At 34.8% G+C, this 72,089-nt stretch overlaps 2 protein-coding genes across 2 annotated transcripts; one reads left to right on the top strand and one right to left on the bottom strand.

Annotated features, from left to right (window-relative positions):
- Positions 1-25,256: 25,256 nt before the first annotated feature.
- Positions 25,257-25,640, top strand: LOC108477937 (probable truncated L-gulonolactone oxidase 7, mitochondrial). The gene has a single exon (XM_017780402.1). The coding sequence runs from the start codon at positions 25,257-25,259 to the stop codon at positions 25,638-25,640; it is 384 nt and encodes a 127-aa protein (XP_017635891.1).
- Positions 25,641-44,659: 19,019 nt separating this feature from the next.
- On the bottom strand, positions 44,660-46,879 carry LOC108476833 (3-ketoacyl-CoA synthase 1). The gene has a single exon (XM_017779190.2). The coding sequence runs from the start codon at positions 46,513-46,515 to the stop codon at positions 44,920-44,922; it is 1,596 nt and encodes a 531-aa protein (XP_017634679.1). The 5' UTR covers positions 46,516-46,879; the 3' UTR covers positions 44,660-44,919.
- Positions 46,880-72,089: the final 25,210 nt, after the last annotated feature.

Here is a 72,089-nt window from a genome sequence, read left to right as displayed (position 1 = left end):
CACCCCAAACCTAGCCTAGACGTTATGGCCGAATCTGGCGATGTCATATGATAGCATTCGAAACTAGGTTGTTACGTTAAAATAATTTTTCATTTGTTTACACTTGCTAACCCCAAAATTGTTACTTATCTAGTCATTTATTTTTTACACGTTTTGTAACACCCCAAACCCAGTCTGGACGTTATGACCGAATCTGGCGTGTCACATTAAATGAAAAACTTTGTCTTATTAATAAATCTCGCTTGAAAGAGAAAAGCCCATTTGTTTAATTTTGAAGTCAACTTAATTATTTGTTAACCATTTTAAACCAACCTTACTTTTAAAAACATGCTTGTTGCGGAAGCATTTCAACAATTTTGAGAAAACGTGATGTTATGAAAACAGATATCATTTTGGAAAACCGTGCTCTACTTTTAACAGAAATAAATCATAATAGTTAAAACCCCTAAATTAAAAGCTAGAAAATTAGAGAAAATGCCTTATTACATCAAAAACCCAAAGAGAAAGTAATTTAAGTAATGTAAAAGAAATACGAAAATTTAAAGTCGTTCGTAGTGTACCACCTCCGAGTCCTCTCATATGTCAAACCGTCTACTGAGGATTACCTGAAAAATTTAAAAGAGGGGGTGAGTTTACGAAAACTCAGTGTGCACAACCCTTATCGATCATAAAGCATGCATCACATCAATTTGGGCCTAAGCCCATTGCATTAACAGTGGCACTTGGGCCTTAGCCCATAGTAGCCTTAGATGGGCCTGAACCCATGTCACAATCAGAATCAGATCATGCAATGCACAAATACCTAACCAACCCTGCACTCCAAATCCCATCCAACCCTATACTCATGTGGGGATTTAATCGACGCACCCATCCCTACACTCTTGATGTAGCACTGGCTGCCGGACTAACCAATTTTACAACAGCGCTGCCAATCACATAATGGCTTTAAGCCATCGGTGGAACCACAGTCGTCAAGCGACCATGCAACCCTAAAAATCATATACTTACTCCAAATCAATGATCCCGTCCCCCATGCAACATAATATCACATGAATGCAAACACATCATAAATGGCATACATTAACAATCATATAATATGAAGGGGCATTTTAGTCATTTTGCCCTTCGGGGGTATTATGATCATTTTACCTATTTTAGGGTTCCAGCTCAAATATCAACCTCTCCGAAGGTCTACAGTCGCTTCGAGCGACCTAAATAACCTAAATGATCATAATGGTGTATATGGGCTCAATGACCATTACTCGATCCAAGTGGGCACACACGCTCGTTTGGCCCATTTAGCCCAAATTCAGTTACAGCATGTGACCCACATAGCCTAGTCTAATATTTATCACTTACCGCGGATTTAATCTGTATGGGACCCATTGTGGCCCATAACAGCCCAAGTTCATGAAAATTCTCGTGGTGGCCTTTATAGTCTATCGCCCATGATTTGTGGGCTTGGTTTACCACACGTGCGATCGAACGCCCATGTGGCACCAAATGCTGAAGTTTCGGCACTTCAGCTTTTCAACTGTTGTCGTTTTACAGTAAAAAGGGGTGTGATTACACACCTGCTATGAAACATGCGCCTAGCCCAAGAGTTTCCCAAACCTACATTCCATCGCGATAATCCATTAGTCGATAAGAACTAGGGTTAATTACCCTTCTCAAATTCCCAGTTCAAGATAACATTCGATACCTGTCTTAAACGCAAGAGTGAATAACCCTGCTTAGAACCATTGGCGAAAGATGGGTTTACTCTCTTAACTGAATAGCTGCACTGACCATGAAACCCATTAATAAAGATACATAACATGAGACTAAGATAAGGGTTATTGAAACTCAATCTAAGGATAACAGGAAATAGACAATCGGCCAACCCCTCCCCAAATTATTCACGCACCTGTTGAACACCACAACAGTAAGTAAGATTCCTTGATCGAATAAAGTGGAAGAGGTTCGACTATAAGAGAACACAAGGAGAAAAGGGTGGTTGGCTTTAGAAAAGTGTAAGAAGGAATAGACCTAAACATGTTGCAAGAATAAAGAAAACAAGTAGTAATTATGTAACTCACCAATTGTTAAAGAACCACCACCAAACCGTAAATAGAATAAAGAGGGGGAGAAGAATCCAGAAATCGGCCACAAGGATTAAGAACAAAAAGTGGAAAGGAAATAGAGAAAATAAAGAAGAGAAAGTCGACTAGGAGAAGAAAAGAACCAAAAAGAAAATGGTGAGGGAGGAGAGAAATATGTATTCGGCTAGGTTGAGAGAAGGAAAGGAGAGCAAAGAATCGGCCAATCAAAAATATAAAACGATTGAGGAGGAGAAAAGAGGGTATTTGGTCCACGAGAAAACTCTTGAGAGAGAGAAGAAAAGGTGACAAGCCATTACGAACAAATACCCGTATGGTAACAATTCGGCTACTCCAAAAATAAAATTAGAAAAGAACACAAGAACCCGAAAAACCCCAGAAAGAAACAGCTAAGAAGTGCAATAGAGAACTCCTAAATTGCTCATAATCCCGAAAAATAGGAAACTTCTCCCTCAAAGCCGAATTAGTGTTTACAAACGGCACTAGCTTTTCCCCCTCATTCCAAATCCCTTGATTTTCTCCACAATCTCCTCCTAAAACTCCTCATTTATCTCCTCCATGATTTTCTCCATAAACCACTCCTTGACCAGTTCAAACTTCCCTTAACAAAGTTTCAATCAACCTCTGCTTCTCACATGGCAAGAGAGAAAAATAAATACTCCTCTTACATTGCCACGACTTGAACCTTAGACCTCAAGAGAACTCCACACACCACCTACCACTGCACTATAAGTTCTTTTTGTGACACATTTTACCCACGAATATTTATAAGGCCTACCAGCTAAAGCCAAAGTTCACTTAAGGGGAAAAACTAAATTTTTTACAAAAGCCCAGACTTGAACCCAGGCTTCTCCAACACTCACAAACACATCCAAATCACTTAGCCATCACAGCAACCATGCAACTTATGTCATTTTCTTGCTTAACTAAAATATTTATGAGCAGTTTCCTAACCGCTCCCATGCACAAGGGCCAATACTTCTAGGCCCAAAATTCGAGGCATTACACGTTTCATTACAGAAGCTTTTAAAAGTCATTTTGAGTAAATTGCGTGTTTAGAGAAAACTTTGCATTTTTGAAAATCGAATTTTTAAACGTCTTAGCAGTTATAAACCATAAAAATTAAATAATATCCCAAATTAAGTAAAAGTCCCAGAAATTCTGTAATTTACATAAAAAAAATACCCCAGAATATAATTAAAAATTAAATACCCAAAGTTGCAGAAAAAGTTTAGATTCGTGTGGCCACCGCCAAGTCCTCCGCTGCATCGATTCGTCAAGACTGGGGATTACCTGCACAGATTAAGCAGAAGGGGTGAGTTTACATAAACTCAGTGTGTAATTCCCCTTGCAAACAAACAGACAGTATACAAAATAAACTCAGTCTGTGCCTAAGCCCTTTTCAGTATCAGTTAAGGCTTTAGCATTCGAAACTAGGTTGTTACGATAAAATAATTTTCCATTTGTTTACACTTGTTACCCCAAAATCATTACTTATCTAGTCATTAGTTTTTACACGTTTCATTGCAGAAGCTTTTAAAATTCATTTTAAGTAAATCGCATGTTTAGAGAAAACTTTGCACTTTTGAAAATCGAGTTTTTAAACGCCTTAGCAGTTATAAACCATAAAAATTAAATAATATCCCAAATTAAGTAAAAGTCCCAGAAAGTCCGCAATTTACATCAAAAATTACCCCAGAATATAATTAAAAATTAAATACCCAGAAAAAGTTTAGATTCGTGTGGCCACCGCTAAGTCCTCTGCTGCACCGATTCATCAAGACTGGGGATTACCTACACAGATTAAGTAGAAGGGGTGAGTTTACGTAAACTCAATGTGTAATTCCCCGTGCAAACAAACAAACAGTATACAAAATAAACTCAGTCTGGGCCTAAGCCCTTTACAGTATCAGTGACACTATCAGTTAGGGCCTTAGCCCATCTCAGTACAAAAGCAGTCATGCATTTGGGCCTTGGCCCATTACAAGATAAGAATCGACAAGAATGATTATGCAGTAAACAAGTCCTACCTAGCCAGCCTCTACACACCATCTCCATCCAACCCTACACTTCATGTGGGGATATAATCAACCCACCAATCCCTACACTCCAAAATAGTATCGGAAGCGGCACTAGACAATAATTTGTAGCTGAGCTGTCAGTATATTGGGCTTAAAGCCTTTCAGTACACTTCCTCAACATTAATCATCCCATCCCCATGCAATGCAACATACAGTCATGGCATGCTATCATATAGTGTCATGCATATAATCAGTATAGTATTCTAACCATGCTCAGTAAACAGCCATACATATATCATTCAGTCTATTAGGGATCAAAACATTGCTTACCGATCCCACAGTAGGTTCACAGTCGACTCGGGTGACCCGTACAACCTTAGCAAACCAATTAGTAAATTGAGCTCACACGCTCATGTGATCTGCTTGTGTGGGCCCACACGTCCGTGTGGCCCACACCACCGATTGGCCTTGGCCGTATGGATCACACGGCCTGGCCCAACATCCCACACGCCCATCTGGCCCACACAGCCCAAATTGGTCGAGCCCGTGTGTCACACACGGCCCATCTAGCCATCACACGACCGTGTCATGCGTGCACGACCTGGCTTGTCGACCACCCGCCCGTGTTAAGGTACACGGCCTACCACACTGGCTACCACATGCCCGTGTGTCGTCGACATAATACCTTTTTAGCTTTTTGCTAATCCCCATTTTTGGCGTTTCTAGTACACACCTAGCTTGTTTTCGATGCAAAAGTCACTCCAAGCAATTCCAACCTATAATTGTGCATTATACACTCGATTAATCAATTAAACAACCAAACTAACCATAACCCAAAACGGAAATTTTCACCATTTGAGCGACAATGCCTACCTTCGAAATAAAAACAGTACTTTTACACCTTTAAAATAGTGATTAGGACCGATGCACAGCCCCTTGATGGATTCCTGCCACCAAAATTCATCTTCAATCACTTAATCAGGAAAAGTATTAAGGCTACCCAAAAGAAAGACTTACCACGTGCGCGCAATCCAACTTTGTAAAATAAGAAACGAAATCGCAAAAGAGAGAGTAAGGAGATGATTGAATTTTCGACAGTAAAAATGTGGAAGAAGGAGGAGAAACAGCAGAAAATTTTTGGGGAGAGAGAAAAGAAAGGATTTTCCCAACAACTAAAAGTCTGACAATAACCACACTTGATTCACTCCATTACCCCACTAATCAGAATTTTACTAAAACTCAAATTCCTACACGGTACTAGCAGCAAAATAAGCCTCTTGCTTGCTCAAAGATTCAAACTCAAGACCACCGGCAAATTAACACTCCGCTTAACCACCAGACCAGCAGGCCCATTCTAATATAATTTAACAAACCTTTAATTAAGAGCCTACTGACTAAAGATAGGGCTTCATTTATAAAAATATCAAAAAAATTTGCCAAAGTCAAGGCTGGAACCCAAGACTTCTCAGAAACTTCCCAGAACACTTAACCACTAAAGCAGATACACTGTTGTGTCATATACTAATAGAACCAAAAATATAAATTTTGAGGCGTTACAATTTCTGGGTTGCTGTGTCTGGTGAAGTGTTTATACAGAAGAGATGTTTCTGCGTTGTTTTGGGTTAGGATTTGAAAGATGAGAAAATAAATTAACAAACAAACTAAACCCTAAACATAAAAATTTACACAGCGATGTAGCAGATGACTGTCGACAACAATGTGGCAAAGGATTGTCGATGGCAATGCAGTAGACGTTCGGGAAAAATCTAAGGGATTTGGGGATTTTGATTTAGAGAAAAAACTAAGGGATTTCGGGAAACTAATTTGGGGTTAAAACTCGGCTAGAAAAAACGACGCTGTTTCTTTAAAAATAAAAGGATATTTTTCGGCATTTTTCTCATAAACACCGCTAAAGGTAAAGCAATGGCATCGTTTATGAAAAAATGTTGCTATTACTTTACCTTTTGTGGCATTTATGAGAAAAATGCCACTTCTTCTTTACCTGTTGCAGCGTTTTTCTCATAAACTTCACTTTTGCTTTACTTCTTGGGCATTTTGTATTAGCGCCACTAATGTATAACATTTGCGGTGTTTTCAGTCCAAACGCCACTAAAAACGCCACTAAAAGCTTAATTTCCTGTAGCGGGTGTGTCGTCTCATTTTATCATGGTGGATATTTGATTTTCAAGCAAGCTTATGGTAATAGCATTTCTTGTTCGACTGTTGAGTGCACAATATTTGAACCTTAAACACTTTGAGTACTTTGAGTGATCTTGAGTAAGGATGTCAATTCTTATTGATTTTGAATTTAAGGTAATTATTTAGATAAGGGGGGACACGTTCGTTTTTGTACTTTAAAAAGTTGGGCTTGAACTACTTGAATCTTTAGTGTCCTTTTGGTAAAATTTCCAATCCGTGATTGTTTGCGAATTATTTTGAAACTTTATTGATGAAAATGAAAAATTGAGAAAAGTTAATTTGAATGCGAGTTGAGGATTTTGCTTAAAAACAAGCAAACACTTAAGTATGGGGATATTTGATAAATGCCGAAAGTAACATGTTTTAGCATCATTCTTAATGAGTTTTTAGATGATTATTTGATTAAAAATGGTAAATTTTATGCTTTTAATCTTTTAAATTATGTTTCTATACTTAGGAAAGCATTCGGGAGCAAAAAGAGAGAAAACACGAGCAAAAATCAGAAAATCTGAGCAAGTTTTAGGAGCCACACGAGCTGGACACCTGACCATGTAAGTCACACGGGCTACCACACGACCATATGCCAGACCGTGTGAAAATCATGAATCACAATCCAAACCTGTGGGAAAACGTGTTTGTTAGGTTTTTCGGACATTTTAAGACTTATATATGACAAAGATAAGAAGAGAGGAGATGGTTGCCACAGAATACTCAAGAAAACAACTCGAAAAGCATCATTGAAGCTGGCTCTGAAGTAGATTTATATCAAGATTGAAAATCTCTTTTTGATTTCTTTGAAGTTGATAATGAGTTGCTTGGTTTCTTGTGGTTATATTATCTCTGGGATGTTTTTACTTGCTATTATTAACTAATTTTCTAAATACCTAGGGAGATGAGCCACAGAATGAATTATGTTATTTGATTTATATTTGTATACAATAAATACTTTGATCTCGTTCTCAATTATGTGTGCTTAATTCTTGGTTTGCTATTTCTAGACTATTTATCCATGTTTGATGTGCTTAAATCAGAGGAGGAATAGACCTTGTTTAAGGGTAGGTCTAGTATAATTGAGTGGAGTTGCATGCAATCCTAGAAATAGGACGACATAAATTTACCGGATTAGAGTCAAAACTAATAAGGGGATCCATAGATCGAGTTAATGCGATAATAGGGGTTTTTAATTAGAAAGAAATTTCAATTAATAAACCTGGAGTCAGTTGTTCTTAGTTTTGAAGAGAGATATTAGCATAATTTAGGGATTTCTACGAATCAATATACTAAGTGAAGAAATTGCGTAATTTAGATTGATAATGACAGATGAAGTCTAAGTGGATTCTTTCCTAGGTATTGTTTCACTTTTTAGTTGTTTACTCGATTATTTTTTTTATTTGATCTTAGTCGTGTTCTTAGTTAATTAATTTAGTTAATTTTAGTTTTAATCAATCACTCAATTTTTTCGGTTAAATAATATAAAGACGGTAATTACTAGTACTTTTAGTTTTTGTGAGAACGATATCAGTGATCACCCTAGTTATACTATTAATGATGTTAATTATGTAACACCCCAAACCCGGCCTAAACGTTATGGCCGAATCTGGTGTTGTCATAAGAAATGGGTTTTGGAAACCGTGTTGACTTGGTAAAACATGAGATTTATTAAAAACCACAAATTAGTCAGTTTCTTTGTCAAAACTTATTACAGTAGAAGCCTTAGTCATTTTTAGTTTTGAAACTGTAATCATGTTTTTAGGAAAATTTCGTTCGCACAAAAATCATCGTGTTCATAAAGTAGTTTATCAAAGCATGCAGATTATAAACAACACAAAAACCAACAGTTAAAAAAAACATAAAGTCCAGAGAGTCCTAGAAATTACAAACTCTCGGAATATCACCAAAATCGTAAATAAAATCATAAGTTAATAAATTTAAACAGTTTTACAGAGGAGTGGTCACTGCTGAGCTTCTGCTGCACTGATCCGCCTAAGACTGTGGATCACTTGACAGAACAGACAAGCAAATGTGAGTTTACGTAAACTTAGAGTGTAACCCAACAGAGTTAGACACGCAATACAAACAGAATCATATACAGAGTCAGATACAGATACAGATTCGGGCTGAGCCCATTTCAATTACGGTACAAAATTAGATAATAAGAATCTTACCCCAATCATCTACAGATCATCTCCAACCATCCCAACGCACCATGTGGGGTTAAGAACACTCACCCATCCCTACACACCATATTGTGTCGTAACGACACGTATCAGATATAGTGCAGCCAAGTTTCCATAAATTAGGCAATGACCGCCGCACAGAACACTTCATCTGTCAATACAAAACCCACCACACAATCAGATGCAGAAATTAGATACAGATATAATAGATTTAACATACTCATCATGCATATATATACATAAATCAGATATACATATTGCAGTACAGTCAGTCATACATTCAGTATCCTACTCAGATCAGTCTAATAGAATATCATAGCATACAAGTTAGAGTTTAATCAGCTACCGACCCTACAGTAGGCCCACAGTCAATTGAGACGACCTGTGCCACCCTAGGGAAAATTTTAAAATTTTGGGCCCATACGCCCAGATTTAGCTTTGCTCGTATGGCCCACACGGCCACGCCCCAGCCACCACACAGTCGTGCGCTACGTATGGACATGCCTTTGTCGACCACACAACTATTTTCTTGCACACGGCCTACCACACGGGTGACCACACACCCGTGTGGCGTCGACAGAACAATTTCTCAGCTTTTGCCAAAACCTCATTTTCTGTATTTCGGGTACACACCTGGTATCAATTTGATGAGAAACAATTCCCGAGCCTTCCAAAACCTAAAAATTGGCATAACAACACTCAATTTTAGCAATATCTTCAAAACCTTAGCGGATATATTCCACGAACTGAAACTCACAACATTACACAACATATTTGTATACTTATCGGCAATGAAAAGGAACCTTTAACGCTTAAATCGCTGCAGGAGCACTAACAGATTCTTGTCCTTCGCCTAAACTGGGAGTAACAAAAACAAACTCTCTCGTTAAACACTTAATAGAAACAACGTTAAAATTCTAACAATATGCAACTTACCGAACAAGTGAAAAAAAATCGTTGCACAAAAGAGACGAATTGAAATAGAGATAGAAAAGAGAAAGGGAGAGGGAGAGGCAGATTTTCGGCAGAAGGAAAAAGTGAAACTGATGTAAAAAATTCTCTAGTATGAGAGAGAAACAATATTTTTTTGAAATATTCTGATAACTCCCAACTAACTCACTCCTAACCACCCACTACTCAGATTTCTAATTAAACTGAAACTCTATCATAAAGCCGAGCAAAAACAAACACTCATGCTCGCACAAGGATTCGAACACAGGACCCTCAACACACTCACTCCCTTCCCACTTGAACTGGCAGGCTTATTCTGATATGAGTTAACGAACAACTTAATATAAGCCCAAAGAACAAAGGTAGAGCTTAGATCCAAAAATAGCCCAAATTTGCTCTCAAACACTACCAGAACACTTAACCACTGAAGCAGATACACATTAATTGTACTTACAAAAACATAAACAAAAATATCAGGACGTTACAAATTATATTTTAACTTTTCAATGCGAAACCAAATTTTGTTTAACTATAGTACATGGATTTAATTATAATTTAAACATAATAATAGGACCAAAACAAAAATTTGACTAGAATAATCTACAGCTAAGTATATGATTTCTTTCCTTTCATTTGTGATATGTAGGTGTAACTTCTACAGGCTATCCAATCATCAGATTCCACGATCATCTGCAATCATCGAGAACCTATCTAGATAGCCACGAAGACTCACTGATCACTGCATGCCCTTGGAAACCTAGAATCAAAGGTGAGTTCTTTCACCAAACCGCGTTGACCATAGCTTTATCAATTGTAGCACCCCAAACCCAGCCTAGACGTTATGGCCGAATTCAGAGATGTCACAAGGTAAGGTTTTGAAAATAGAGTCGTTTCGTCAAATCATTCAAGTTTTATAGTTCATATTCGTTTATAACTATTTTCGAAAGTGTTATTTAATTCATTTACTTACTAAAAAATAATTTACAGTGGAAGTCTTAAAACCATAATATTTTAGAAATCTAGTTTGTGTTTTCAGAAAAACTTTTAATTTTCGTAAAACCATGTTTCCCATCGTACATCGCAACGAAATAGTAAAAAATCGCATCCAAAACCAAAATAAAAACTAACAATTCGGAGAGTCCAAAAAATTACAAACTCTCAAATTAAACTAGAATTATAAATAAAAAAAAAGTAATTTACTAAGTGTAGAAGCCCAAATTGCCCGGGCCTGATTTCATCAAAACCCAACCAAACCTCTAAACCCACTAAAACACTTAACCCATGATCCATTTACATCTACCCAAACCCATTACAAAACCCAAATATTAAACCCAATTAAAAAAAACCTAACCCCCCCAAAAAAAAACCAAGAAACCCTAGCCACCTAGCCACTTTCCCACTTGCCCCATTTTTCCTCCCATTTTTGATATCCATTGTCTACCACCATCACCTACAAAATAGAAAAAGAAATAAAAGAAAATCATGTAAAAGATGGCTATAAAAAGTCATTCAAAAATCATGTAAAGAGGGGGGATTTTACAAAGATTGAAAAAGGAGACAAACACAAAAATCCCTTCAAATTTTGAACACAAAAGAAACATCAATAAAAAGGTTGCATCTTTTTCTTTTTTCCTCTTTTTTCGAATCTTTTTTTTTTTTTTTGTGTTGTTTTTCTTTCTTTCTTTATATATACATGTATTGTTAAAAAATTTACCTTTTTCGCCATGTGTATGTGGGCATTGTGGCTTGGCATGATCGGTGTGAACCCCCCCTTGGGGATTTCCTTTCCCCCTCTCTTTTCTCTTCTTTCCCCTTCTTTTTTAGGTATTTTATATATATTATGTAAATATTTTTAATGCCATTAGTTATATATTTCTTATGTATATATTATTAAATACTATTATATATACATATATATATATTTTAAATATCATATTGTGTATATATTATTATTACAAATTATTACTATTGCTAGTATTATTATAACTAGTATTATAACTATTTTTGTACATATCATTATTTTATATTATTGTTGTAAATTTTTATGTATATATTTTTTATGTATATATTTTTATGTATCGTTTCCTAATATTTTCTTTTATTGTAGATATTATTATTATTATTATTACATACTTTTATTATATGCATATATATATATATGTATTTTTATGTACATATTATTATTTTATATTATTATTACCAAATATATCATTTTTCCTATTTTATTATTAGTACATGATTTGTTTTTATTTTGTAAATATCATTATTATTGTTATTCTAATATTCTAGTATTCCATGTTAATATTTTTCATTAATGATATCATTTTTTTCGTCCTTTATCTATTTTAATTTCTCACTTTAGGAATATTTTTTCTCATGTTTTAATTAATTTCAAAAATAAGGCAATGTACCGATTTAATATTAAGCCATCGATTTCATCGCTATGTTGGGTGAAATTGGCTTACTTGTGTTAAAAACGGACACTCTTTCTAAAAAAATCAAAACTAAAATTCTCATTTTTCAATCGGATCACGATTAAATATTATATTGAACTCGTATTTTGAAAATCAAGTCAACACATGTTTATGAGATACCAATTTTGGGCGTCGCGAAGGTGCTAATACCTTCCTCACAGAATCGACTCGAACCCCAATTTTTCTCTCGGACTTTCACGTAGACCTAAATTTGGCCTTCTTTTTGTTTTAAAATAATATTATTAGGTGTCCGATCACACCTATAAAAAAGGATCGGTGGCGACTCCCTTTGCTAATAAAATCGAAAGTTGGTTTTCAAATGCTTAATAAATCACCACAATTAGTGACCAAGCGAAACTAAAAAAAATTTTACGTCGCTACAGATGGCGACTCCACTGGGGACGCTTTTTGAGAGTCGAGTCGAATTAAACTCGCGTTGTCAAAATTTTCAAAGTTCCTTGTTCAAATTAACATTTAGTCGTGATCCTCAAATTTTTGTTTTCAAAAAATCATGCATTTGCATCGTGTTGTATATATTCTAGCTTGTTTTATCCGGTTGTTTTTCAAACTTTAAATTTTGTGATTTTAGTTTTGGTTTAGTTTTTAAATAAAACGTAAAGGTTTGCAAGTTTCTCCCCACACCGTGCACGTGCATTTTTGTTACATAACATGAGCTCTATACCCGGGCTCCGTCCCTATTAAGTGAAAGTAAACACTACGCCTTCGTGAGTTAACTCGTTCCTCCGCACAGGCTAGTGAATACTTTCGGGTTACATATGACTTATGCTTTCGTGAGTTAACTTGTCCCTCCGCATAGGCATAAGTAAATGTAATCCTCGAATTGATCTCATAAGCCTATGATGGGCCATGACCGAGGCTCTGACTAATCTTAGTAGATGACGGTCAGGCAGCGATTGAGTACCCATCTAGAACCAAAACTGCATATAGTGAACCATACGAGCCATCCAACTAGAGCCGTGCCAAACCTCCGTTCGTTTAGTAGTCACTGAAATAAGTACACGGGAAAAGCACATCTTACCTTCTATTTCTTTTACATTTGTGCTTTCCAAGCAAGGGAATCGAGTCCACTAGACCAAGTAGCTTAATTTGTTAGATTTTCCATAGTTTTTCTCTGTTTATATGTGTTGCGCTAACCAAGGTCGTTTGTCTGTTTTCTATTTTTCATCATGCATAGAAGGCATCTTGTTAGGAAGGTGTTGATTAGAGATTGGTCGCCAAAAACGGGTTTCTAATGAAGGAGTCAATTATACGAGTGACCGAAACGTTGTGTAATAGACTCCTTTGATTAAGGAAATGCCTAAATAGGGGCTATCTTGAAATTAACACCAAATTTTTGCATATTCATTCATGACTGACATTTATTTGACATTCATGCATTCATTCATGCATCCATTCATTTATTGCATATCCCATACTCGTTCGCTGAGGTTAAAATGTATAATTCGCAATTGCAATACCACAAGACTGGAACCACGTCATTCGTATAGAACGCGCCGACAAACTAGAGTAATGGAGTCCGAATTCAATGAAAGGATTGAAAGGATGGAGAGAATTCAAAAGAAATTACAAGAGCAGTTGGCTAGGTCACAGCAAGAGACGAGAGCCTTAATGGTGAGATCACGAGAAGAATCGCTCGAACAAAAGGATCAAATGGCCAAGATGATAGAGATGATGTCAGCTTTAGTTAAAGGAAAGGGACCCATGCAGAGCCCTGACATTGAGGAATCTCGATCAAGAGTTAATCACAATCAAGACCCGCTCTATCCCCCCGGATTCACTCCACCACACGCCCGCGCAGTACAAAGAGGGTACACCCAAGGAGAACCCACAGACCCAGAGCAACGGCGGTGCCACATACTCATTTAGGGCAAGGAATATTCATATCAAATTCTAGGGCTAATCCTGCCAATCCAATTGTTCCGATTTGGACGATCCAAGAGAAATAGCCAAAGTTGAGAACAGACGATCATGAAGCTCAAGAGAAGTATAGGAGCTTAGAGGAAAGACTCAAAGCAATAGAGGGTACTGAAGCCTTCTCTGCACTAAGTGCCAAAGAGCTCAGTTTGGTGCCCGATCTAGTTCTGCCTCTGAAGTTCAAGGTGTCTGATTTCGAAAAATACGATGGCACGAGATGTCCAAAGGTGCATCTTGTCATGTTTTGTCGAAAAATGACTAGTTACGTGAATGAAGACCGACTACTCATACATTGTTTTCAGGATAGTCTAGTAGGATCAGCTCTTCGGTGGTACAACCAGCTTAGTAGAGAAAGGATCCGATCTTGGAAGGACTTGGCATCAGCATTCTGTGAGCAATACAAGCATGTATCTGATATGGTGCCAGACTGGATGACTTTGCAAATGATGGAGAAAAAGCCATAAGAAACTTTTAGACAGTATGCGTAGAGATGGACGAATGTCTCAGCCCAAGTGGAACCCCCATTAACAAAAATGGAGATAACCATTCTTTTCATCAACACTTTGAAAGCACCGTTTTATGACAAACTAGTGGGAAGTGCCACGAAAGACTTTGCGGATATTGTAATATCCGGTGAGCTTATAGAGAATGCTATCAAGAGCGGTAGAATGGAAGGTCAAGAAAGTTCAAGAAGGGCAGCGCCCATGAAGAAGAAAGAACCAGAAACCCACATGGTGGGAATGGGAAGTCGTTATGCCCCTAACCCATATCCAAACCAACCCCGACCTCGAAATTATCCACTTCCGAATTTCTATTACCCTCCTCAAACCCTTTATTACCAAACACCGCCTCCTTACTCTTCTTACCCCATTTACACCACAAGTAACCCGAGACCAACCGCCACATTCCCATAAAATACAATACCCGCCCAAGGTCAACCCAAAAACGAGTAGAGGCCAGCAAAACCCAATTCCGAGAGACCACAATTTACCCCTATTCCTGTGTCATATGGGGAACTGTACCCAAAACTTTTGGAGAAGCAATTGATATCCCCACATTATATGGCACCATTGAGGCCCCCATACCCGAAATGGTACGACTCAAACGCTAGTTGTGCATACCATACAGGAAACCAGGGACATTCCACGGAAAATTGCCTAGCCTTTAAAAGGAGAGTTCAAGGACTAATTGATGCGGGTATCCTACGATTCGATAGTGCCAGTAATGCAACTGGGAAACTGTTCCCTAACCATACTGAAGGGAATGTGAACACAGTGGGGAAAGAAGATGAATGGCAAGTCAGAAGATGTGTTTCAGAAATAAGGACGCCTCTGCAAAAAATCTGGGAGGCACTGGTTAAGAAGAGATTGCTCTGTCGCCCCGACGATAATCTTAGAAAATAATGTCAGGTTTTTTGTGATTTTCATGGAATTGTAGGGCACGATATTCAATCATGTAAGTAATTTAAAAGGTTACTGCAAGACCGGATTGATAATAAGGAGATTGAGATCATTAATGAAGGAGAAACCAATGAGAAAGAAGTATGTGCCTCCGACAATCAATCGTCAGGTTGTCCGTATAGCGCTAATCGACCATTCGTAATTTATTATGATGCAAGGAAGGAACCGATGAAACCAAAAATGATAATTGAAGTACCGTCTCCTTTCCCTTACAAGGACAATAAAGCAGTACCATGGAAATATGATGTTAATATCGTCACACCTGAAGATGAAAAGCCCAAAGCCATGACTGGAAACGTCGGGGAAGTAGGTCATTTCACTCGTAGTGGAAGATGTTATTCGAAGGAGATAAAGAAGAATAGTGACTTGAAACAGAAAGGAAAAGCACCGATGCACGTGACCGATGATAAGCATGAAACTGCGTCTGAACAAGAAGCTAAAAATCCTGTGGACGAGGAGGAAGCACAGGAATTCTTAAAATTTATCAAGCACAGTGAGTACAACGTAGTAGAACAATTGAGTAAGCAGCCAGCGTGAATCTCGGTATTATCTCTGCTATTGAATTCAGAACCACACCGAAACGCTCTGCTGAAAGTGTTAAATCAAGCTTATGTGGCAAACAATGTATCCGTTGAAAAACTGGATAGATGGATGAACAACTTGAATGCGGATAATTTCATTTCTTTTAGTGATGATGAAATATCGCCCAATGGTAGAGGCTCAGTGAAAGCATTGCATATCACAACCCGTTGTAAGGGCTATATAATACCGAACGTGCTCATCGACAATGGATCGGCACTCAATGTCATGCCTTTGGCCACACTTTCCAAGATGCCGATGAATTTGTCCTATCTAAAGCCCTGTCATTCTACAGTAAGGGCATTCGATGGAACAAGATGAAAAGTTATAGGAAAAATCGAGATCCCTCTAGAAGTGGGTCCCTACATATACGATGTTGAGTTTCAAGTCATGGACATTACACCATCACACAATTGTCTCTTGGGAAGACCTTGGATCCATTCTGCTGGAGCAGTCCCATCATTCCTCCATCAAAAGGTGAAATTTATCATGGATGGCTATTTGGTCACTGTCGAGGGAGAAGAAGACATTGTAGCATCTATTTCTGCTGACGCACCATATATTGAAGTGAGTAAAGACGCTATGGAATGTTCCTTTCGATCTCTTGAATTTGTCAATGCCACATTCGTCGCTGAGGGAAACAGAATTCCCGCGCCAAAATTGTCAAGAAATACCGGGATGGGTGTCAAACCGATCGTAGGAAGGAAGCTCGGCGAGAAAAGGTTTAGGGAGATATTTGCAAGGAATAGTCGAGGCTCTAAAGCCGATGCACCACAAGGCCCGACACGGTTTGGGGTTCCAACCGGACATCGTCAAAGAAGAGAACAAATGGGAAAAGATCAGAGAGAAGGATTGCGAGAACTTTGGGCCGAGAAGTAGAATGGGAGCCCATAACATACCCTCCTTTGTCAAAAACATTTACATCTGTGGGAATGATATACCCCGGACAGGATAATATACAAAACACGCTGTTATTAATTGAAAGGGGTATTCAGAATGTCAGTATAAATGTCATTGACAAAAGAAGTGAGGCTATTAAAGATGTTTCAACGATACGCCATTGTCCTCCGGGTTTTATGTTGAACAATTAGACTGCCGAGGACCTTCTTGTAGTTTATAAGTCTTCAGAGTAATGCTCAAACATTAACATTTTATTGTGTCCTTAGATATAATAGAATTCTTTTGTAAGAGCTTACATTCACTCTTTATCATTTAAATGAATATCGATGAAGATGCATTTTATCACGATCTTTCGCATTATCACTAATTTCATAATCATCTCCTCATTTCATAGCCTATCTATACATTTGCCTCATACCATGCCATAACATTTCGTTTGTTGGTTCCAATACTTGGATGCCCCTCTATAGTTTCCTTTTCCATTCAACTTTCAGGTGCTCGGATATCAACAGCATGAACAAACCCGTTACGAGTCCTGAAATTGATTTTGAGAAGGCTGTTTGTTTAGGAGAATTTGAAGTCGAAGAAAATGCTAAAGACTATGTCTCGTCCCCTGACTTGCTAAGAATGGTGAAACAAGAGGATAAACAGATTTTGCCTCATCAATAATCTATTAAAACAATAAATCTGGGAACTGAAGAAAGGAAGCAAGAAGTGAAGATTGAGACTTCTATTTCAGGGGGCACCAGGCATAATTTGATAGCTTTGCTCCGTAAGTACAAAGATGTATTCGCATGGTCATATCAGGACATGCCAGGATTGGATGAAGATGTAGCGGTCCATAAGCTCCCATTAAAGCGAATGCAAGCCCATTCAACAAAAGCTAAGACGGATGAGGCACGAGATGTTGTAGAAGATAAAGAGGAAGTCAAGAAGCAATTTGATGTCGGTTTCCTACAAGCCTCCAAATATCCGAATGGGTGGCTAACATAGTCCGGTGCCAAAGAAAGAGAAGAAAGTACGAATGTGCATGGATTATCGTGACCTGAATCGAGCAAGTCCTGAAGATAATTTTCCCGTACCACACATTGATACGTTGGTAGATAACACAGCAAAACATTCATTGTTTTCTTTCATGGACGGATTCTCGGGGTATAATCAGATCAAGATGGCCCCTGAGGATATGGAAAAAACTACCTTCGTAACAATGTGGGGAACATTCTGCTACAAGGTGATGCCATTTGGGTTAAAGAATGCTGGGGCAACATATCAGAGGGCTATGGTGACGCTATTCCATGACATGATGCATAAAGAAATGAAGGTCTACGTCGATGATATGATTGCTAAGTCCCGAGGGGAAGAAGAGCATGTAGCGAACCTAAAGAAGTTGTTCGACAGACTGAGAAAGTTTCAGCTAAAGCTCAATCCGTCCAAATATACGTTTGGGGCTACCTCAGGAAAATTGCTTGGCTTCATTGTCAGCGAGAGAGGCATTGAAGTTGATCCAGATAAAATAAAAGCCATTCAAGAGTTACCACCCTCGCGCACGCAAAAGGAAGTCAGAGGATTTTTAGGGAGATTAAACTACATCGCCCGATTTATCGCTCAACTTACCAACCAATGCGACCCAATCTTTCGACTCCTTCGAAAACATAATCCCGGAGAATGGAACGAGGAGTGCCAAGTGGCTTTTGACAAGATAAAATAGTATTTGTCTAATCCTCCAGTGCTAGTACCGCCAATGCCGAGAAGACCATTAATATTGTATTTGACTGTGTTCGAGAATTCAATGGGTTGCGTACTGGGGCAACACGACGAGTCAGGAAAGAAAAAAAAGGCGATCTACTACCTCAGCAAAAAGTTTACTGAATATGAGGCAAAGTATTCGTCCATAGAAAAATACTGCTGCGCTCTGGTTTGGGTAGCTCGGAGACTCAAGCAATATATGTTGTATCATACGACATGGCTAATTTCAAAGTTGGACCCAATAAAGTACATGATGGAATCACCCGCACTCTCAGGAAGAATGGCACGATGGCAGATCTTACTATCAGAATATGACATCGTCTATGTGAGCCAAAAGTCGATAAAAGGGAATACAATAGCTGACTTCTTAGCAACTCGAACAACGGAAGAATACGAGCCATTGAAATTTGATTTCCCAGATGAAGACTTAATGTGCATTACAGAAAAGGAATGTGAGTCATCAAAAGGAAAGTCATGGAGGATGAGCTTTGATGGTGCATCGAATGCATTGGGGCATGGGATTGGAGCAGTCTTAGTATCACCAGAAGGGAACCATTATCCGTCCACGGACAGGCTGAATTTCTTCTGTACCAATAACATAGCAGAATATGAAGCTTGTATCATGGGACTTCGTGCAGCAATTGAATGAAACATCCAAACTTTAGAGGTATCTGAGACTCAAAGATTAGTGATTTATCGATCCGTGGAGATTGGGAAGTGAGGATTCAAAATTAGTCAAATCTGATGATCTCGTGGCAGGGTTGATTAAAGAATTCAAAGAAATAACTTTTAATTACTTTCCACGAGAAGAAAACTAATTAGCTGATGCCCTGGCCACTTTGGCTTCAATATTTAAAGCAAACAGAGAAACAAAAATAATGCCTCTTCAAATGAGCATACATGAAGTCCCTGCACATTGTTTCAGATTGAAAAGAGATAGATGGACTGCCATGGTTCCATGATGTCTTAGAATATATCAAGAATCAAAAGTATCCCGAACAAGCAAACGAGAACGACAAAAGAACAATCAGAAGAATGGCAATGGATTCGTTCTTGATGGGGACATCCTGTACAAAAGAGGAAAAGATCAGGTGCTCTTGAGATGCGTAGATGCTGTTGAAGCTAGAAAAATACTTAAAGAGGTCCACGAGGGAATTTGTGGGACACATGCCAATGTTTTCACTATGGCCAGGAAGATTATGAGACTCGGATATTACTGGCTGACGATGGAAAGTGACTGCATTAATTTCACACGAAAATGCCACAAATGTCAAATTTATGGTGATAAAATTCATGTAGCCCCTTTGCCTCTTCACGTCATGACTTCTCCGTGGCCTTTTTCTATGTGGGGCATGGATGTTATAGGGCCAATTTCTCCAAAAGCTTCTAATGGACACCGATTTATTTTTGTGGTTATTGATTACTTCACAAAATGGATAGAAGCCGCATCGTTTGCCAATATGACAAAGACTGCGGTTTGCAGGTTTTTGAAAAAGGAAATCATTTGTCGATATGGTTTGCCTGAAAGAATCATTTCAGATAACGCCTTGAATTTGAACAACAAGATGATGAAAGAAGTGTGTGAGCAATTCCAAATAAAGCATCATAACTCCTCGCCTTATCGCCCAAAGATGAATGGAGCTGTTGAAGCGGCCAACAAGAATATTAAGAAGATTATTGGGAAAATGACCGAGACATATAAAGACTGGCACGAGAAGCTACCATTTGCTTTGTATGCATATCGTACATCTGTGCGGATATCTACGGGAGCAACCTCTTTCTCTCTGGTATATGGAATGGAAGCTGTGCTACCTATCGAGGTTGAGATCCCTTCTCTACGAGTCTTAATGGAATCGAAACTAGAAGAAGCAGAATGGGTTTGAGCTCGATATGATCAATTAAACCTCATCGAAGAAAAACGTCTAAAGGCAATTTGTCACGGACAGATGTACCAGAAGAGAATGATCACGGCCCATGACAAGAAAGTACGACCAAGAGAATTCCACGAAGGAGAACTTGTGCTGAGAAAGATTCTCCCAATACAAAAGGACTTCTGAGGAAAATAGGCCCCAAATTGGGAAGGACCATACGTCGTAAAGAAAGCATTCTCGGGTGGAGCTTTGATTCTCACTGTGATGGATAGGAAGGAGTTACCAAATCCAATGAATTCAGATGCTGTGAAGAAATATTATGCTTAAAAAAAGGAAAATCAAGATGAAAACCCGAAAAAAGACATCTTAAAAAAAAGAGAAAAGAAAAGAAAAAAGAAAAAGAGAGAGGGATCAAGGTGAAAACCCGAAAAGGGCGTCTTGATTAACACAAAAGATTAGGATGAAAACCTGAAAGGGCATTCTAATGAAGCAAACTGGGCTTAAAGAGCAAGGCATTTTGAGCATTGGGTCAAACAACGAGACTACTGAGATTTGAAGCATTTTGGAAAGCTCAAATCTTCTACACAAGAAGCCATGCTCGAAAAGATTCTAGATGAAGGAACGTGGAAGAGTTCGTGTGTTGAATATCTAGAGCATCTGTATCCATTAAATGCGATCCGTTTTCTCTTTATGACACTTTCTCATTATCATTGGTTAATTTTCTTTGATTGCCACGTTTGAAATAAATAAATATGAGGTATCCCTTTGTCCCTACCTGACCATTTTCATGCATTTCATTAAGTACAAGAGCCTCAACGCAAAGACAAAGTTCAACCAGGGGCAAAAGAGTGATATCTGAGAAATGTAGATTACTCATGAAGCTTGAGGATGGGTACAAGGCCTAAATAGAAAGTCAAGAGTCAAAGCAATGAACACAGATCATCAAAAATCATGACGAAAGAGGACATATGACAAACAAGCCCAAGGCGCATAGTATAATCATATAGGCATAAAGGCATTTAAGACCAAAATGTGCATATCATGATAACATCATGCATGACATATACAGGTATTCCAGTAGAGCAAGAGGATGTGATGATAGCTGTACTGAATCAAAGGAAAAGACATCTGAGTTCCACCAGTTGACATCTTTTGGTATTTTGATGTTTTTATTTCTGTTTCAAAAAAATCAACTCATATTGCGAGAGGTGAGTTGAACCTCAAGACACATTGAGGTATTTTCAATTTCTGCTTTTCAAAAAAAATCAACTCATACTGCGAGAGGTAAGTTGAGCCTCAAGGCACGTTAAGGTAATTTTAATTTCTGCTTTTAAAATTTATATTTTTCAAAAAAAATTCAACTCATATTGCGAGAGGTGAGTTGAGCCTCAGGACACGCTGAGGTAATTTAAATTTCTGTTGTAAAAAAAAAAAAATCAACTCATATTGCGAGAAATGAGTTGAGCCTCAAGACATGCTGAGGTATTTTCAATTTTTGTCTTTCAAAAAAAAAATCAACTCATATTGCGAGAAATAAGTTGAGCCTCAAGACATGTTGAGGTAGTTTCAATTTCTGTTCAATTTATGTTTTTCAAAAATCAACTCATATTGCGAGAGGTGAGTTGAGCCTCAGGACACACTGAGGTATTTTCAATTTCTGTTTTTCAAAAATCAACTCATATTGCGAGAGGTGAGTTGAGCCTCGGGGCACGCTGAGGTATTGTCAATTTTTGTGTTTCAATCTATTTTTCAAAAATCAACTCATATTACGAGAAATGAGTTGAGCCTCAGGACACGCTGAGGTAATTTCAATTTCTGTTTGTCAAAAATCAACTCATATTGCGAGAGGTGAGTTGAGCCTCAAGGCACGTTGAGGTAATTTCAATTTCTGCTTTTCAATTTATATTTTTCAAAAAAATTCAACTCATATTGCAAGAGGTGAGTTGAGCCTCAGGACACGCTGAGGTAATTTCAATTTCTGTTGTCAAAAAAAAAATCAACTCATATTGCGAGAAATGAGTTGAGCCTCAAGACATGCTGAGGTATTTTCAATTTTTGTCTTTCAAAAAAATCAACTCATATTGCGAGAAATGAGTTGAGCCTCAAGACATGCTGAGGTATTTTCAATTTTTGTCTTTCAAAAAAAAAATCAACTCATATTGTGAGAAATGAGTTGAGCCTCAAGACACGTTGAGGTAGTTTCAATTTCTGCTCAATTTATGTTTTTCAAAAATCAACTCATATTGCGAGAGGTGAGTTGAGCCTCAGGACACGCTGAGGTATTTTCAATTTCTATTTTTCAAAAATCAACTCATATTGCGAGAGGTGAGTTGAGCCTCGGGACACGCTGAGGTATTGTCAATTTTTGTGTTTCAATCTATTTTTCAAAAATCAACTTATATTACGAGAAATGAGTTGAGCCTCAGGACACGCTGAGGTAATTTCAATTTCTGTTTGTCAAAAATCAACTCATATTGCGAGAGGTGAGTTGAGCCTCAAGGCACGTTGAGGTAATTTCAATATCTGCTTTTCAATTTATATTTTTCAAAAAAATTCAACTCATATTGCGAGAGGTGAGTTGAGCCTCAGGACACGCTGAGGTAATTTCAATTTCTGTTGTCAAAAAAATCAACTCATATTGCGAGAAATGAGTTGAGCCTCAAGACATGCTGAGGTATTTTCAATTTTTATCTTTCAAAAAATCAACTCATATTGCAAGAGGTGAGTTGAGCCTCAAGGCAGGTTTAGGTAATTTCAATTTCTGCTTTTCAATTTATATTTTTCAAAAAAAAATTCAACTCATATTACGACTCCCTTTGCTAATAAAAAAGGATCAGTGGCGACTCCCTTTGCTAATAAAATCGAAAGTTGGTTTTCAAATGCTTAATAAATCACCACAATTAGTGACCAAGCGAAACTAAAAAATTTTTTACGTCGCTACAGATAAAATAGTTCTCGATCAAATGGACACTGCTGAGCCTCTGTCGCACCGACCCATCTAAGCCTGTGAATTACCTGAACAAAATAGACAAACAGATGTGAGTTTTTGTAACTCAATGTGTAACTCAACAGAAATAGACATCCAATACATATAGTAAACTCATACACAGTCAGATACAGATTTAGGTTCGGACCTAAGCCCTTTACAGATTCAGATAACAGAACAATATACAGATTAAAAATACAAAATCCTACCCCCATCCTCTACACACCAACTCCGACTATCCCATCACACTATGTAGGGTTAAAAACACCAACCCATTCCTACACACCATTGTGCCATTACGGCACATGTCAAATAAAATGCAGCCAAGCTACCAGAAAATAGGCAATGATCGTCATATAAAACACTTCCTCCACATATACCAATCCCACCCCTAATCAGATATATATAATCAAAGTTATCATGCTCACATGCTATTATTCAGATATCAGATATATAAATACATTAGACTAATCAGACATGTATAACAATATCATATTCAAAACAGAATATCAGACTAACAGATCACATAGTTTTAGGGTTTGGTTAGCCCTTACTAACTCTACGATAAGCCCACAGTCGATCGGAACGACCCGTATAACCCTAAGAAAAACTTCAAAAAAATGGGCCCATGCGTCCGTGTGCCCACACGCCCAAATTGGCCTTGCCCGTGTGACCCACACGACTTGGCCCAAAACCCACATGCTTGTGTGGCATGCCCGGTGGGTTCACATGCCTATGTGGGCCCATAAACCCAACTTGGCCTAGCCCGTATGGCCTATACAGCCACACCCACACTACCACATGGCCATGTCTTGTGCATGGTCATGCCTTCGTCGACCACACGGCCGTGTCTCACACACGGCCAACCACATGGCCAGGCACACACTTGTGTGGCATCAATAGAATAGTTTTTTGGCTTTTGTCGAAGCTCAATTTTCTGCGTTTCAGGTATACACTTAGTTCATTTTTGCAACGAAAATAATCTTCAGACCACCCAAACCTAAGAAACAACATCCAAATTCCCAAATTCAGTACACACTTGTGAAACTCAAACCAAAAATATTCCACAAACGGAGCCTTACAACATCAAACAATGAACTCAAATACTTACCACCAACGACAGAAACCCATAACGCTTAAATTGATGCCGGAGCACCAACCGATTCTTGCCCTTCCCCTAACTGAGATAAACACAAAACCCCCCATTAAAACACTAACCTTGAAACACTAAGATCGTATCAATACAAGACTTACCGAACAATACAGTCAAAATTTGCACAAAAGGAGGCAAATTTGGAAAAATCGAGAAGGAGAGGAAGAAACGAAAATAGAATAGAGGAAAAAAGGGAACAGAAAACTTCAAAAAGAGAAAAGGAATTTTGGGAAAACAAAATAAAATAATTATAAGAAATAAAATAAAATAAAATCTTTTAAATTACTAAAATCCGACTAATATCCTCCCCACTAATCCACATCCAACTACTCAAGAATTTCGATTCTTTTCAACTTCTATCAGATGCCCAAAGTAAAAATTATCACCTACAACTTATATAAGGATTCAAACACAAGACCTCCAACATAACAACCCTCTTACCACTCGAACCAGCAGGCTCATTATGATATGAATTAATAGACAATTTTCTATAAGTCCACTCAACAAGGGTAAGGCTTGGATAAAAAATAACAAAAATTGTCAAAGTGGGAATTGAACCCAAGACCTCTCACACACACCCAAAGCACTTAACCACTGAAGCAAATACATAGTTGTGTTAAATATTTACAGAAACAAAAATAAATTATTTAAGGCGTTACATCAGTAGTCAAAAGCTTCATCCATGATGTGAAGGAGCTAGTATCCATGGATCCCAAATCACTGTGCGGGCTAGAACTTTACAACAGTGTCCTCATGCACTACGTTAAAGCTTCCTCCGCTTACTTAGGCAAGCAAGAATACGTCGTAGATTTCGACATCACCTGTTACAAGAGCAAAGACCCTATGGCTCCTAAGTTTTACCAGGACGTGTTGGAAAAGATCGAGCAAATGGCTTTGTTCAAATATGATGCGTTGCCGCATTGGGGGAAGAACCAGAACTTGGTGTTCGATGGGGTTATCAAAAGATACAAAAATGGTGGAGAGTTCTTGAAGGTTAAAAATACGAACAGACCATTGAGATTGTTTTCAAGTGAGTGGACTAACCAGGTTCTTGGGCAAAGAAATGGGTTCACCATATTGAAAAAATAGTGTACTTTGGAATGACTGTGTATTTCTTCCCAAGATGTTTACTATGCTCCAAACAAGGGCTGTCTTGTAGGCCTGGGAAAACTTTTACAGATGCAAGAGTGTGCATTAAGAATTAGGGGTTTGATTATTTAGTTTACTCATTTATAGAAAAACGCTATTCATATATGGAAAAAAAAACTATCAACATAAAGAAAATGTGATTATTGTAAGGTGGAAGTCGATGGTGTAAATCTAAATAGTACTTCAACTTTGTCATTGACTTAGTATCTTATTAGCAATTTAACTTATTAAAATATTAACCACATAAAAAATTACGTAACCATGTAAATGGCCAGTGACTCGTATTTACAAGGTGTACTTTAATACCAAGTATAGCAACTAAAAGCACAAGCAAGAAAGTCAAATCTTAGTTTTGTCTGCAGGGTCGACTTTTGGGTTATGGCTGGTAAAAGTGTGCAAATTTTGGGTAAAACCGAATTAATTCGGTTAACCGATCGAATTCGGTTAATCGGTCAGTTAACCGAATTAATTCGGTCGATGGTCGGTTAATAATTTTTTGAAAGTTTACTTAACGGTTAATTCGGTTCGAAATCAGTCGGTTAACCGAATTAATCGAATTTAATAAATAATATTATAATATATAAGTATTCGGTCAGTTCGGTTAATTTTTTGGAAATATAAATTAATCAGTCGGTTAAGTCGGTTAATTTTTTTTGAAAAAAAATTGGGTTCAGTTAACGGTTAAGGGTTTAAAAAGGTTGGTTAATTCGGTTAATGGTAATTTGAGTCGATTAACCGATTGAACAACCCTAATAGCTAGACATAGCTTCTTAAACAATTGTTTTTATTTCGTTTTTAATTTCAACTCATATTATCAAAAAAAAAAATTCTACATTTTTGTGGTGTTTTATTTTGTTCGCTATATTTATTTCTAAAATAATTAGTAGTTTAGTTTTACTTTTAGTTTTAGTAATTAATGATGTTTTTAGGAGATTTGTGAAATTAAAGTTATCACAAATTTATTGAGAATTATTTTTGGATGGATTTAACATAATATAGCAGGGCGATGTGCATGTAAAATTGAAATTTAAAATGATGATGATAATTTGAGACTTAACATTTTGTACATCATTAATGCGATGTAATGGGTCTCTTAGGGCTATTAGCAATTATTTATTTGTTGACTAGAATTAACAATCAAATTGGTTTAATTACGATGAGGCTAGTGTGCAATTTTAAGTGGTTTGATTTATGTGATGCATCTCTAGTTTATTTCTAAATTTTTTTAATATTGCGGTTACTTTTAATTTGCGTTTCTTCTCTTTTGAGATTATTCTATAAGCATATTATTTGTGCATCAATTTATACTATTTCATTTATCATATATATTATGTATTAAATCTTTGTTCATGATTGCTATTAATAATAATATTTTATTTAAAATATTAATAAGACGGGTAGTGAATGCTTACCCATGAAAATTGAGCATTATAAAACTTGTTATTAACCCAAGCTAGATATGAACAAGGGGGAGCTAGCTTTGACAACCTTGGGGTTGCATTTCTATTCCTCAGGCCTATTAAAACCTGTCTTTGTCTTTGCAATGAGTCAGTGAAAAGGTAGGACCACTTAGGTATCAGTTGTACCCAATTTCCATTTCCCATCAAAGGTAACATCAACATGAATAATAGGTGACCAAGGCCTCGAAAAGTTGTTTTTTGCTTGTCTCGTAGAAATTGATTTGATACAACTGAATCTACCCATCAAGTGACCCACCAACAGTAGAGCCAAAACTAAATTGCACACTCGCAATGGTTAAGGCTTAGATGAGATTATTGCTGAAATGATAAGAAAAGTTTTATCCAAAAATTTCACATGTTCGCAATCCTTTTTTAATTTGATGTTTGTTTCGATTTAGACTTGTCATTTTATTCTTCTTTCATGTTGTTCTTTTCAATTCACCATAGTTTTTTAATTGCATGAAATGAAGTGTGAAAAGAACATTTTACTGTTTCAAATTAATGGTTTGTACACATCACTTCCATTTCGTATTCATTATTCTGTCCAAGAGCTATAGATCAATTAGTACCCCATCTACACTTCTAATTATATCCCATCTAGATTCGTGACCTTAACCTTAAAAATAATGTTAAATTATAAAAATCATTTCATATATTGTCTGTAAAGTTAAAATAAAAATGCTGAGATGTTTTCTTATATTATTCTTTTTATTTTTACTATACCAAAGAATACATCATACCCTTCATTCTATTTGTAGAATTTTTAAAATTCATTATGTGGTGTATAAATTATTTCTCTGTATAAAAATTGTATATATGATTAGAAGGAAAAATTAATAGAGTGTTTTCCAAGAGATGCAAAGAGCTGTTATGCATGTACACTAAAAAAAATTTGTGTTAATGATTGATTGGCACGTGGAAGAATAGGTGGTTGAAATGAATGGTTTACTCTGCTTAAGAATTAAGAAAGGGTGAAGAGTTATCTAGTAGGGTGATCAGAGTTGAGGATGAGAAGGAATAGGTGAGAGAGAGAAATTCGGCCTTTTGGCCACATGCTCCGAGCTTATATACCCTTATTCCCTTGTCCTAAGGCATCAGCGTCACATGTCTAGCTACCATTAGCAGGTAAGAGGCAAATAGCCAAGTTATCTGATGGTATAGGTCTAGGTAGAATGACATATGAGTTCTAGGTCACATTTGATGGGACTTGCTCATTTAGAAGTTTGACATCGTGATTAATAAATAGAGTCTACTCAGTTGCTAAATTAGAGGAATTTTGCGAAGGTTCCTCCAAAGGATTTATTCATATCACTCATAAGATTAACCTTATGAGATGTCTTGAAGGAGTGCAATAGGTTGTTATGTATGAAACAATTTACATCTCATCTAACTTTATTTTAATCAAGTCAAAATTAGTAACATGAAAATGAAAATGAAAAAAAGTATATCAACATTTAGTCTTTGGACTTGGCAATATTTATCATCATGATTGCTAAATTTTATTGTCTACATTAATTTTGAAATTTAGCATTTTTTTTCAATTTGATTATTGAACTTGGATTCTATTAAGGTATAAAGACATGAAATTTTGAGATCGTGTCATGTCATTACTAGATCTTTAAAATTTATAATTTATACATGAATGTATATAGACTTTTTTAGTATAAATACTCATTAAGAACACTTTAAAACTCAAAGAGAGATATCCAAGCAACAAACATTAGAGAATAAATTTCAAATCTTTATTTTTCATTTCTTTTATACATATTCTTTAGGGTTTAATGTTAGATCTTCCAGCACTCTCATTTTCGCTTTTTTTGATAACTTAATTTTTGTAAACGCACTTATTATAGAGATCTCTTTGTTTACTCTCTTTCATATCACCAATTGTATATTGGAAGATTATAATTAAGCCATAAAAACTAAAAAGAGTTCTAGTTTAGCTAGTGGCAAAGCCAAGGGGTATAGCAGGGGTCTCATTCCCCTAAAATAAAAAATTTTCCATTTAGGCACCTTTTATAATTTATAAAATTTTAAATTAATAATGGTAAAATTACAATTTCGCCTCCCAAAAATGATAAAAATTTGATTTAATCCTTTAAAAATTATAAAGATACAGACTATTAAAATAGTGAAATTAGATTTTTACTATTGTAAAAATATACAATTTAATTCCGCCCCCACCCCAAAAAAAAGATAGGGGAAAATGGTCTATTTTACTTTAAGAAAAAGATAGTATTGTAAAAGTTATCAATTCTAATGGTAGAAAGTTAAGCTAATTGAGATAGACAATTGAGTCGATCTATTTGTTAAACTATTCTTCTTTGATCTTATCATTAAGAATAATTTATAAAAAAATTCAAAATATCAATTTACTCCTTAATATTTTTGGACCTAACAAAATGTGTGGCATTGGAAAGATTTTTATAGAAGGTAATATTTTTTTAAAAAAAATACCATAGTGGACCCAAGCTCACAAAATTGAACGTCTTCTTCTTTACTATACCATGAAACTCATTTTTCCATTTACATGAAAATAAATACATGTACTAACTAGTAATGTACCTACGGATCAAATTAATCTGCTAAAAATCAAAATAAAACGAAAATGTAGGTCCACAAACTAAATAGCCCCAAAATCAAAATGAAACATAAAATGGGCCTACAAACTAAATAGCTGGGCTGAAACAGAATTAAAATTTTAGTTGGAAAGTCCAAAATGAAAACCATATCAAATATGGGCTTAGCCTATATAAAGACCCAAAATTAAAACACTAGATATTGAAAACAACTTTTTAACCCAAAATCTAATTCGGTCCAATTTAGAAGGCTAATTTTATAAGCCTCAAGGCCCATCAAAAGTTCAATTCAAATGAAATCTGAAATCTATAATTTTCCTCTTTAATCATTGTTGTGGAATAGTAATTAGACAAAAACTATGAAGAATTTCGTTCATCTAAGTTTCTGAGAAAAAATATTAAGGCTCAACTTTTTTTTAACCTAACTAGGGTATCTACCGTTGATAACAATGACTAATCCTCTCATTATGGGTGCTCTCCAAAGAGGTAAATGACTAGTCATGAAATATACTTCTTTCACATGAAATATACTGGGATCTTATTGTCTCTTCTAGTTCTCAGGTCGCTTCCTCTATGTTATAATTGCGTCATAGGACTTTCACTAATGGTACTCATTTATTCCTTAGCTCTTTCGCTTCTCAAGCTAAGATTTCAACCGGTTTTTCCTCATATGATAAACCAGCCTGAACTTCTATTTCTTCCATCAAAATAACATGAGACGGGTCAGATCGTTACTGTTGCTTTCAATCTACCCTTGATCAATTTTACCACATTTTCAACTTCCTGAATCAATTTCGACTCAACAACTTTTCTCTCGCTCAATTCTGGCCAACAAATAGGCGTTCTACATCTACGATCATATAAAGCTTTTATATGGAGCCATCTGAATGCTCAATTGGAAATTGTTATTATACACTAATTCAACTAATGGTAAATACCATTCCCAGCTAACTTCGAGATTAACTATACAGGCTCGCAACATATAGCTTCGAGATTAACAATACAGGCTCCCAACATATCTTCTAGTACTTGAATAACTCACTCTAATTAGCCATCGCATTGAGGATGGAATGTCGTGTTGAAATTTAACCTCGTACCTAACGATTTATGCAATTGTTTCCAGAATCTTGAGGTAAAGCAAGGATCTCGATATGAGATAATAGACACAGGCACATCGTGCAGTCTAACTATATCACGAATATAAACTTTAGCTAACTTCGGAAGTGACCAATTAGTTCTCACTGCAAGGAAATGGGTAGACTTTTTCACTCGATCCGCTATCACCCAAATTGCATTTTTTTTTTTGCTTGGAGTTAATGTTTGACCAACTACAAAATCCATAGTAATTCATTCCAATTTTCATTATGGAACCGAGATGGGTTGAAGCAACCTAGTGGGAACCTGATGCTCGACCTTTATCCCTTGACAGATCAGACATTTAGGGATACCCCACAATTTCTTTTTTCATTCCAAGCCACCATTATGATTCTCGCAAGTCACAGTACATTTTCATACTACTGGAGTGCATAACAAAAGGACTATCGTGAGCCTCGCGTAAAATCATTTATTTCAGAGTAGCATTATCAAAAACAAAAAATTGATTTCGAAACTGGAGGCTAACACTCGTAACAATGTTAAAACTCTCAATATCACCTTGTTGAACAAACTTCATTTTCTTTGCTAACTTAGCATTAGCAAAATGTGCCTCATTAATTTGATCAAGCAACACATGCTTAACTTTTAACTCAACTAATAGACTGCCATTATCACAAGTACTGAGCAGGGCAAACATCACTCTCAAATCAATTTTTGACTTCTGGCTTAGAGCATCGGCTACGACATTTTACCCTTACACTGATTATCCCACACGAAGGGCACATTTTGTACAAGAGTTTTTTCATCGGTAAAGTTATTTTAGAAAATTCATTCATGAATCTCCTGTAAAAATCGACAAAGCCAAAGTTTCGAACTTCAGGCTCATTTTTCAGTGCTTTCCATTGAAGGATAGCTTCGATATTTTTAGGTTCAACCCAAATTCCCTCAACTGAGATAACATGCCCCTAAAAAATGAATTAAGAAAACTAAAATTAACACTTACTAAGTTTCTCGAATATCTACTTCTTATGTAATACTTGCAGTATGGTTCTCAAATGCTTATCATGCTCAGCCTTTGATCTAGAGTATATCAGAATATCATTGATAAACACCACCATGAATTGATCCAGGTAAGGCAGGAACATGCAGTCCATGAGATCTATGAACGCCGCAAGTGCATTCATTAGCCCGAATGGCATCACAAGAAATTCATAGTAACTTTATTGCGTACATGTAACACCCCTATACTCGGTTCGATCCAAGGAACCTAATATAGGAATATTACATTTGGTGCCAAAGTGGTTTTGGCTAATCATTAATATATTTGAACATTTAAAAAAAATTTAAGTTTTCATAAATTATATTTTTGTCCCTACTACTTGGAACACACTTGATTGTCCTAAGTACATGTTATTCTATTCAAAATTTTGAAACATACCCTCTTGGCACTTGGAGATATGATGAGATGGATGCTCACAACCTCAATTACAACTCTTTAAAATCACTGTACCTAATCTGCGCACGAAAAACAAAACCGTACACTGAGTAAAACTCAGTGGTATTTCTATAATCTGAATATTTAAAGACATGATAATATAATAAGCACAATTAAATTATAAGGACATATTAATGTCTAGTATTATGACTATCATTTTTTTTATTAAACAATATCCTATTCGTACAATTGCTATATAAATGGTTATTCACATATCAAACCATATTTTTTTGTACAATGACATTAGTCATGCAATACTCAATTCATGAATAAATCATTATATACCATACTCAATTTTCATCACTTGCTATATAATAGCTTTCCATAATTTGTTCACATATCATTTAAACAATGGCACTATCCATTCCATATTCAATTCATGAGTATTTAACTCATGTATTCCATGTATTTACAACATATTTCACATTCTATTTTCAATTAACTATATCAATTTCATTTCTCATACCATGCCATTTAAATATCAGTTATAAAACTTTATTATATGTTTACCCCTATTAACATGACTCAGACTCGAACGGATACACGGATCCAACCAAAACACACCAGTTTGGCACCCAGTGCCTCATCAGATAATTCGAAGTAATAATTTGACACCTAGTGTCTCATCGGCGAAACCGAAGTAAATTGGCACCTAGTGCCTCATCGAATTAATCCGAAGTAATAAATTGACACCCAGTGTCTCATCGACTCGAAGTGGAAGAAATACCTGAACTCTTCCAATCCTATGAAATACTATCTATATCCGATTCAGTTCGATACAATTAATAGGGTTTCAATTCACTTTTCAAATACAACATATATTCAATTCAATTCAAATAATCAATATATATTCAATATATATATATACCAATTCAATCAATATAAATTCAATAAATTCAACACATACTAAATTAATCCATTTCAATTGCAAAACACAATAATTATCACCTCAACACTTACCATATACATTAAATTGAATTATAACAATTAACAACTAAATTCGAATTATAGAAATACAAACCAAAAATTCCGAGCTATTCGACATTGACTTTATCTTTTCCCTTTTTAGTCGATGATTCTGGTACGACGTTAGCTACGGAATTAAAATAATTAAAATTAATCAATACAACACAATTCAATTTCATATTTAATATTTCAATTTTTACTCAAATATTGCCTAAATTTCAATTTAGTCCTTAAATCGAGACTAACTTTTATTCTTCACATTAGTTCTTTATTTTTATGCAAATTCCATGTTAGACTAAATTCAACTCTCTATTTTCACATAAATCCCTAAATTTTGAAATTTTCACAATTTAGTTTCCATTACTCAAAACTTAGAATTTATTCCACAGTTCAATCCCTTTCTCAATTCTCACTTAAAAATCTATCAATTTAATCCCTAATACTCAAATTATTCAACATAGACAACAATTAAAAATTCAATAATTTCTAAAATTTTAGCATAGGTTAAGTAGTATTTAATACTAGGATTTCATAAACATAAAAATTACAAGAAAAGTGACTAAATTGACTAACCAATTAAGCTTTGAACCCTTGAAACCCTAACTTTCTCCTTCTTTCTTTCTCTTTTTCTTTCTTTCTTTTTCCCCCTGTTTTGTTCTGTTCTTTGTTTCTTTTTCAATTCCTTTGTCTTTTCTTTTATTTGTTTTGTTTTAATTATAATAATAATAATAATAATAATAATAATAATAATAATAATAATAATATATTTACTTAATTAATAAGCAATACATATTTTATTATTAAATACATATGTTTATTATTACACATGTATTTACCAACACCATCCACTTGTCAATTTATGGCTTAATTGCTTATTTAGTCCTTTCACTTTTCCTCTAATCTATAATTCAACTTCCTCCCTATATGCAATCTAGTCCTTACACCTAATTACTCTTAATTTAAACAAATTTACTTAATCTAAACCTAATTAACCACACAACTAACTTTGTAAATATTTATTTACGAATCTTTTTTACGAAAACGGAGACCCGAAAGAACACTTTCCAATACTCGTGACTATCGGGTCGTTACAGTACAAAATGCCATTTTTGGTACGTCATTATCTTTCACCTTCAACTAATAATATCCTGATCTCAAAGACTGATGGACCAGTTCTTAATTGTCAACTTATGCAACTGTCGATAATCAATGTAGAGCCGCATCAACATATCTTTCTTCTTAATAAACAACACTGGATCTCCCCAAGGCAATATACTAGGACTTATAAAGTCATAGTCCAAGAGATGTTGCAATTGAATTTTTAGCTCTTTTAACTCTATTGGTGCCATTCAGTATGGAGTAATTGATACAGAAGTTGTACCCAGGAAAGCTTCAATTGCAAATTCAACCTCGCGATCAGGAGGCAATTTTGGTAATTCTTAAAGAAATACATCTGGGAACTTGTATAATGTTCAAATCTTTCTTATATGGTTTTCATCCAAGTTTGAGTTAATAATATAAGTAGAAATGCTTTAAACCTCGATTCAAGATTTTATTAGCTCAAACAGATGAAATGATACGAGTCAAACCACTTGATCTAATGCCATTCACTACCACTATCTCATCTCTCTAACTCTAGATGAAAAACATCTTTTTACGGTAGCCCAGATGTAACAGCTCGATTTTGGGCCTAGTCGGAACAGTGGTTTCGGGACCACGAATCTGACATAGTAAAATTTATTTTTATTACATTTTCATGGTCTACAGTTTTATGGAATGATTTCATGAAATATTTTTTTCAAAAATTTTGACGTTTGTGCACTCAATTTAGCAAAAAGGACTAAATTGTAAAAAGTACAAAAGTTGAGTTCTACATGCTAGAGGTGTCAAATTGCTATGGAATTTTAAATTGAAGGTTCTTAAATGGTAATTAGACCATTTTAATTTAATTTGGACAAAAATATACATGAGGTAAGAGAATTTTAATGTTTTAAGAAAATGGCATTTTGGTCATTTAGTAATTAAATGAATTAAAAAGCAAAACTCGAGCCAAAATCTTGTCCATCTTCTTCTTGCTTATGATGAAATTTAGAAGGGAATCCATAGAAGGTTTTGGCCACTTTCAAGCTCGATTGCAAGTCCATTCTTGCCCCATTTTTAATGCTCTTTATATTTTTGAAATTGTTATCACTCGATCTATCTATTTCTACCATTAATTTGATAAATGATTAAGGTTTAGGGTTTTAAACATGTTAGATATGTGTGTGTTTTGATGTCTAATGGTAGAAAATGTGTGTTTGGTGTGTAATAAACAACTTTTGCTAGGTGATTTTTGATGAAAATGTTAAAAGGACCAATTTGTAAAAAGGTTATAAAATGTGTGTACAAGTATGATTAAATAAAAATTAGGGCAGTTATAAGCATAAAAGTGGTTCTTCTAGGCTTGGGAATCGAATAAATTGAATCTATTTGAATTTACGAGCCTAGGGATTAAAGTGTAAAAATGTTAAAGTTTAAGGGCAAAAATATAATTTTTCATAATGTGATTTTTGAACTGATTTGAGTAATGTGAATAATAAATAAGTTAAATTTACTATTATAAATCAAGAGAAACGAGGTTTGGACCTAGATCGGGGGACAAACAAGGTGTTTGACGAGTAGGTCCTATTTCTACTATTTTTTACCGAGGTAAGTTCTTATGTAAATAATGCATTGTTTTAATTATGTTTTAAATGCTTTACTATTGTATGAATTATGATTGACCATTGAGCGTGTTCGACAAAGTTACGACAAGCGTGAAATCTCGGTTGAACCTTAGGAATAGATAGGATACAAATGTCATGACATTAGGGTTACTGAGACTATGTGTAAGACCATATCTGGGATATGGCATCAATATGAGACTTCGTGTAAGACCATATCTAGGATATGGCATCGATATGAGACTTTGTGTAAGACCATAGCTGGGCTATTAGCATCGATACGAGATCCCATGTAAGACTATATCTAGGATATGGCATTGGTATGGTACCAAGTGTATAGGACTCCCGAGTATCCTTTAGTATTCCAAGTGGTTCAACGGGTAACTTAATGAGTATGTTAAAGATGAATTGTATGTAAATCCAATTTGAGATGATTCAGGTACGTACGTAAAACTCATACGTAATGAGCTCGATATGTAATGAAACCTTGGTAAGGTTATGATTGACTAAGTTATGATTATAAGATCTTAATAATATTTATGTCAATTATCATCATGTTTATTTTATGTTAAATGTGTGTTTACAATGCCTATTATTTGCATGGGAACTTACTAAGCTATATAGCTTACTCCTCTTTTCTTTCTTTTGTCTTATAGTGTCACCAAGCTAGCTCAAAGATCGGAGACTGTCGGAGATCTACTCACACTATCAACTGATTATTTTGGGTACCAATGAATTCAACATTTTGAGTTTTGGCATGTATAAGGACTTGGTTATTTTGTTATGTGTCATAATTGAATTGGCCTAATGTGTTGGCCTATATTGGTTGATAATTCATTTTGTAAATAGCCATTTGGAATTGGCTAATATTGATCTACGTATATATGCATATGATGATGTTTTCTTGGATATGGAAATTTGCATGGTTTAAGTTGATAAGTATGTGATATTTGTATGTGATAAATTGTAGCATGTGAATAATGTGTGGATGTCTTAATTGTGGTTGAATTGGTTGAATGTAATTGCTTAGATTGGTGTTACATTTTATTGTGTAGGTGTGAGAAAAAAGGCGACAAAATGGCTTGGTAAATAGCCTTATTTTTTTCCACACGGGTAGACACATGGGCGTGTGTCTAGGCAGTGTGTGACACACGGCTTGCCCTAGGGGCATGTGTTCCAGCCGTGTGTCCCCTGCACCTTAATTGTTGCAAAACAGAATACTCAGAATTGAGTACACGGACAGAGACATGGGCGTGCGTCTCAGCCGTGTGGATGACATGGCCTTAGGCACGAGCGTGTGCCTTGAGCGTGTGAAGTCTGCACGTATTTTATGAAAAATTATGAAAATTAAATCCGTGACTTGGCCGTGTGTCTTCAATTTGTTCTTGGGTGACAAACAGAGAGTTACACGGGTTAGGGACACGGGCGTGCGTGACCACACGGCCTGCCCACAAGGGCGTGTGTCCCAAGCTATACGGGTGTGTGGCTCTTAAAACATGAAAAATTTTCTAAGTGTTGTGAAATTTTTTAAAGTTCTCAGTTTAGTCCCAAACAGCGTCCAATGTATGTTTTGAGCCTCGTAGGCTCGTTTTAGGGATGATATGAATGTATGTAAAAAATTTTAAATTCGGATGGAAATTTACGTCTTGGTGTTGTATGATTGCTTGTGTATAAGTCCGGTAATGCCTCGTACCTTATTCCGACGTTGAATACGGGTAAGGGGTGTTACACCAGAACTACACCATGCTCGGTTAATCAGTTATTTCCAAAATCATATCAAAACTGCCAAATGGTATAATTAACAAATTAATAGGAAATAATATATTCTAGATTTCAAATGGACATCGTCTACAAACTTGACCAATGAGCATAGTTTGTCTCAGGTGACTCAAAACAATCGTAGCCACTTTTAACAACTTAGATTTCATATTTCCTGATTTCACAAAAATAGAGTTGATATAAGAATGCAATGAACTAGGATCAATTAAAGAATACATAAATTTTGAATATAAAAGGAAAATATCTGCTACAATATCGATAGCATCACCCTCTTCATGGGTCTAAACAACGTAGACTCGTGTTGGGGCTCTAGCCTCAGATTTATGAGCAATCAGATTAATATCTTTCCTCTGACCTCCCCTAGAAACAAAACTACTACGAGGATTTCACCAACCCCTTATAGTAGGAGTGGACCTCTGAGTGGCAACAGGAGAAGCATCATCATTTGTCGGGCATTCTCAACCAAAATGCTCTAGGGATCCTCAACAAAAACACGCATCTGTTTTCTTCCAACACTCGCTACAGTGCCCTCTTCCACAAGAATCACATTTGGCACCTCCTTACCTCTCGCAAGGCCCCATACATTGCCTACTAATACAGACGGTTGTCAATCTCAGCCTCTTTCAGATCTGGCAATCCTCAAATTTTATCTCGAAGATCCCCAAGAATCCCTAGCCCGATTAGATAACGAATTCAAACTAAAAGCCCCTAGTCTTTTCCCAAAGGCTTGGGAGGGTTCAGTCTTTTTATCAAGGCCTATGGCCTGCTCAACCATCTTTGCACGTCCAGTCATATCGACAAATTCTTTCAGTTTATGTGATACTAGCTGAACTCTGATCTTAGCTCGCAATCCTTAGAGGAATTGCTTACAATTCTCTTCCTCAGATGGAATCAATTCCAAAGAATACTTACTGAGCCGTAGAAATTCCCGTTCAAAATAGATCACCAACATATCACCCTGTCTTAGCATCATAAATTATTGTTTTTGATCCTCCAAATACACTGAAGAACTGCCGTCGCCGACCATCCATCGGTTGTCAGATTGTCACCATTGCAATCATTGTGCACGACGATGCCATCATCAGCGTGACTCCCCCGACATCCCGAACTATCCTTGTTTTGCTCGAATGGGCTTAGTCGGTTAAGTCTGGGCTCTTGACAATCCAACCGGTCTGGTCCAGCCACCGGTTGGACCGTCAGCCCAATTTCATACACAGGGTCTGGTTCAACTAGTTTTTGGGTTTCGGTATTGGGTTTTGGTTATCAAGTTCAATTTTCGATCTTAGGTCCAATTTTCAAGTTCAATTACCCATTGGACCAATTGTCTAACTTGAATATTAACTTTCGAAAATATCATATTTATTTTAATTAATTTGATTAATTTAATTTTAGTTGATTAAATATAATTTTCCTAAAAATCACTGAGCTTTTTCAAATTAACTTTTCAAGAAAATTTTTTAATCAAATTCTCTAATTGAAGAATTCACCCGACCACCTAATTTAATTCCACATCGAATAAATTAACTCAATTAAATTATTTCCAAAGTTGTATAATTTTCTTTCAATTCAAATACAACTCGATCATGCTTTTGTTGAGCTAGCAAAGGTATCAATCGGACATATACAATTAGGCTCAAGTAATTGCAATTATGTCTAGAAGCATTATTTCGATAATTCGTTTACTTAATCAAGAAGTCAGTCCTCAAGAAGTATCAGGATTGAAAATTCCTTATTGTATACTCTTTACAAAAGCAATTCATTCAACTGTTTTGTATAATTACATCGCCATGTGTATGTTACCCTCATATGATATCCTTGATTCATTTGAGTTAAATCCGTTCACTTAATACAATCTTATTTTATCTCATTGTCACAATTGTGTCTTCTTAATGATTAATTTTAGCACTATCAACTAATGACTGTGATAAATTTCTCATTCGAGAACAAACAACTTGTGACTATGTTCCATATTTATCAACCCACACAATGCCAATGAGAAGATATCATTAATTCTATAATCAAACTATGAATTCCATTGTACCCAACATATTGGTTATTGGCTTGATCATCTTTAGAGCATAAGCCTTTACTTATATCAAAGCACATGAGTTACAAATGCATGGTCAGTGACTAACTCAGGATTTAGGTAAGTTACACCATGAATGTCACAAGTGAATCAATTCAGAAACGGATTCAAAATTAATTCAACTTGGGTCCAGTCCAATGTATCATTTTTCTAATAAGTACATCTATCCCTCTACCCATTGAGTCAACTACTCCGATAGCCAAGACTAGCCATCTCCCTAGTTGGATTGTAGAAGACATAATAATCCTTTTGAGTATTTGAATCAATTGCTCACTTCGAATCTTTTACGATATTACGGACTTGTTTAGATTATCTACTGAAGTAAGTTATCTTTCTCACCATGTAAACTTTCTTACAGTGCCACTTATCATTAGTTTGAACTTAGACAATCAATGAGATAACATTTTCTTATCACAATTTCACTATGTATGCAAAACATGAAAGACAATAACACAAAAGATATAATAGTGAAATATGAAATTAACTTTATTTATTTATTCATCGTTCAAATATATAAAAAATAGTTACATGTTTACTATAATATGGGTATATTTCCTAGCACACAATCATTGTCGGAGTAAATACAATCAATAACATCCAATTTAACATCATTATATAGTTAAATCTAAATTATTCATGCATATTATATGATATGGTATCATTTTTAGGGCTTATACGAGCTTACGAGAGCTCTTTTTCTAACCTAAGATTGAAATTGGACCAAATTGTAAAGAATATAAAGTTTTGAGTCGACGTCACAATTTTGGGGTTTTCTCGTCATGATGTGACTCTATGACTAGGGTTTTTCATGACCTCGAAGTATCGATGTCGTTGCAAGAACCATATTATATTCCTCGTTGCAACATGACAACCTATTACTTCCAAATCAACCTAATACAAGTTAAAACAACCTGAAAACACTTACATATTTCCCATACAACCAAATTAACAACCTACCAAAAGATATCAGGTGAAAATGTACCCTAAAATGTTAGTCTCCAACACATTAACTATCAAATCTAATTTCTACCATTATACTTACAAAAACCATAGAATTTTCATACAATGCATAACTTTTAACTTTAGGACTCAAGACCAACTATATGAATACATCCAACCATAATTTCTAAACATTAGCATAAGATTATATCATAGACAACTTAACCATTTGAAACATTTAGGTAATAGTCCATAGGTACATGCCACAAGACCAAAACGAACGAACTATAAAAATTTTGTTGAGTTGAAACCAGCAATTTGGATGCTGACTTCAAATCTCAAGGTTTCGAGGAGTACCTAAACCTGCGTACAAAGAAAGCAAACTGTACACTGAGCATTAGAGCTCAGTGGTACTTTCATGATTCAAGTTATAAGAACATAGTTACATTATTACAACATTAATACATGTATACAATTATTAATTAACATTAATACTTGTATGGAAATGGCATTGCTTCCATCAAATTTGCATGACCAATTCAGTTTGCATGATCAATTCAGTTCACTTACCTTATACTTACCATTATATCCGATTTTGGAGTCTACCAACTCATTTATATTCGATTCAGCCCCTAGGGCTCAATTTCACTCAATTTGCATGATAAGATACATACTTCTCAAATCAATTCATATATGAACATATTTAAAACCTCAAACATCATATTAATTCATTTCAATATAAATTATCAAATTTATTAGTAATAACCCATATTAACCTAATTCAGACTCGGACAAATACATGATCATCCAATCAACACACCAAATTGGCACAGGAGTGCACTAATAGAAAAAATAAGGGAAAATCGGCACGTAAAGTGCATACTGGCGCACGAAGCACATACTAATGCATAAAGCGTATACTGGAACATGAAGTGCATTCTGGCACATGAAGTGCATCTTAGCGCATAAGCGCATAAACTCGTACACAATCTAATCCTATGGCATGCCAACCATATCCGACTCAACCCGACTAGTTAATAGGGTATTAATGTTCAATTCACATTACATTATTCATAATTCATTATCAATTTATCATGTAACATAACATATTTCAACTCAATTTCATACCTAATATCATATATCAGTTAAACCATGTTACTTTTTATTTTATTCAATTTAGTCCTTATTTTGATATTCGATCTCAACCATAGAAAATTAATTGAAACATTTCATATTATCACAATAGAATCATCCCAATGACTCTTCAATGAATAAGCATGAATACAAAATAAATTATTTCTATCCTGAATCATAAAACCGAGGTTTCGTGCTTCACTTGTTAATGGTTTTTGCTTTTTCTTTCCCTCTCAATTGTTTGGTTTTGTCGTTAACTACGAATAATCACAAAGCATATCACATTATCAATTTCCAGCCAAATCAGAATCAAATACCAAATCTCACATATTTTGTAATTTATTCAATTTTGTCCCTAAATCGGGACAAGCAAACTTTCAAATTAGGGCCTCAGATTAGAATCTGATTTCACCGTGACTCATTAAGGACCTTCTATTTTCTATCCCTACCAACAATCCATAGTAGTTTTCATTTTATTCAATTTGGTCCCTAATGTGAAAAACAAACAATTAAGCTTTACAATTTCGTCATTTTCATATACTAAGCTTAATTTCTAACAAGTCACACCAATTTCATCTGATTCTCAATAAGGGTAACTTTCGAAAACTTTAGCAGTTTTACAAATTAGTACACGAGTAAGCTAAATCAAGCTCTTATGACCTCAAATCTATAAAAAGAATCAAAGAAAAATGGCTAGGGACTTGTAATTAATATCATAAGGGTTTTCAAAGTTTTATTTCCTTAAACAAAAAAGGTGTACGATGGCTTTATGATGAAGATGAAGACATCATTCATCTTTTTGTCACTAACAATTTCTTATATAGTTTAATTAGTTTATAATTAAACTTATTTAATTACCTTAATCGTAATTAATCTCTAATCCTTAATTATTTTAATCTAATGGTAATTAACATCAAATTCCCAATATCATCTACTTAAAATTGGTCTATTAGCCATTTTAGTCTTTTGGATAATTTCTATATAAGTACCTAAGCCTCAATATAATTAAAAATCTAGTGTGATTAAACTTTTATGATTTAGTCCATGAACTATAATTACTCACAATTTCGGCTAAATTGCATAACCAAATTTCAATTCATTTATACCCTAACTCCATAAATATTCATATTTAATATTTACAGGCTCAATTTATGGAAACAGGATCTCGAAATAGTATTTTTCGACACCACTAGAAAACAAGTCGTTACATTTTAACCTTAAAATCCATATCTACTCTGAATCTGCTACCAAGGATAATTAAGATATCCATATTTATCATATCAAAATTCATAAAATCAAATTAAATATATCAAAATTCATAAAATCAAATTAAATATTCACAAAATTAAATCCACATTATCCACTCGATTCCTATATTTAACTTATAAATATTACTTTTCGATAGAATTAATGTATTTTTCATTTCTATTTTATGGCCTATAAAGACTAATCCTTTTTATATTTATGATTTTGTCTTTTAACAATATCGTGTCAAAAATTCAAACTTAATTTTTTCAATGAAAATACATTGTAGGTTATTTTTGCACCCAATGGTAACTATTAACTATTAAATATTATAATATTTAGTTTAACAGCCAATCACACCACTAGCTTAATCACCTTTTTCTCATTAGAATGTACTTGTTTATTTAACTCTTTATTACCTATAATAATAATAATAATAATAATAATAATAATAATAATGTTTAGTTTAGGAGCAACTTGCGTGTGGAGAAAAGGGATTACATAAGGCTAAACACAGGCTGGTAAGTGGGTCAAGTACAACTACCGTTGATTATTTGTTTTGCCTTTATAATTATTTTTCTTTCTTCACACCTCTATCTCTAATGTTGTTTCTATTTATGTACATTTGTTGTTGGGGTTTTTTTTTTTTTAATTTAGAAAGTTTTGGCCAAAAAAGAAAGATTGAAACTGAATTTCTTTGCCGATTCACTGTATTTGCTTAAATTACATGAAATGAGGTGTGAAAAGAAAGACTATTTTATAGTTTCAAATTAATGGTTTGTACACGTTACTTCAATTTCGTATTTACTATCTGTTCAACAGCCAATCAGTAGCCCCTCAAAACTTGTAATATATCCCCCACTCCCTTCTCACAAATTGGTTTTGATTATATTACAAACTTTAAACGAAGGTTAATCATGGTCACAAATTGGATTTGAGAAATATCAAAATCTTTAATTACAACATGTGACGTGATAATTATTTATCTCATCTCCTAATTATATGGTCGAAGATTCAATCTCACAAGAATGGATTACATTTTGTGCCCAACTAATCTTTTTGAAAAATACACATGAATTAATTATTGTTGTCGACAATGAATATGCTAATTTCAATAAAAACTACAATAGTTATCTCTTTCATCAAATAAATTATGAATTTATATTTAATCAGTTAGAAACTTAAAAATTTTATTTTTTGGACTAGATAATTTTTTATAGAAATTGAAGGGAGTTTTGTATGAAAATACTTGAATTGAATTATTTTTTAAGAGAGTAATATACATTTTTAACTTAATTAAAAGGATAAAATTGATTAAATACAATTATTATATATATACAATGATAGGTGGTTAAATTTTTTTGGTACATCTTATATATGTTTTACGATCTATATTTAGAGTTGATAATTGTCCGTCTTAATAATATCGCTCTAAAATTTAAACTATATTTTTTTATAAGAGTAGAATGTATATTATCGTTATTAGTAAAATTATTATAATATTTTATAATATATCATCAATCATGATGCACGTGGATGCATCGTACATATATTATGATATATAAATTAGTCATATTGAATCTATTAAATTTAATTAAAAATAGTTACCCACAGCCTACCGCCAACGGCAAATGTCCCCACAGCCAGCGACCCAACCAGGTCACTTTTCATATCAAATACTTCACATGCAAATTAAATTGATGATGATGCCACATTGGTACAGTTAGACGACAACAATATCAAGCAAAAGATACCTTGACCGGATACTTTTCAATTTCATTCTTCCATGGATTGCCCCTTGATTCCGCCATGGGAGTCGACCTAAGAGCTCTCCACACAGCACTGTTACACTTAAAACCCGACCCGAATGCTATCTGCCATACCCGATCACCATCCGAGACACGACCTTTAGCTTCTGTGTAAGCCAATTCATACCATAACGAACTACTCGATGTGTTCCCGAATCTATATAAAGTCATCCTTGATGGTTCCATATGCCAATCTGTTAACTGTAGATTCTTCTGTAATTCATCTAATACTGCTCTTCCACCGGCATGGATACAAAAATGGTCAAAAGCAAGCTTAAAATCGGGTATATAAGGAATTACTTTGGCTTTCAAAATCTTCTTTCTAACAAGGGTGACAAAGAACATGAACTGTTCTTTAAATGGTAAAACAAGAGGACCTAAAGTAGTGATGTTCGTTTTCAAAGCCTCACCGGCGACAGCCATTAATTCACGAGCTAATGAAACACCGATGATTCCTTTGTCATCTTCTCTTTGATAAACACAGTTGTAATGTTTATCATCAGCACCTTTATGGGTTCGAACCACGTGAACAAGTTGGTACTTTGAACGAGACTTATCCCGTGGTTTGTTCGATAACAACACGGCGGCTCCGCCCATTCGGAATATACAATTGCATAACAACATAGACCTGTCGTTGCCAAAATACCAGTTTAATGTAATGTTTTCAGTGCTTACCACTAAAGCGTACGTGTTGGGGTTTGATTGAAGAAGGTTTTTAGCTAAATCGATTGATATAAGACCAGCACTACACCCCATTCCACCAAGATTATAGCTGTTGATGTTTGTACGTAGCTTGTAATGGTTTACAATCATGGAGGATAACGATGGTGTTGGATTAAACAAGCTGCAATTCACTATAAGGATACCAATTTCCTTCGGGTCAACTCCGGTTTTTGCAAAAAGTTCATCGACGGCTCCGAACATGACAGTTTCCGCTTCAGCTCGAGCTTCTTCCATACACAGATTCGGCGGTGTTGACGTTATCCCTCTCGGGAAATATGTTTCGTCGCCTAAACCGGACCGGGTAGATATCCTTCTTTGAAACTGAAGTGTTTCCTCCGTGAAAGCACCGCTATCTTCCGTCATCTTCAAAAACGAGTCGACCGACATTTTACGATCGTCTTTCGGTTTGTAACAAGCAAAGTCGACAAGATAAACCGGTCTGGAGCGTTTCGCGTAGTAGAGACCGAACAAGAAGAATAAGATTAACGAACCGGCTAGCCTCGTTGCAGCATCAATGCTTTCTAACCGAAGGGCTTGGTTAGTCCATAACTTGGAAACCCCGTCAAGTTTCAGACCGGTGAACTGAACCGCCGTGGCGACGAACAACGGTACGATTAAAGCAAACATAAGCACGGTGGCGGGATTACATGAATAGCCATAACCTAACTTCACATATTTAAGTTTTACAGATTGTAAGAAATCAGGCAACCGTTTACGGATCTTGATGACGGCGGAGGATGAGTCTTTGAACGCCATTTCGGCCGTCAACCGCTCTTTATCCATCTCTATGCTATCCCTATCCATAGTTTTTTGTGTGTGTGGCTATTAAGCAAATATGAAACTAAAATCAGCTAAAAACAAAAAATATAAGCTGTGAAACCCTGAGGAACAGGGAAGATAGACCACTAGAATTAAATACAACAATAACTACAAGAAAAGAAAAGAAAGGAAAGTTGGAAGGAAATGGAGTTTTGAATTAATGGTGGGTAGTTCCAATAAAGGATATATAGTTCAACCACCATTAGAATCCATGTACTATGGGATTAATACTCCCAAAAACAAATTTATAAATAAAATAATGATGATTAAGACAATTTAAAGATTTAATGTAAAAACCAATCTTTATCTGGTGCATTAGTAAAGAAGGAATGCATGTTTGAAATTGGGAAATGATATTTATCATGGCCAAATAGAGGAAGGGAAGGAAGAAGGAGAGAGGGGGGGTTCTGCTAGTGAGATTTGTACACACCATGTGAGGTTGCTTCCAAGAAAGTTCAAAAGGATAAATCTTTTTATAGTTCCTTTTGGGTTTGCATTATGGGGTCCTGGTTATTGCCAGAAAATGAAAGAAGATTGGGTCCACTGGTCTTTAAAAGCCTGCGGTGGAGTAATTAGAAGGTCAAATGAGAGAGAGAAGCGGAAAGTTGTTGGTTTGGGGGGGGGGGGGGGGGGATGGGCGGGTGGAATTTAGGTGACTTGCTAATGAAAGAATAATAAATTGAGGCCCAAAGGGTCAAAGAAGGTTGCCGCTAACCTTCCAAGTTTCCTAGAAAAGAAATATTGGACTTGCCGGGTTACCCGCCCGGTTTATATGGGGTAGGTTTTGAATTTATGGTTTATGAATCCGGCTGGTCTTCTCCGATTGAAATTATATTGAAGCTAAAAAAATGGGTAAGAGAGAGATCTCAAACAAAAATGATTAATACGAACTCCCGAATCAAACTGCTCTTGCCAATGGTATTGTACAAAAAGATGATCTAACGATTCATTGCCACACCGTCACAAAAGGATATTCCCATGTCACACCTAATACGTTTCGATTTTAGTAGTAAGTAGTGAATTATCTGTCAACCCAGTCTATGGTATAATGACAAATGATTTCATGTGAAGAAAGTATCGATTAATTGTAACACTCCCATACTCAACTCGGTTGTCGAGTCAAGATTTTGAGATGTTACATTCATTGTCGAAACAACTACTGAAAAATTCAAATAATTTATTATATTATTTAATTAATGTAGATCATTAACTAATTTTTAGTAATAATTAATTTATTATATTATTTAATTAATGTAGATCATTAACTAATTTTTAGTAATAATTGAATTTACGATAGAACTAATTATGAGTTATAAGAGTTCATTAAAACATCTACAATTGATCAAAAGTCAAATTGTAAAGTTCATAAAGATTTTTGAACTGTCGTCCCGACGTTGGGGTTTCCACGTCGTGACATGGCGAACTTGTCGTTGTGACGTCGTCTCTATTTTCCTATAAGTTCCACACTTTATTTTTATTATTTGAACCATATTCATATGCCATAACTGCCATAAAAATTAGTTTACCCACTTTATGTATATTTCATATTTATTTTTAAACTGTGCCAATTAATTTAATTCTGTAATAGCCCAAAATTGGGTCTAGTTGGAACAGAGGTTTCGGGACCACAAAATCTGAGATAAAAATAATTATTTTATGATTATTTTGAGGTCTATGATATGATTGCATGATTGTGTGAAAATTTCGTGAAGAAATTCTATGCATAAAGTGCTCAATTTGAAGTTAGGGACTAAATTGAATAAGTTGCAAAACTTGCATTCTAGAAGTTTCTAGTATGAAATTGCTTTGAAATATTAATTAGGAGGTCTTAAATAGAAATTTGACCAATTTCTAAGTGATGGACAAAATTGGACATGGATGAAATTTTGAAAGTTTAGTAAGGAAGGGCATTTTGGTCATTTGGTAATTAAAAGAAATAAAAAGGGAAAATAAAGCCAAAATTTACTCATCTTTTTCATGGAGGCCGAAATTAGCATGGGGGAAACCATGGCTAGGGTTTTCAAGCTTTCCAAGCTCAATAGTAAGTCCGTTCTAACCCCGTTTTTCAAGTTCTTTACGTTTTTAGAATCCCGGTAATTTGATTAAGCTTATTCTAGCAATAATTTAAGCTAGGGTTCATATTTGGAAAAATACCCATAGGTGAAATGTGTTTATTTTGCTGTTTTATGATAGAATATGAGGTTTTAGATTATGTTAGACAACTTGTGCTACTCGGTTTTGAGTGAAAACGAGTAAAAGGGCTTAATCGGTAAAAATACCTAATAGTCATAAGTATATGTTAGAGTGAGAATTTGATGTTTCCATAGAAGGGAAAAGTGATCAGCATGTCATAAAACATAAGAATAAGGGGTGAAGTTTAATTCCCGAGCCTAGGGGCAAAAGTGTAAATATGCAAAAGTTTAGGGCACAATTGTAATTTTTCCAAAGTTTGAGTTAAGGACTGTTTTGAATATTACATTAATTAAATAAGTAAAATATGATGTTTTAGATCCCAAAAAATGAGATTTGAACCTGGAATGAGAGAAAAATCGAAAATTGGGAAAGTTGGTAAAATGATCGTTTTAGTATCGAGGTAAGTTCATATGTATAATAAGCATTAATTTATGCATGTTTCAATGTAAAATTGATATATTTATTATAATTTTCGAGGTGTTGAAAGTATGTAAGTTGGTATGATAATAATACGACAATAATCTTTGTAATTTATATTTGAAAGTTAAATTTAGTGAATTAATTGAATTATGTTAAATTAAATGATTAAGGTGCCAAGTTTATGAATTGATTTAAAAATATGTCTATGGTACATGAAGTGCATTGAATTATCATACATAAATGTGATTTCTATGATTATGGATATTATTGGAAATTGTAAGTTCATATGATTTTTAATAAGGCAATGTGTAATTTAATGTTATTGCCTTGATATTAAATGAGATGTAAGTTTATATGTCACAATACATTAATATTACTTGTATTATGATATTTTATAATAATATTGGAAATATATTTGTGGATAATTACTTGATTGGTGAAATTGTTGGAAAAGAAAGAAATCCGGTTGAACCTTCTGAAAGATTGGATGATCTGAGATAGTATGTAGCTAGGTCACATGTATGGTGCTGAGTGCACATCATGTGTACAAGAGAGCTACAAGACATTATGATGTAGCTAGGTCGCATAGGTGATACTATGTGTACACCATGTAGACAAGAGAGCTACGGGATATATGTAGCTAGGTCGCATACGTGGCTCCAGGTGAAGGACACCATGTAGACAAGAGAGCTACGAGATAAATTGGCTAGGTCATATGGGTGGTACTGAGTGTTCACCATGTGTACAAGAGAGCCGAACTCTATGATGGGTGGAGCTATGTTCTGAAACCACCAAGTATCGAGGATTGATCCGAAGTGTTCAACGGGAGACTCTCTATGTATTGCTTTGTGAGTTTTGCGATGAATAAGTGCATGAACTTGGTTATGTGAATGATGTGTTTATTAAGTGACCAAGATATGGTAAGATTATAAACAAGTAAGTTATACATGAGGATGATTTTATGGTGACCTTGTGATCATGGGCCTATACTTGTGATGTATGAAATGTGGTGAAAATAATTTGTGATATGTATGTTAAAATGAGGTTAATACAAAGAAAGTGTGAAAGAGTGAATTAGCAATAAAACTGTTTTGGACAGTAGTAGTGACGTGATTTTGAAAAATCACCAAAAATAGTATAAATTGAATCAGAGCTGAATGAGATATTAAATTAAAGCTTAATGAGTCTATTTTCATATAAAAGAAACAGAGCAAGAAAAGGAGTTCTATATTTTGATATATTTATGTTTTTGTGAGACCGGTTCGAATGATTACGTGATCCCTGTTCGACTTTGGAAAATCACAAAATTTGGATAAAAATAATTAGAGGCTTAAAATTATATTTTTAAAATCCGTAATGAGTTTATTTTCAATATAAATCAACAAGAACATTATCCAATTTCTGTATTGTGAGATAATTAATTTTTAGTGAAGAGAGGTCAAAACTATCAGAATGTGAAACAGGGGAAATTTTAATGAATAAACTGTACTAATTGGCTGAACCAAAAATTATGAAAATTTTATGATGCAAAAATATATGAGTCTAGTTTCAGGGGAAATTTACGGATCTTAATTTGGAGCTCTGTAGCTGGAATTATAAATAAGTAAGTGACTATGACTTGTGTAGACAGTTTGATGTGAGCATTTATTAGTAAATTGTGAAATCGTACTTACAAGAATGCTATATACATTAAGGATGTGGAATGGAGAGGAGGAGGAGGAAAATAAATATATGTGGAATACATGGAAACTATGGTATATGAAATATTGATATAATGAAATAAATGATATGTGTTTATAAGAAAACAGAAAGAGAATGATATGTATCATGACATATATATATATATGACTAGTCTCAATGTAATGCTTGTAGGGTATGGAGTTGAATTAAAATGTTTTAGGCAAACATGTTATTTGCGCATCTAAATTGTGGTATTTTATAAAGATATGATCTAGTTTTAAATATGAATGCTTGATGATTAAGCTGAAGATATTTGGTAAGATGATAATCTTGGTATAAATGTATAAGTGATACTATAATAAACAAGGTAAAATGAGTATGAGAGACACATATATGATGATATACAAATGCTATGTTTGTGGTTTAATTGATAATATTTAATCATTAAATGAATACCATGTTATATGCTTTTGATGTTGTATAAGTGTGTAAGAGATTAAGATTGACCAAAGCTTGGAAAATAGCCTAGGTATATTCCACACAGGCAAAGACACGATCATGTATCTCAGCCGTGTATGGAACATGACTTTGGGACACAGGCGTGTGGAGCCTTAAAGCATGAAATTTCCAAGATTTTCGTAAGTTCTCGGTTTAGTCCCGAACCTTTTCTAAAGTATGTTTTGGGCTTCGTAGACTCAAATAAGGGACTGTGCAAGTGAATGAACGTTTTGAAATATGAATGTAATTCTATGGCCCGTATTTTATTTTAATGTTTGTATGTTTGTCCTATAACGCCTCGTACCTTATCCCGGCCTTGGGTACGCGTAAGGGGTGTTACAAATTCTTCATAAAAATTTAACAAAGAATTCAATATCATATCAGTTAACAATTATTTACATATTATTTTATCAATTTGTTTAAAACATACTCACATGTATTAATCATTCCATCACCTACAACCATTTCAAAACATTTCGAATTCATCTTCTTATATTCATATATTTTTCTCTTCTTCTCCATTCCACATCCTTTATATATATATTTGTTAGAATCTTTAGTTTTTAGTGTATAACATGCTTATATGTAACATTATTTATAATTCTACTATTTACTTATGTGTTCATATCAAAACTGTCCACTTGAGTCGTAGTTACTAAATTAATTATATCTTGAGCTATAGAATTTAAAATTAAGATTCGTTTGATGTTTTTGAAACTAGACTCAAATATCTTTTTACCGTAAAAATTTAAGAATTTATAATTTAGCCAATAAGTACAGTAAATTCTACAAATTTGTCTCTGTTCTGCTGCTTGACAGCTTCGACCTTTCTTTACTAAAAATTAATTATCTCTTAGTATAGGGTTTAGATGATGTTTCTGTTTATTTCTTTTGAAAATAGACTCATTAAAAATTTAAAAATATAAATTTAAACCCCTAATATTTTTTTTAAGTTTTTGATGATTTTTCAAATCAGAACAAGGGAACCCGAAATCAATCTGACATTGTCTCACAAAAATTCATATATCTCATAATATGAAATTCTTTTGCTTACACCGTTTTTTCTATGTAAAACTAGACTCAATAGACTTTAATTTCATACTTTAATTTAGTAAATTTTTGGTAAATTTTCAAAGTTAGACTACTGCTGCAGCCCAAAACTGTTTTAGTGCAAAATGTTGATAACCAAGTTTATAACATCCTCCTTTCCTTTCTTTACAATATTTCTCATCACTTCCTCTTATTTCCCTTCACTAAAATATTAAGAACATAAAACCTTATATAAGAAAATTATACTTTAACATCAATTTCATGTTTTTTTCAATAATATCAAACTTAAAAATATATTAAAATCTTGATATTCTTACCTTGTCCTATTGATTTCAAACTTTAACTTGATTTTCTCTCTCCTTCAACTTCCATTTTCTTGAATCCAAGGTGATTTTCTTGTTCTCCATAGTCTCCTTATCACATTTCTCTCTTGGTGATTATGAAAATTCCTTGAAATTCTAGGTGAAAATGGTGGATTTTTTATAGAAAGACCAAATTGTAAAGACAATAAAGTTTTATTCCTCTCTCTCCCTCACTGATCCTTTCTTTTCTTTTTTTCTTCATCTTTCTCTCCTTTTATACCAGCTATTTATAATAAAATATTAGTAAAATATCTCATTAAAATATTAATAAAATAATATTTATCTAATTAAATAATTATAAAATATCATCAAAATATCTCTAACATCATCATTGCCTTCTAGAGTTCTCTCTCTTTCTAATTGACCATTTTTGCCTTCTATGATCTTTTAAAATTTTATCCTTAAATCATCACTTAATTTGGTAAAATTATAATTTAGTCCATTATACTTTTTTTCGCTTATTTAATTTGGTCATTATTAATCCATTTTCCTTAATTTCTAGATCCTTCTACCTTTAAGATATTTGCACTATTGACCTTTCACTTCAACTTTTTCATATTTATACTTATGCAACAAAACTTTTCACATATTTACAATTTAGTTCATTCCTTAATTTAATACATTATGTCTTGCTTCTTGAGTTAATTTTCTTTTGATATCTTGCAACTTTTGTTTTCATGATCTTATACTTTTTTTTTTGCTAAGATTTTATCTCATATTATTTTCTACAAAAGGGGGTTTTGATGATGTTATGGCATGTATATACAAAACCAGAATGATGAGCATGTAAGACATGCTAATGAACAACAACAGAAACAAATGGCATGGAAGTCTATGCTCTACAGAACAGATTTCTTAAACATTTTAAAAACACATCAGTTTGACATGAAATCACATGCATGGTTATATAATAGATTCAGAGATACAATTTAACGTAATCATACATCATACAAACATATACAGACATAGCGAACCAAAACTTACCATCAAAACTACCAGTATCATAACATGCAAACATACATATTACAAATACCCTAAACACTTCAACATGGAAGCATATTCACCTATATCTTGTTTTCAGGTCTCAATTAAGTGGTATGAACCCTAAGGATAGGCTAAATACAGTTCACAAAACAAAACGACCTAGAAAGGGAATTTCAAAAAATGGGCAAAGTTAGCCCATGTGGCCCATACGACCTCACAGAACGCCCGTGTGGCTCACGTGGCCCAATTAGCCCAAACCGTATGACACACACTGCCTGTCAGACGGTCGTGTGGCGTAAACAGTCCCAAATTCTGACTTTTGCCAATAGCTTTTTTCTCGAGTTTTCGTTACACACTTGATTTGATTTAAATATGAAAGCGACCACGAATTTGCAATACCTAAAAACGATAATTAATCGCTCAAATCAGCCACGATTCCACAATTTAATCAAATATTTCGCTCGATCACAACACAAATAAATACATTACTAAATCGAAAGTCGAACACCCAAGCATTCAAACACTTACCCAAACTTCTACAACAACTCCTAATATAACTAATTTGCAAAAGGAGAGTTTCGAATCTCACTATCATCACCTAACAATATAAATTCATTGCAAAAAAAATTAAACTCAAGCCACACCCCAATTAATCAATTCACCCATTAACGAAAAACCCTTAAAAAAAAAAAACTTACACACGACTACGCAAAAGATTGAGAACGGAAGATGATAGAACAAGCCTCAACCACAACAAAAGGCACAAGAGAAATATAAATCAAATAGTAACAGTACCAAAACAAAGAAATGCTAGCAGCCCTCGGTTAAGAAAAGAAGAATAGGGAAGAAAAAAAGAAAATAAAAAGGAAATAAAAATAAATAAATAATAACTTGCGATTAAGGTTGGGAACCAACAACTGAACGTGGAATAAGGTTTTAGAATAACAATAAATTAATAAATTAATAATCAAAAGATTATTAACTAACCAAATTTTAAGGAGCTTTAATAAAATCCAAACTTGTCCATAGAAGTGACATTGAAATTGACATAAAATTATTTCCACTGAATTAGCAGGTTTATTTTTGTCATCAATTGAACAAAATATTATTTATACCAAAGGATCAAAAATAAAAGTAAAGGCATAAATAACAAAAATTTAAAAGAAAAATTTTAACTTAAAACCTTACACACTTAAGTATAAAGCTTATCTATTAAACTAGATTAACACACTTGACATAATTTTCACAGCCTTAAAATTCCAGAACATGATGACTCTCAATTTTACTAACCTCATATCTTCTAACCTAATTTTTGAGATGTGATAAACTTTTTTTTTTATTTTTTTAAAGATCTTAATATTTTTTAATTTTTATGAAATATATAGGAAGTGTCACACGAGTTGTCATGTCAATACAATCAATATTTCAATCTGAAAAAGTAATTTGACTAAAATTTGAAGGTTGATGGTCAAAGTGATAAAAAAAAAAAGAATTAGAGACAAAATGACCAAAAAAAATATTATACCTTCAAATTACTATTTTACATCTTTATAATATTTTATGTATGTTTGTTAATTGAGTCTTAACTTGATTGAAATTGATATTATTACTAATATAGGAGGTCGTGAATTTGGGTGTCTGTTTTAATATTTTAACAATATAATTGTCATAATTTATGTTCCATTTATATAAATCATACATGTCAAATTTGGTGTAAATTAAAATTTTCTAACAATTATATTAATAAATTTAAAATTTAGTTATTAAAATATTAATCATACAAAAATTACTGGAATGTATAAAACTATTTTATATATGTACATATATCCTTTGCATGACAAAAGAAAAACCTAAAGCTGCCAATACAATTGAAAATAAAAAAGAAAAAAATTGTAATAGTAAGATATTCGGTATATTAAAGGGATGTATTGTTTTTGTTCTAGTACTTATACACTTATACATATCAATGTCAATGTGCTTTGATGTATCATTTTAGATTTATTAATATTTTTAAATATTCATATATATTATATACATACAAATATTCATATATATTAAGTTTAATAGCTTAATTAAAGATTACATTTTATTTTTTATTTCAAACGTATTTATAAAAATAATTAAGAAAAAATAAAATTAGTTTAAAATTTTAAAATCATGTACTAATATGATATGAGCTATTATAAATTAATTTTAACTGACACGTATAAAAATACTTTAAATTGATGGAAATAAAATTTAAACTATTTGATAATAATCTAAGAACCAAATGAAATGGATACTCAAATTGAGTATTCCTCCCCCACCATTTGCTAATACTCTCTTAGTCTGGTTCCTTTTTCAAATCTCATAGTTACAAATTTAGAAATCATAGAAGATTTCCTTTGTGTGGTCGAAATTTATTTTGGTTCAACTGATTTATAACCTTTTTCTGTTGAAATAATTGATATTTATTATTTTGTCGGAATCTTTGACTTTGTAAATATTTAAATGAGTCATAAAATTTAATTATTGTCATTAATAACTTTTTGGATTGATCAACGAGTGTTCACAATATGGCAATGATAAAATTCGAGCTTTAAATTGATGAAATTTACGAGTTTAAATTTTTTAAATTTTTTTGAAGGATTTTATGATAATTTTAAGAATTTTGAGAGATTAAATGAGAAATTTTAAAAGTTGTAGTTTGTCTAATTGAAACTTTTAAAATATTTGGAGAATCAATAAAATTTATAAAAATTTTGGAACAGCATAATAAATAATCTTTAAAAATTAGAAAGGTTTAATGAAACTTTTTAAAAAAAATTGTGGGTTAATTAAAATTTTCAAAGAAAATTGTAAAATTTTGGAGGCAAAGCGTCCACCCCTAAGAGGAGTACGACAGTTGTGGTAAATGCTTTTCTATTTTTCTCTCGTTTGACTTTTGAAGCTAGATATTCGGATAAATGTAATCCTTGACTTTTATCCATTTTGTCACTTTTATTCTATTTTTTTCGTTACTTTGACTCTCAACTTTCAAATTTTAGTTAATTTTTTTTGGGACATGAAATTTTGTTAAATTTTTAAAATTTTAAAGGCACTAACACGACGATTTACATGACAATTTAGATGTGTTTCATAACTAACGTGGATAAATTTTTTTAGAAAAACTATTATATGAACTTTTTTATTTTTTTAAATCTTAATATATATTTTTAATTTTATGAAGTATATATGAAGTGTCACACGAGTTGTCATGTAAATATCATTAAAATTTTAACGGTTCAATCAATTTTTCAATCTAAAAAAATAATTTGACCAAAATTTGAAAGTTGATGGTCAAAGTGGTAAAGAAAAAGAATTAGAGACAAAATGACTAAAAAAAAAAGTGTTACAGGCTAAATTTATCATTATGTCTTAAAATTATTATTTTACACATTTATAATATTTTATGTATCTTTGTTGATTGAGTCTTAACTTGGTTGACATTGATATTACTGCCACTGTAGGAGCTTATGGATTTGAATGTCTACTTTATCCTTCTATTTAAGGGTTGAAGAAAAATTATAGATAATTTTAAACATTGTATAAAAAAAAACTTTTATACATCATTTTTATAGTTTTAGTTTATACACCATATTATTATAATAAAATCACATATATGTGAATTGGTTGTATATATATTTAATTATAAATATTTTTATAAATTAAAGAAAATCGTTAATAAATTAAAGTGTGAAGAAAGAGCATGAGACGATTTTGTATATACTTGACAACTATGGATGTGAACGTTACATTGCTCCTTTGCCGACCTTAATGTAAAATCATAAAAAAGAGATATTCCTTTTTTTAATTAAATACTTTATTGGAGGAAAAATAAAAAGTATAAATTTATGATATATAATAATTTTTAATTTAACTAACAAAATAATTAACGAAAAGAAAAGGTATACCTATATAAGCAAAGGTTTGGTTCATAGATGTTATGGATCTACAAGTGTGTAATTAGGTTTTGATTAAATTTTGTTGTTATTCACAATACCTATATTACAAATTTAGTAATTATTTTCATTATTATTCCAACTTGTTATTTCATATGATATTAAAAATACCTGCATCAACACTTTTTCATATTCTACAATCCTTAATGATGAAACGTGAGAGGTTATTAAACTATTAGAGGATTACATCAGGGAGATCCTTTAAGTCGTTATTTATTTTTATTATGTAGTGAAGGGCTTTCATTCTTGATGAGGTTAGTAAAGGTATGTCGAAGAAGACCTTTAATTTCTCATTTATGATTTGAGGATGAAAATATTTTGTTTGGTGAAGCTATAGAAAGGGGGCCACGTACTTTAAAAAATATCCTTCAAGAATATGAGGTATTTTCTGGCCATTGCATTAATTTTGATAAATCCCTACTTTATTATAGCACTAATGCATCATTCCAGGATCAAGTGTTAGTCTTCTGTATTCTAAATGTTTGATGCTCTTCGAATTCGGAGAAACATCTTGGGCTACCTAATATGTTGGTGTAACACCCCTAATCCGTATCCCTCATCGGAACTGAGTTATGAAGCATTACCGGAGTTTACAAATCAAACAGACAGAAATTTCAAACATTTTATATCATCAAAACAAGTCATCAAAGTATTATTTTAATCCAAATTATAAACATACCAAATTAAAATCAATTTGCCTAGTTTATGAGCACTTAAACATAGAATTAAATTCACATGCATCTATCTAGATTTAGTTCAATTTACCATGCCATAATATGACTTCAAACACAAACACATATTTATATATATAAAACCAACCAAAATTAAACTTATAATCTCATTTAAAATCAAACCACAAAATGACTATTATTTAGATACTTTAGGTACATGCCGGCACAAAGGATAAACATCACCACATTTGAGTTCAGGATCGTTGCTGAATCCTAAATCGGCGATCAAAAGTTAAGAACCTAACCTGCGCACGGAAAACAAAACCGTACGCTGAGTAGAAACTCAGTGGTATTTCTATAATCTGGACATTTAAAGATAACAAATTTCAAATATGCTATTGAAATATAAACACATATTAATATTTAATTATTTCAACAATCATATCATATTTCATTTGTTTCACAAATATCTTAATTCTCATACTTGCTATATAAATAGCTTTTCACAATTTATTTCACATTTCATTATACAATTGCAATATCCATTCCATAGTCATTTCATGATTATATAACTCATATATTTCATATATTTGCAACATATTTCACATTCTATTTTCAATTCACTTGTCATTCCATACCATTTCAATATCAATTATAAAACTTTATTATTCATTTAACCCTATTAACATGACTCAGACTCAGACGGATACACAGATCCAACCAAAATACACCAGTTTGGCACCCAGTGCCTCATCGGATAATTCGAAGTAATAATTTGACACCAAGTGTCTCATTGGCTAAACTGAAGCAAATTGACACCCAGTGCCTCATTGAATTAATCCGAAGTAGTAAACTGACACTCAGTGTCTCATCGACTCGAAGTCGAAGAATTCCCTAAACTCTTCCAATCCTATGGCATGCCATCTATATCCGACTCAGCCCGATACAGTTAATAGGGTTTAACTTCACTTTCCAAATACAACCAATATTCAATTCAATTCAAATAATGAATATATATTCAATATATATATCAATTCAATTAATATAAATTCAATAAATTCATCATATACTAAATCAATCAATTTCAATTACAAACCGCAATAATTCTCACCTCAACACTTACCATATACATTAAATTGAATTATAACAATTAACAACTAAATTCGGATTATAGAAATACAAACCAGAAATTCTGAGCTATTCCTCGTCGACTTTATCTTCCCCTTTTTAGTCGAAAATTTCAGTATGATGTTAGCTACGGAATTAAAATAATTAAAATTCATCAATGTACATACCCAATTTTGCCAACCCATTCCTAAATACTAACCCAAATCCCTAAAACCCAACAGCCCAATTACATAACCCACCAAACCCCAAGACCCATAAAACACCAGCCCAAACCCGGTTGACCCACTAATCCCTGAACCTACCACTACCCAACATCTCCAACAACCCATCAACTAAACTGAACCTACCCAAACCCATTTACAACCAGACCCATACCCGGAACCCATTTACAAATCAAACCTCAATTATTTATAACCCAAGCCCACTTAACCCTTAGCCCAATACTAAAACCAAACAAATCCTAAAACCCATTACAGAAGCCTAATTACCCCTAGCCCTAACCAGCTCTCCACCGAACCTACCCCCCACTTGCCCCTGACACCCCCTGTGCACCGGCCACCAACTCGTCAAATCCACCAGCTCTGCTCCACTATTTGCCCATCCCCTGCAAAGACAAAACAGAAGACAAGACAAAAACTAATAGAAAATGAAAGTGTAAAGGCTATAAAAGCCATGAAAACAAGTGTAAAATGGTTCTTTTCTTCGGTAGTTTAAAACACAAACAATAGAAAAAATTGATTCCAGAGAAAATTAGCAGTCCAATCGGTATTCAAATACAAATATAATATCTCAGCAACCAAACACAGATATTGAAACATAAGGTAATTTAATTTTATTTCAGTTTCTATTTTAGGGTAATTTCTGTATAAACATATATAAAAAAAACACTAAATATGTAAGAATACAATGCAAAAAATATAAAAAAATATAATAAAAAAAAGAAAGAAATTTTACTGCCACGTGGCCGTGAAGGTCCGATGACGGACGGTGACCCCACCACCCGAGAATCCTCCCTCTCCTCCTCCCTCTTTTTCTCTCTTTCTCTCTTTCTTTTTTTTCCCCCTCACAAATGATTTTTTTTCTGAAACTAGGCCTATTTATAGCCCTCCAAAACGACGTCGTTTTGGGGGCTATACTTAAGCCCCAAAACGACGTCGTTTTGCCCTGGGTCGGGTCGACCTGACCCGCTCCGACTAGGATCCGCGAGTTTTTTAAGGGAGGGGCTATTTGCGCAATCGGCCCCTCCGTTTTTTCATGCATTTACAATTTAGCCCCAGAATTTTTCATGGTTTTGAATTTAGTCCCCCCTTGCTACGCTGCGTTTTGGACAACAGGGAATATTGTTTTTTTGGTCCCCACTGTTTTCTCGCGTGTTCAAATAGGCCCTTTCTCTTTATTTTCTTTTTAAATCGACCCCACAACTTTGTTTTTAGTTTAACTTTGATCCTTTCTTCGTTTATTTTCATTTCTTTATTAAATATTCTTGTTATTTTTTACGTTATTATTATTATATATATATGTTTTAGTATATATGTATATGTATATATTTGTACGTATCGACTTTTATTATTATTTCATTTCAATATCTTTATTATATTTGTTTTGGTATTTTAATAATACTATTATATTTATTATTATAATAGTATATTTTTATTTATGCACATAGATTTATATGTATAGTATTTTGTTATGTTATATTGTTCTTTTGTATTTTAATACCATCACTATTATAATTGTTAATATAGTATATGTTTTGTTATATATTATATAGTATGTGTATTTTATATATATTATGTATATTATTATTTTTACTATACATATTACATTATATATTAAATATCATATTATTCATGTATTTTATTATATATGTATATATCTTTAATATATATTTATATAAGTATATCTTCATGTAATATTAGTATTATTATTAATGTTAATACACCTTTAACATCGTAATTATGTGTGTACATATTATGTAAATATTTTAATATTATATTATGTGTATGTTTTATATATTATGAACATGTATTTTCAATATTATTAGTTATATTTTGTATATATTACTCTATGTACATATTTCCATATTACCCCATGTATATATATATTTAAATTCTATTATATGTATATGTTTATTTTTTATAATATTGTATATATTATTATTACATTTGTTTTATTCCTACTATATTTATCATTAATATTTACACATATATTTTATTCTTGTATACACATTTTACATATAGTATTTTTTAGTATATCATTATATTTATTACTATACCTTTGATCTTCACTATTATCACTTATCATTTTATCTTAATATTATTATGTTTATATTTCTCACGTATGCCACGTATATACATTTTAAATGTCCATTTTATTCATGTATATATTATGTATATATTTTAACATTGCAAGTTATGTTTTTATTATAGTATATACTTCTAACACCATTTTATTCGTGTATATATATTATTTTATTTATGTGTTCTTAATATTATTATTTTGAATATACATTTATAGTTTTATTTCGTGTTTGATACTATTATTATATTTAAAATATCGCATGTATTGTCATTATTCTTAATTGTCGTGTTATTTATATACCTTGATGTATTTCTAACCTTTATTTTTCTGTTGCTCGCCCATTTCGTATCATGTCGCTATTCACTATTTTAAGAATATTTTATTCACATTTTTTTATTTTATTTATTCTAATAAACAAGGCAACATACCGATTTAACATTAAATCGCCGATTTCATCGCTATATTGGGTGAATATCAATCGACTCGTGTTAAAACGGTATGTCCTTCTCGAAAATCAAAAATTGAAAGTTCTCGTCTTTTCAATTGGATCACAATTAAATCTTATATTGAACTCGTATTTTTGAAAATCAAGACAACACATGTTTATGAGATACCAATTTTGGGCGTCGCGAGGGTGCTAATACCTTCCTCGCGCGTAATTGACTCCCGAACCCTACTTTTTCTCTGGATTTTAACGTAGACCTAAACTCGGCCTTCTTTTTGTTTTAAAAATAAAAGAATCTAATAGGTGTCCGATCACACCCTAAAAAAGATCGGTGGCGACTCCCTGTTTATTTTAAAATCAAATTTCAGTTTTCAAGTTTTCAATCGATCGGCACAATTAGCGACCCCATACCAAAATTTTTACGTCGCTACAGCTGGCGACTCCGCTGGGGACCCGCATTGTTGAGAGTCAAGTCGAATTAAACGCGTGTTGTCAAAATTTTCAAAACTCCTTGTTCAAATTATTATTTAGTCGTGATCCTAAAATTGTGTTTTTGAAAAATCATGCATTTGCATCATGTTGTATATATTCTTCTAACTTGTTTTGTCTGGTTGCTTTAAAGCTTTAAATTTTTATGGTTTTAGTTTTGATTTAATTTTAATAAAACATAAAGGTTTGTGAGTTTCTCCCCACACACCGTGCATGTGCATTCTTGCATAACATGAGCTCTATACCCGGGCTCCGTCCGTTTAAGTGAAAGTAAACGCTATGCCTTCGTGAGTTAACTCGTCCCTCCGCACAGGCTAGTGAATACTTTCGGGTTACATATGACTTATGCTTTCGTGAGTTAACTTGTCCCTTCGCATAGGCATAAGTAAATGTAATCCCTCGAATTGAACTCGTGAGCCTGTGATGGGCTACTATCGAGGCTTCGTACTAATCTTAGTAGATGATAGTAAGGATAATTCGAGTACCTATCTAGAACCGAAACCGTATATAGTGAACCGTACGAGCCACCTAATTAGAGCCATGCTGAAACTCTGTCCATTAATAGTCACCAAAATTAGTACACGGGGAAAGTGCCTCTTGTCTCTCATTTGCTTTACATTTACATTGTTTATGCAAAAGAACTGAATCGGGTAGCTTAATTTGTTTCTCAATTTATAATTGTTATGGTTACTAACCAAGTTTGTTTATTTTTATTCTTATTTTACATCATGCATTATAGGCATCATATTAGGAAGGTGTTGACTAGAGATTGGTTTCCAAAAAAAGGGGTTTCTAATGGAAGAGTCAATTATACAAGCAACCGAGAAGAATGCCGTGGTTCGGGACTGGTCTCTAACAACTCAGAAAGAAAAAGGGGATAGTCTAGTGGAGGGATGTATTGCCAATCTGCCCGAGCACGTAACGGTGAATGTTCGTCAGAATAATCTTGAAGATTTGGTTCGGGTTTGGAATCAGTGGGACTCAGACACTAAGGGTATCTTTACTGAAAGATATGGGGACATAGCCAACTTGATTGCTGTCAACGTAGACGAACGATTGATTCAAGCCATGATCAGATTTTAGGATCCGGCCTACCAATGTTTTACTTTCAATCAAGAAGACATGACTCCGACTATAGAGGAGTACGTTGCTTTGCTTCGTGTTGAAAATGCGCAATTCTATAAAGTATATGTGAAGGAGCCTAAACCGATGACCTTCAAGAAAAAGTTAGTGAGATTGACAGACATGACTGACGCATGGGCCGAAAAATAGATAAAGAAGAAGAATGAAACCATTTGCATTCCATGGTCTTCCCTACGAGAATTGGTTCTGAACCATCCCGACATGTTGAAAATAGTGAATCTGTTCGCTTTGGCCATTTACGGTTTGATCATCTTTCCGAAAGTCCTTGGACAGATAGAAGTTGCGGTGGTGAAGTTTTTCGAAAAATTAAAACAAGGAATCAACCCTGTCCCGACTATCCTAGCCGAGACCTTCAGATCCTTAAACAATTGTATGAAAATAGGGAAAGGACGCTTTATCAGATGCGCGCAGTTACTAAATGTCTGGATTTTGAGTCACTTCTAGAAAGTAGAGTGCACACCGTTCCATATGTTTTCAAAAACATTTGCCCCGTTGGAAGCTTATCTCAAGAAAGAATGGCCAAAGGAAGTTACTGAACAGCATTGGGTCTCAGTTTTTCAGAACCTTCGCGCCGAGGATATAACGTGGAGAGCACATTGGATCCGCCCTTCGGTTCTATTATACAAGGTTGGAAATCAAGATTGGGTACCACTACTCGGGTTATGTGGAGGAGTTAGATATGCCCCGCTATTAGTCCAAAGACAATTTTCTTCGCGACAATTCATACCTGCCACTAGAGGATTAGCACAGTTCGAGTTCGCTTTTGCGGGTGAAGGGTATATGAAGAGGGTCCGAGACACTGCAAAGTCTTGGAAGAAAATTCATCTTATAAAATTAGCCCTATATGCTGATACCCTCACCCAAGATTATGACATATGGAGAAAGCAGCGAGTGAACAGTCAGCAAATCTTATCAACGAACTACACCGTCCAGAATCCTTTCTCGGGGGAAATGCCGTCTGAGCTAGAAATGGCAAGACAAGAATTTGAACGAGAAAAGGCCAAGATGTCTCGGGACCTTAACGCTCTTCAAGAGGAAAACTACCAATTGAAGATCGACATTCAGATTGAAAGATCCAGAATCGAGAAAGTGCAAAAAGAAGTTGAAATCGTGAGAAATGACTTAAAGGACCTCCATCTGGAAAATAAAAAGTTAAGAGGCACAATAAAAAATAGTGGGCTGAGCAAGTCGTCGGCAGAATGGAAAGAAGAAATAACCAACATTAAAGGTGGGATGGAATTTTGGAAAGGAAAAGCGAAGAAAGGGGAGGAAAAGGCTGCGCGAGCTATGATAGAACTGAAGAAGAAGAACGCCGAATATGAAGCTGTGTCTGCCGAGGTAATGACTAGTCGATCTAAACGTCAAGAACTAAAAGAAAGGATACGAGAGTTAGAAGATATGCTGCAAGATCGTCAACAACAACTAGATACTCTCTTGAAGGTTTTGGAAGAAAAAGATAGTCAGTATGATAGAGGCGTTCGTGCATACGAAGAAGGCCTCCAAGAAAAGGAAATGTAACTTAGCTATTTGATCAATGAAGTTCGTGGGGTAGCCATGCACGTGGTACAATTATTGGAAGAAGCTGAAAATCTCATTTGCCAATTCCCTCCAAGTCAAAGATCAAACATATCAGAGTTCTTAGCGCGAGTAAAGAAATAATGTGATATAGCTAGGAAGTTTGTGTAATAGCTAAATCGAAAATGGCAAAATGTTTTGTAATGAAATGCCTAAAATAGGGGATATCTTGAAATCAACACCAACTTCTTGCATTTATTTCATGACAAACATTCATTCGACATTTATGCATTCATTTATTCATTCATTGCATATCCTATAATCATTCGCTGAGGTTAAAACATACAATTTGCAGTTGTAATACCACGAGACTGGAACCACGTCATTCGTATAGAACGCGTCGACAAGCTGGGGCAATGGAGGCTGAATTCAATGAAGAATTGAAAGGATGGAAAGAGTTCAGAGGGAATTACAAGAACAACTGGCTAAGTCACAGCAAGAGACAAGAGACTTAATGGTGAGGTCTCGAGAAGAATCACTCGAACAAAGGGACCAAATAGCCAAAATGATGGAAATGATGTCAGCTTTAGTTAAAGGAAAGGGACCCATGCAGACCCCTGACGTCGAGGAACCTCGGTGAAGAGTTAATCACAGTCAAGATCCGCTCTATCCCCCAGGATTCACTCCGTCGCATGCCCACGCAACACAAAGAGGGTACACTCAAGGGGAACCCACAGACCTGGAGCAACAAGCGGTGCCACCTGCTCACATAGGGCAGGGAGTGTTTGTATCAAACCCGGAGGCTAGTCCTGCTGATCCACTCGTTCCAGATTTGGATGATCCAGCAGAAATAGCCAAGTTGAAAATAAATGATCATGATGTTCAGGACAAGTATAAGAGCTTGGAAGAAAGGCTCAAGGCTATAGAAGGTACTGAAGCCTTCTCTGCATTGAGCGCCAAAGAACTCAGCTTGGTGCCCGATCTGGTTCTGCCTCAGAAGTTCAAGGTGCCCGATTTTGAAAAATATGATGGCACGAGATGTCCAAAGGCGCATCTTGTCATGTTTTACCGAAAAATGACGGGTTACGTGAATGAAGACAAGCTACTCATACATTTTTTTCAAGATAGTCTAGTAGGATCGGCTCTTCGATGGTACAACCAGCTTAGTAGGGAAAAGATTCGATCCTGGAAGGACTTGGCATCAGTATTCTGTGAGCAGTACAAGCATGTATCGGATATGGTGCCAGACCGGATGACTTTGCAAATGATGGAGAAAAAGCCGTCAAAAACTTTTAGACAGTATGCGCAGAGATGGAGGGACGTCTTGGCCCAAGTGGAACCCCTACTAACAAAAACAGAGATAACCGTTCTCTTCATCAACATTTTGAAAGCATCGTTTTATGAAAAATTAGTGGAAAGTGCCACGAAGGACTTTGCGGATATTGTAATATCCTGTGAGCTTATAGAGAATGGCGTCAAGAGCAGTAGAATGGAAGGTCAAGAAAGTTCAAGAAGGGTAGCGCCCATGAAGAAGAAAGAACCAGAAGCCCATATGGTGGGAATGGGAAGCCGTTATACCCCTAATCCATATCCAAACCAACCCCGACCTCGAAATTATCATCCTTCGAATTTCTATTATCCTCCTCAGACCCCTTATTACCAAACACCACCTCCTTCCTACCCTGTATACGCCATGAACAACCAAAGGCCCGTCACTACATTCCCACAAAACACTCTACTCGCTCAAAACCAACCCAGAAATGAACCAAGACCAACAAGACCCAATCCCGAGAGACCGCAATTCACCCCTATTCCTGTGTCATATGGGGAACTGTACCCAAAACTCCTGGAGAAGCAATTAATATCTCCCCATTACATGGTACCCCTAAAACCTCCATACCCGAAATGGTACGATCCAAATGCTAGTTGTGCATACCATGCCGGAAACCAGGGGCACTCTACGGAAAACTGCCTGGCCTTCAAAAGGAGAGTTGAAGGACTTATCGACGCGGGTATTCTGCGATTTAATGGCACTGGCGGTACGTCCGGGAACCCATTCCCAAACCACGCCGAAGGGAATGTGAGCACAGTGGGAGAGGAGGACAAACGGCAAAGTAGAAGATGGGTTTCTGAAATAAGAACACCTCTGCAGAAAATCTGGGAGGTGCTAGTTGAAAAGGGGCTGCTCTGTCATCTTAACAGAGTATTTGAGGGAAGGAATAAAAAAGATCAAGGTTTTTGCGATTTCCATGGAATTATAGGGCACGACATTCAGTCATGTGAGGAATTTAAAGGGTACTTCAAAACATGATGGATAATAAAGAGATTGAGATCTTTTATAAAGGCGAAGAGGCCGATAGAGGAGAAATATGCGTCTCTGACCATCAATCGTCAGGTTTTCCGTATAGCGTCGACCGACCGTTAATAATTTATTACGACGCAAAGAAGGAACTGGTGAAACCAAAATTGTAATCGAGGTGCCAACTCCTTTCCCCTACAAGGACAATAAAACAGTACCATGGAAATACGACGTCAATATCGTCACACCGGAAGATGAAAAACCCAAGGCCATGACTAGAATTGTTGGGGAAGTAGGTTATTTCACTCGTAGTGGGAGATGTTATTCGAAAGAGGTCGAACCAGTGAAGAAAAATAGTGACTTGAAACAGAAAGGAAAAGCACCGATGCACGTGACCGAAGATGAGCATGAAACTGTGCCTGAACAAGAAGCTAAAAAGCCTTTGGATGAGGAGGAAGCACAGGATTTTTTAAAATTTATTAAGCACAGTGAGTACAACGTGGTGGAACAATTAAGTAAGCAGGCAGCGTGAATCTCGGTATTATCTCTACTGTTGAATTCAGAACCACACCGGAATACTCTGGTGAATGTGTTAAATCAAGCTTATGTGGAAAACAATATATTCGTTGAAAAACTGGATAGGTGGGTGAACAACTTGAATGCGGATAATTTCATTTCTTTTAGTGATGATGAAATACCGCCCAATGGTAGAGGCTCAGTGAAAGCATTCCATATCACAACCAGTTATAAGGGCTATATAATACCGAACGTGCTCATCGACAATGGATCGGCACTCAATGTCATGCCTTTGGCCACACTTTTCAGGATTCCGATGGATTTGTCTTATCTAAGGCTCTACCATTCTACAGTAAGGGTATTCGATGGAACAAGACGAGAAGTCATGGGAAAAATCGAGATCCCTCTAGAAGTGGGTCCCTACATATACGATGTTGAGTTTCAAGTCATGGACATTACACCATCATACAATTGTCTCTTGGGAAGACCTTGGATCCATTCTGCTGGAGCAGTCCCATCATCCCTCCATCAAAAGGTGAAATTCATCATGGATGGCTGTTTGGTCACCGTCGAGGGAGAAGAAGATATTGTAGTATCTATTTCTACCGACGCACCATACATTGAAGTGCGTAAAGATGCTTTAAAATGTTCCTTCTGATCCCTTGAATTTGTCAATGCCACATTCGTTGCTGAGGGAAACAAAATTCCCGCGCCAAAACTGTCAAGAAATACCAGGATGGGTATCAAGATGACTGTGGGAAGAGGAGCCCGAGCAAGGAAAGGTTTGGGAAGGTATCTGCAAGGAATAGTCAAGGCCTTAAAGCCGGTACATCACAAAGCTCGATACGGTTTAGGGTTCCAACCAGATATGCGTCAAAGAAGAAAACAGTGGAAGAAAGACCAGGAGAGAAGGATTGCGAGAACTTTGGGCCGATAAATAGAATGGGAGCCCATAACGTACCCTCCTTTGTCAAAAACATTTACATCTGCAGGGATGATATACCCCGAACAGGATAATACACAAAGCACGCTGTTATTAATAGAAAGGGGTCTTCAGAATGTCAGTATAAATGTCATTGACAAAGGAAGTGAGGCAATTAAAGATGTTTCAATGATACGCCCTTGTCCTCCTGGTTTCATGTTGAACAATTGGGCTGGTGAGGACCTTCTTGTAGTTTATAAGTCTTCAGAGTAATGCTCAAACATTAACCCTCTATTGTGTCCTTAGATATAATAGAATTCTTTTGTAAGAGCTTGCATTCGCTCTTTATCATTTAAATGAATATCAATGAAGATGCATTTTGTCACGATCTTTCGCATTATCACTAACTTCATAATCATCTTCTCATTTCATAGCCTATCTGTATATTTGCCTCATACCATGCCATAGCATTTTGTTTGTTGGTTCCAATACTTGGATGCCCTTCTATAGTTTCCTTTTCCATTCAACTTTCAGGTGGTCAGATATTAACAGCATGAACAAACCCGTTACGAGTCCTGAAATCGATTTTGAGAAGGCTATTTGTTTAGGAGAATTTAAAGTCGAAGAAAGTGCTGAAGACTATGTCTCGTCTCCTGACTTGTTAAGAATGGTGGAGCAAAAGGATAAATAGATTTTGCCTCATCAAGAATCTGTTAAAACAATAAATTTGGGAACTGAAGAAAAGAAGCAAGAAGTGAAAATTAGGACCTCTATTTCAGAGGATACCGGGCATAATTTGATTGCTTTGCTCCGCGAGTACAAAGATGTATTTGCATGGTCATATCAAGACATGCCAAGATTGGATGAAGATGTAGTAGTCCATAAACTCCCATTAAAGCCAGAATGCAAACCTATTCAACAAAAGCTAAGACAGATGAGACCTGAGATGTTGTTAAAAATAAAAAAGGAAGTCAAGAAGCAATTCGATGCTGGTTTCCTACAAGCCTCCAAATATCCAGAGTGGGTGGCTAACATAGTTCCGGTACCAAAAAAAGATGGCAAAGTACGAATGTGCGTGGATTATCGTGACCTGAATCGAGTAAGTCCTAAAGATAATTTTCCCTTGCCACACATTGATACGTTGGTGGATAACACAGCAAAGCATTCATTATTTTCTTTCATGGATGGATTCTCAGGGTATAATCAGATCAAGATGGCCCCCAAGGATATGGAGAAAACTACTTTCATAACAATGTGGGGAACATTCTGCTATAAGGTGATGCCGTTCGGATTAAAGAATGTTGGGGCAACATATCAGAGGGCTATGGTGACATTATTCCATGACATGATGCATAAAGAAATAGAGGTCTATGTCGACGATATGATTGCTAAATCTCGAGGGGAAGAAGAGCATGTAATGAACTTGAAAAAGTTGTTCGACAGACTGAGAAAGTTTCAGCTAAAGCTCAATCCGGCCAAATGTACGTTTGGGGTTACCTCGGGAAAATTGCTAGGCTTTACCGTCAGCGAAAGAGGCATTGAAGTTGATCCAGATAAAATAAAAGCCATTCAAGAGTTACCACCTCCGCGCACACAAAAAAAAGTCAGAGGATTTTTAGGAAGGTTGAACTATATCGCTCGGTTCATTGCTCAACTTACTAACCAGTGCGACCCAATTTTTCGAATCCTCCGAAAACATAATCCCGAAAAATAGAACGGGGAATACCAAGAGGCTTTTGACAAGATAAAACAATATTTGTCTAATCCCCCAGTACTAGTACCGCCAATTCCAGGTAGACCATTAATTTTGTATCTGACAGTGTTCGAAAATTCAATGGGTTGCGTACTGGGCCAACATGACGAGTCAGGAAAGAAAGAATAGGCGATCTACTACCTCAGCAAAAAGTTCACTAAATATGAGGCAAAGTATTCGTCCATAGAAAAATACTGTTGCGCTCTGGTTTAGGTAGCTCGGAGACTCAGGCAATATATGCTGTATCATACGACATGGTTAATTTCAAAGCTGGATCCAATAAAATACATGATGGAATCACCGGCACTCTCAGGAAGAATGGCACGATGGCAGATCCTTTTATCGGAATACGACATTGCCTATGTAAGTCAGAAGTCGATAAAAGGGAGCACAATAGCTGATTTCTTAGCGACTTGAACGACAGAGGAATATGAGCCTTTGAGATTAGATTTCCCAGATGAAGACTTAATGTGCATCACAGAAAAGGAATCCGAGTCATCAAAAGAGAAGCCATGGAAGATGAGTTTTGATGGTGCGTCGAATGCCTTGGGGCATGGGATTGGAGCAGTTTTAGTATCACCAGAAGGGAACCATTATCTGTTCACTGCCAGGCTGAATTTCTTCTGTACCAATAACATAGCGGAATATGAGGCCTGTATCATGGGACTTCGTGCAGCAATTGAACGAAACATCCAAACTTTAGAGGTATACGGAGACTCAGCATTGGTGATTTATCAGATCCGTGGAGATTGGGAAGTAAGGGATTCAAAATTAGTCAAATACAGTGATCTCGTGGCAGGGTTGATTAAAGAATTCAAAGAAATAACTTTTAATTACCTCCATGAGAAGAAAACCAGTTAGCTAATGCCCTGGCCACTTTGGCTTTAATGTTTAAAGCAAACAGAGAAACATAAATAATGCCTCTTCAAATGAGCATATATGAAGTCCGTGCACATTGTTTCAGCATTGAGAAAGAGCCAGATGGGCAGCCATGGTTCCACGATATCTTAGAATACATCAAGAATCAAAGGTATCCCGAGCAATCAAATGAGAACGACAAAAGAACAATCAGAAGAATGGCAACGGGATTTGTTCTTGATGGGGATATCCTGTATAAAAGAGGAAAAGATCAAGTGCTCTTGAGATGCGTGGATGCTGTTGAAGCCAGAAAAATACTTGAAGATGTCAATGAGGGAATCTGTGGGACACA

This window comes from Gossypium arboreum, chromosome 12 (assembly GCF_025698485.1).
Source record: "Gossypium arboreum isolate Shixiya-1 chromosome 12, ASM2569848v2, whole genome shotgun sequence".
NCBI lineage: Eukaryota > Viridiplantae > Streptophyta > Magnoliopsida > Malvales > Malvaceae > Gossypium > Gossypium arboreum.
Note: the sequence above shows the minus strand (reverse complement) of the source record. Positions and strands in the feature narration are given on the sequence as shown.

Excerpts from the sequence above, each read along its gene's own strand:
- LOC108477937 (XM_017780402.1), top strand. The coding sequence starts at position 25,257 with ATGGATCCCAAATCACTGTGCGGGCTAGAACTTTACAACAGTGTCCTC.
- LOC108476833 (XM_017779190.2), bottom strand. The coding sequence starts at position 46,515 with ATGGATAGGGATAGCATAGAGATGGATAAAGAGCGGTTGACGGCCGAA.